Source organism: Pinus tabuliformis, chromosome 8, assembly GCF_031772625.1.
Source record: "Pinus tabuliformis cultivar Carrire ecotype Pingquan chromosome 8, CPIR1, whole genome shotgun sequence".
NCBI classification, from domain to species: domain Eukaryota; kingdom Viridiplantae; phylum Streptophyta; class Pinopsida; order Pinales; family Pinaceae; genus Pinus; species Pinus tabuliformis.
Window position 1 is genome coordinate 164058211 of NC_142294.1, and position 72089 is coordinate 164130299.

At 38.9% G+C, this 72089-nt stretch overlaps 1 protein-coding gene across 1 annotated transcript; it reads right to left on the reverse strand.

Annotated features, from left to right (window-relative positions):
• Nucleotides 1–26773: 26773 nt before the first annotated feature.
• LOC149234651 (uncharacterized) lies at nucleotides 26774–32250 on the reverse strand. The gene is made up of 2 exons (XM_089368331.1): nucleotides 31719–32250; nucleotides 26774–30849 (listed from the first exon to the last, which is right to left on the reverse strand). The coding sequence occupies exons 1-2, from the start codon at nucleotides 32248–32250 to the stop codon at nucleotides 26774–26776; spliced, it is 4608 nt and encodes a 1535-aa protein (XP_089224457.1).
• Between the last annotated feature and the right edge of the window lie 39839 nt (nucleotides 32251–72089).

Sequence of the window (72089 nt, forward strand, 5' to 3'; positions counted from 1 at the left end):
TAGTCATCGATTGAAAAATAGTCATTTATATAAAAAATTTAGTCATTGTTTTAGTAACTAATTAGCCATTTTGTACTAGTGTTATACAAGTCATCTGGCCACATAGTGGCCACTATCGCTCAACTGAAGAAAACTTGTTCGAGTTTCTTGCTCTTATAGGGAAGAATGACTTTAACATTGTTGATGTTGAGGTATATGTAATATAAATCCTTTATAGTCTACTTTCATTTATATTCTAGTGTTCATCGTCTTTCATGTCTTACACTCTGCATTCTAGGTTCTTTTGTTTTCAGAAAATGAACTCAATATTGATGGTAAGCAGCAGGATTTGAAAAAAGAGGAGAACACTAACACTCGAGCGACAAATGAAGAAAGAGAGAGAAGAGAACCGGTTTAGTGGTACCCCTAAAGCCAACATCCTGCATAAGACACACACATAGAGACTAATGTTCAAGTCTTCATAGTTGGTGGATTCACCTGCAATTACTGGACAACACAATGATTATGTTTTATAGTGATGAAAAAACATTTCATGTGTAAATTGTAGTCTAACCAATGTTAAGTTGGAAACTCATATTGTAATACTCTACATTTCATATAATATAATTTATGTGGTTGAAATTATTTATAGTTGCACTTGATATTGTTTAGTATTGTAACTAACATATGTAATTTTGAATTTTCATATTAGATGAACCAATTCACATTGTACGATGTTTTATTAATTCAATAGCAAAATCATACTAATTAATCTATGTTGATTAATAATGAACACATAAAATCAATCTCAAACTACTAAATTAGTAGTTTATATTGATTAATGATGAACACAAATAAAATGAATATACGACTAAATTAGTCGTCTATAATGATTATTAATGAAAATAAATGAAATGAATATAAACTACTAGATTAGTCATTTATATAATGAATATGAAACTACCAAAAAATATAAATGACCACTGCAAATGATTAATTTTTCATTACAAATGAAAACTAAATTTTGCATATATAGGACTATTAGTAGCTAATCACAATATCTTATAACACGCCAAAAATTTAGTCATATTTCTTTGGTCATTAATTGGTTTCAAACGACGACTAAAATTTGCATATATATGACTATTAGTAGCTAATTTATAGTATCCTATAACATGACCAACGTTTTGGTCATATTTCTTTAGTCATTAATTGGTTTTCTCAGATGATCATATAGTAATATATTTTGTTGTGTTTTTGGTCATTAATTGTAGCAATTAATGCCTAAATCAATAACTAAATTAATGACCAAATTTATGACTAAATATACTATTAGATGATAAAATTGAGACAATCAATTAATGACTAAGCTAAAAACAACTAAAAGTTTTTCACATTATAAGATACTGTAAATTAGCTACTACTGGTCACCGACTGAAAAATAGTCATTTATATGCAAATTTTAGTCATTGTTTTAGTAACTAATTAGCCATTTTGTACTAGTGAACACAAATGGATTTTAACAGCCATTGACTATTTCACCAAGTGGGTAGAGGCTATCCCAGCTAGGAATGTTACTGATTCAGTGGCGCTAAAATTCATGGAGGAGAACATACTGTCCCACTTTGGGTGTCCTTTTAAAATCATCATTGATAATGCACAGGTCTTCAAATCTACCATATTCATCAAACTTCTGCCACAAATTCAACATCATTGTTAGACACTCCACTACATACTACCATCAACGGAATGGCTTGGTTGAGTCTTCTAATAAAACTGCGGTGAGAGTTCTAAAGAAGACCATCACTGAAAATGAAAGGAACTAGGACTCTCAATTAAAGTTTTCTCTGTGGGTTAACAGTGTAACACCCAAAAGATCCACTGGGAAATCTCCTTTTGAGCTAGTATATGGAAAGGTTGTTGCCTTCCCTATTCAATTAGCAATGCCAGTAGCTAAGTTGCTACAAGAAGACGAGGAAGAGCCTAGCGCCTTGACTAGAAGAATAAATCAGCTGGTGGAGCTTCACGAGAACAGAGAACAGGTGGGGACCAAATTGTTAAACTACCAACAAAGGATGAAATCTTTGTTTGACAAGAAGGCTAAGGACAAACCTATTCAACAAGGAGATTTAGTTCTTATGTGGGATGTCAAACGAGAATACAAAGGCAAACATGGGAAGTTTGATCTGCTATGGTTCGACCCCTTCATCATTGTAGAAGAAAGGGGAAATAACACTTACATGCTCGAAAACTTGGATGGCGAACTGATGGAACTACCTGTAAATGATTAGTTCCTAAAATTTATTTTCAAAATTAGAGATATTTGTCTCTTTCTCATTGTAAATATCTGGTCTGTGTGTTAAAATTGTTATTTGAATTTTTCAATTTATTCTCAAAAAATTCCTTTTTCATAGAATTATATTTTGTTTAAGAATAACTCCATGCCCAATGGAAGGAAAGGCTACTGGACTACAGGTCCTCAGCGCCTTGCCAACAAGGCACTCTCCCCAGTTGGAGCCAATGTTGTCACTCACTCCATTGTGGGCTTCAATTGGTCAAGGTTGACCGAGAGCAGTGAAGTTAAAGCCATTTTAAGGTCACACAAGCCATCAGAGCTTAACCAGACCCTCCCCATTTCCAAGTACTTAGAAAAAGACTTCCAACGGTATCTGGAAGTCCAAAAATGGACTCCTGGAGCAGAATATAAATAATTTTGAAGATTACCTTCGAAAAGCCCAACTGATAGAGAAAAATGACTAAATGTAGAAGATAAATCACAATTGGAGCTCTGAGGTTGATCGCAATCGCAAATCGGGCTTGCTGACGGGTAAAGAGCACGGGCGGAAGTGGAAATAGCAATCCGCTAATCACCGATATCACATATCGGCAGTTAGCGGATCAAGGCTCAGTATTCATCGGTGGATCAACGGGGTTTCAACTTAAAAAGACCTGCAAACCGCCGATATTGTGATAAACTAGTGCATCATTGGGGAGCCAAGAAAACTGAATACAAAGAAAAGCATGAAAAAACATGGCTTGTCGGGCCTCTTTCTCTCTCCTCCAGGGGGCCACATGGCGGCCTATTATTAGTCAACCGAGATGACATGGCATATGACATGGAAAGTACAGATGATGATGTGGCAGTGGACACGTGTCACTTGTTTTTGGCATTTCTATGGGTCCAATTGGGCTGTTTCCAGGTGCCATGTGGCACCACTCACAGGGTGACAGGTGGTAGTGATGACGTCACCCATCGGAATCAGTGATCGGCGATCGCACAATGTAAATCTTTCCCTTTCGTTGAATCTTCTTCCCAGCTGCAATTGCGATAAGAAAAAGGCCCCCTCGGATGCGATGTTCCATAGGCTATATTCCATAAAGATATCGCATACGGACTGTCGGCCTACGCTAAGGAAAACGGTAAAGGGGTCTCCCTCTCCGTTGTTGTGATTGCGATAAAAAAGGAATAAGGCCCCTACGCAACTGTTGAGAGCCTTAGCATTCAGAGGACTAAGCCCTTGGTTCCAGCCCCCGGTCATATGCAAAAAGTTACAAAAGGGACTAAAAGCATAGGGGCTAAGGGGAAAATTAAAAGCACCCACCTGTTTCATCCGTTTTTAGTGTTTAAAGGCTCATGGCTGAGAGATTTGGCTGTCACACTTCAGCAAGGCACGGATAGTGCAGGACAAAGGGAAAAAGGGCGTGATGGGTTGGCAGTTAAGGCAGACAGTGACCAGGAACCGACCAAGAGAGGATTAACCATGACTTAGTAGGAACACACCAGGACCAAAGGCCAACAAAGAAGAGTGGCATGAAGATATTTCCAAAAACCATCATTTCAGTTTCGATGGATTAATTCCGTTTTGTTGTTTTGATCACTGTATTGTTATTCTGTTTTTCTTTCAAGAAAGGAATCTCCCTGTTGTAATAGTTAGAGGATTCACGCTGAGACACCCATCCATACAGACAACTGTAACTTCAACCTGAAAGATATTTTATGTAACTGATTTTCTTGCCCTCCCTCTCATTATAAAAGGGAGGAAGAAACATTGAAGAAAGGTTCTGAATTCTAGGAAAAAACTGTAGGTGCTTCTAAAGTTGTATGGATTCCAGATCTACATCTTTCTTAATATGAATGAAACAGTGGCGATTCCCATGTTTGAGTATTACAGTATGTTGTTTCTTTGTTAAAATTCCATTATGTTCGCACTTCCTCTCTGATTTCAAGCAATTGTAGCTGCCATAAATATCTCTTATATTCTTACAGATTCATTGGTGTTAACTAGTTAATACATATGCTTGTATGCAAGTCTGAGATTATATCTTTAAATGTACGCTTCTTGAAATCATAGTATTCACTCTTCTTACATCCACCTGTCTATCTTTAGCTCAGATAAGTATAGAACTCTTGATGTTTCAAGCTCTATGAGTTATTATTCTCTTTCTCTTCTTTCATTATTCTGCAAAATATAATTAAACTTTAAGTCCTTGATTACTTAGCTTCCACTTGTTTTTGCCTTATTCTTGTGAGTTGTATATGTGAAAGGATACCAGAAATACATGGCTTATATCCTTGGATGAAGGAACCAACCCATGTTGTTATGTGTATATTTGTATATTTGTAATTACTATGTGTAGAAGATGCATATGATACCTTCGGTTTCTTGAGGATCATATGAGATACATAGAATTTAGATGTGCCTAGGCACTGGTCTTGTAAGCAATTCAAGGCTGTCTCTGGGAGAGACAACACCTCCCTTCCACAATAATAAGTTTCATCCCATGGTTTTTCCACTTCAAGACAGGGATCAATCCTATAACCTCTATCAATCACTCTACCCAATTATACTCTCATCATGTCTCTCCATCCTGCTGTCGCATCAAATTACTTGGTCACTGCAGCAACATTAACTCAGAGAATTGGCATTTGAGTGTTTCCCATACTAAGAATTAATTCTTAGTCCACCTACATACTCAAGGAGTTCCTCCATTAATTTTTTTTCTTTTTTGTACACATAACATCATTCTCCAACCCTATTTTGTACGTCATGGTCCTTGCTTCCTTCTCGTTGCCTAATTTCTCAATTGTCCTCAGTGACCATTAGTGATCAGGGATGACACTCTTTAATGTAGGTAGTGTTCCACTATTTTTCTACGCAAATCACGGTCCTCTCAGTCTCAGTCTCCTGGCCTCGAAAACCACCATTGCTTCCATTAATGCTTTTGGTGCAATGTTAAATTTGGTGGGGTCATCAAATGTTGTCGACATGTTCAATGCATATTCTTCCAATAAGAGGTCGACTCCCAATTATGGCTTAAGTGCCAAGTATATAACATAATGTGAAGAGCTCCTGACCTGTTCATGTTTACAGGTGCTAAGCCCCTTTTGAACTCCCCACAACACTTTTTCATTATAGCAAGCCTGAAGGCGCTTTAAACATATGTCTACAACTCCCATTTAAAGTATTAGCTCGTTGATCCTTATAATAAGCCTAATGGCCCATTGGTCACATTAATATGTGAAACCATTGCAAGAATGAATTTTTGATGCCCCTTTGTGCTATAGCCCTGAGGGCTTAATCACCATGCATTATGGTTCCATGTTCATGGCACAAAATGTACAAAAAACCAAGTCCATGCATTTTACCTTAACCCCCAACCTTTCTTTCAGGATTACGTGTCCATTGGGGGTCCCTTTACCAATAATACACCAATCCAGAGCCTTTTGGGAATACGTGGCTCTGCCACATTGCATGACTGTGCCCTGTCTTGTTTGTGCTACAGTGTCCTGGTGTTCCATCAAACTAGGCTTTAACTTGTGCACCATAATGAAAACCTCTCGAGGAATGGCTTCCAGGATTGCATGTCATGTGGGACTATTGTTTTCATACATGGACCAATAAGGAAACTGATGTGATTACCTATCACTTCCACTGCGATGCCACCATGTCCCGACACCCAATTAGCTTGGAGCTACCTCTCATATGCCTTTTATTTTCTTCTAGGCGGCTTCTCTGGGATGATGTGTCCCGTGGGACTTGTGTCATGCACTTGGACCAGTCATTATCCATCATGGGTGAGTTTCTTGTAAGGTCCCATGCAATTCAATCTCCACCAATCAATGCTTGTTTGTTCCTCCTGCTATCTCCACCATGTCCTCTCGGCGATGCATCATCCCGAGACTCCTCTTTGCACCTCATTTTGGTTCTTTTAGGGAAGGTCTCCCAGGATGAGTTGTCCTGTGGGGACCTCTCACTTCCACTGTGCACCAATCACCTCTCTTCCACTTGTTGCGTCACCTGCTCCACGTCCTCCCAAAGCCTTGTCATCCCAGCTCTCACCTTTGCACGCAAATTTGGTTCTTCTGGGATTGGCCTACCGCGATGAGCTATCCGGTGGGATCCCCAACACAAAATTTCCTACAATTTCACTTGTTCCTTTTCCTAGCGTTCTTTGTCACATTCTCCCGGTGCCTAAGTCATCCTAGGTCTTCATCGTTTGTGCCTTTTTTCGTAACATCCGGAGAAGAACTCCTAGTATCATGTGTCCCAGGTGGGACCCACTTTTTACCTCTTGAGCTTAAATGCAAGAAATTCCACTCTGCCACATGTTTCTCTTACACCACATGTATGCTTACAATTCAGTGGGACCCATGGTCAGGTCACAAGTTTGAATTTTGACCTGCTAACTTTGACTAGCCATAACTTTTGATCCTGGAGATCTTCTTTGGACTTCAACATACCATTGAAAATCTCTTTCTAAGCACCATCCAACTATGTTATTTTGAGGATCATATGTCTTGACCTCCTAAGGTATAAATTCATTCAAATACTAGGACTCTCAACCACCATAGTTATAAGATTTTATAGTTTCTTTACTTATCATGTTACTATGATGGTTCTCTATCAAAGATTGTAGCAACCATAAGACTCCCCCTGAACTTGACAGACCATGCATCTGCCATCCTTTCCCATTTGACATCAATGCCAACATTATGCTCGACTGTTAGGAAACCAACTCACAAAAAGATAGAAAAGATAGATCAACGCCTTAGAAATAAGCCTCTTCGAGGGGGCAACCTCCTTTACATTACACAAATGAACAATTCTTAGATGATTCAAATGACAAAACCTCCTTTCTATATACAGGAGTCTAAGGGGTCACAATATAACCAAGTCGACCTAACAATAATAATATAAAGGCACATAAATAACAATAGAGGGATTCTATGGGGCACAATATTAACAATATGGGGACAATAAGGGCACAACGATATTAATAAGGGATACAACTACAATAGTGATGGGGGAATCACTAGTATTATAGGGACCTAACATGCCCCTCTCCTTCAAAAAAGTGTTGTCCTCAATGCTTGAGTAGTTCTGGATGCTTCTGTATAAAATTCTCATCCTCCCATGTGGAATCTTCAACAGATAAGTACTTCCACTTGATGAGATACTCTGAAATTGATCGATTTCATAGCTGTCGAGTTCTTGTTTTTGTGACTGTTTCCGGTTCCAATATAATTTTTCCTTCCTCGTCAAGTTTTGGAAATATTGTTTGAATTGGGAGCTTGTCGCCTATAACCTTCTTTAAACATGAAACATGGAAAACTGGGTGCACTCGAGAAGCTACAGGAAGCTCCAATTTGTATGCCATAGTACCAATCTTTTGCAACACCTTGTACGGACCATAATACTTTGGTGATAATTTATTATCCTTCTTAGCTTGCTTGAGGGACATTTTTTTATATGGTTGTAGCCATAGGAATACCTAGTCACCTACATCAAAACTTCTTTCGCTGCGATGTTGATATGCCTATTGTTTCATTCTATTCTGCGTCAACACGAGGTTATCCTTTAAGAGTTGGAGAACTTGTTGTTGATGCTCGATGTGATGTTCCACTGCTTGAACCTTAGAATTTTCTCTTAAATATGATGTGATGGATGATGGTTGATATCCATAAAGTGCCATAAATGGGGTCATTTTTGTTGCAATATGGAAGGAAGTGTTAACCGCCATTCAGCTAGAGGCAACCATTTGACCCATTGTGTCTATTTATCAGATACAAAGCAACAAAGATATCCTTCCAAACATTTGTTTACTATCTTAGTTTGCCCATCAGATTGAGGATGATAAGATGAGCTATGAGCTAACTGAGTACCAAGACAAGAAAATAATTTTGTCCAAAAAATTCCAGTGAAAATGGGATCTCTGTCACTTACAATAATCTTTGGGCTTCCATGTAGCTTTTGAATTGTTTCCATAAATGCAATAGAAACTGTACTGGCTTTAAATGGATGTGATAATGCACAAAAGTGTGCATACTTGCTAAGTCTGTCAACTACCACCATGATGACACTCTTTCCTTCAGACTTGGGTAAACCTGTGATAAAATCCATTGAAACCTCCTCCCAATGTTGGCTTGGAATGGATAAAGGTTGTAATAGGCCTGGGGCCTTAATTGCTTCAACTTTATTTTGTTGGCAAACCAAACATTCCACCACAAACTTTTGAATATCCGATTTAAGGCGATCCCAAAAAAATTCCTTCTTAGCCTTGTGGTAAGTTTTTAAAAATCCTGAGTGCCCTCCTAAGGGAGAAGTGTGCAATTCCATAAGAATCTTTTGTTTGAGTTGGGGAATTTTTACAGAGGTATAAGTGATCTTTGTACCATAAAGAATCATTTTTCCAAATAAATGTATCAGATGTACTGGAATCTTGTTGTAACTTTCGAATACGTGCCCACACTTCTTCGTCATTCTTTCATTCGTCCCTTGCTTCATTTATCCAATCTAGCTGGATAATAGAAATGGCACACAACAATGCTTCCACATCCTCATCCTTTCTTGAGAGTACATCTACCACAACAATTTGCTTCCCTTTTTTGTAGATGATTTCAAAGTCATAACCCAACATCTTTGTGACCCATTTTTGTTGCTCTTGAGAGGATAATATTTGTTCTAAAAAGTATTCAAGGCTATCATGATCCGTTTTTACCTTGAAGTGTCTTCTCATTAGGTAGGGTCGTCATTTCTTAAGTGCATGTAGTATTGCCAACATTTCCTTCTCATAAATAACTTTGTGTAAATACTTTCCCTTGATTGGATGACTTTCGAAAGTAATGGGTCTTTCATCTTGCATTAAAACAACACCAATTCCATTTCCCGAAGCATCACATTCCACAGTAAAGGTTTTTGTGAAGTCCGGTGTTGCTAAGACTGGTGCTTGGCACATTGCCTCTTTAAGATGTTCGAAGGCCTTTGTTGCTTCTGGAGTCCATGAAAATGCATCTTTCTTCAATAATGTTGTTAGAGGTGCTGCTATTCTCCCATAATTCTTAACAAACTTGCGATAATACCCTGTCAACCTGAGAAATCCTCGCAGATGCGTTATGGAAGTGGGGATTTTTCATTCCTTAATGGCTTTAATTTTGCTAGGGTCTACCTTAAAACCTTCATGAGATACAATATGACCCAGATATTCCACCTCTTGTACTCCAAAGAAACATTTGGAGCTTTTTGCATATAATTGTTTCTCATCCAATAGTTGTAACACCCTGTCAACATGTTCAACATGATCCTTCCAAGACTTGCTATAGATTAGTATATCATCAAAAAATACTAACACAAATTTTCTAAGAAAGGGTTTGAAAATGGAATTCATCAAACCTTGAAATGTAGAAGGTGCATTGGTAAGGCCAAAAGGCATGACCAAAAATCATAATGACCCTCATGAGTTCTAAATGCCGTTTTCGGAATGTCTTCAGTCTTCATTCTGATTTGATGATATCCTGAACGAAGATCCAACTTGGTGAAGTAAATTGATTCATGTAATTCATCAATGTCAGGAATGGGAAATTTATCTTTAATAGTGAGCTTGTTGATCTCCCTATAATCTGGACACATACACCATGATCCATCCTTCTTGTGCACCAATACTACTGGAGCAGAGAAAGAACTTTGACTAGGTTGAATTATACTAGCCTCTAGCATTTCTGCAACCATACGTTCAATTTCACCCTTTTGGGCATAGGGATATCTGTACGGCCTGATGTTTGGAAGAACACTTCCTGGAATCAAATGAATAGCATGATCCTGATCATGAATAGGTGGGAGACCTTTGGGAGTCTCAAATACCTTGGAATGATTGTCTAAGAATTTTTGGAGATCTTGAGAAATAGATGATTTTGATGTGGAAATATCTAGCGAACATAATTGTGCAATTACACCTCGTTGTTCCTTTTTTAGAAGCTTTGTCATACTATTAGAGCTGATTATCTTTCCCAGTTTCCCTGTAATACCCCTTAATTCAACTTCCTTTCGTTCCACAAAAAATTTCATGAAAAGTTCTTGAAAATTAAAAGCTATTGTACCCAAGGATTGTAGCCATTGGACTCCTAGTACAACATCAACACCACCCATTGGAATGGAAAGCATTGGGCTATTCAATACATATTCTCCCATGGATAGCTTGATATTATGGCACTTTCTAGAGAAATTTATGGTTCCTCCACTTGCAACCATCACTTGACACTCTGGTGCTGGATATAGGAAGCAATTCAATTCTTTTGCTATCTTACAATGAATAAAATTGTGGGTACTTCCTGAATCAATCAACACTATTACCTTTTTCTTCTTGATATGTCCTTCTATCTTGATAGTTTGAGGAGTGGTAATTCCAGTTAATGCATTACAAGATATGGTTGGATTCATTTCTTCTTTATCTAGGGTTTGTTCCTGGAGTATATCCTCTTCTTTTGAAATTTCTTGTTCCTTTTCTTCCTCCTCTTCACAATCTATGTAGAATAATTTCTTCTCAGCACACTTATGACCTTTAGTGTATTTGCTATCACAACTGTAATAAAACCCTTTTGCTCTTTTTTCTTTCAATCGTTGTGGTGTCAACCTTATAGGTTGTGGAAGGCTAGGGGCAGCAACACTTCCATCTTTATAGTTGTGATTGGTAGGCTTCCTGGTTTCCATAATTTTGCTTTCTATTTTTCTTGCTAACCTCAATGCCTTCTCCAATGAATTAGGTTCCCAAAGGCGAACCTCATGTTGGATATTATCTTTTAAAGTCCCTATGAACACATGAATCCTATGCTCCTCTAGAATATCTTTTACACTTATGTTCAATTTTTAGAAGTCCTCAATGTGATCCATCATTGAACCCTTTTGTTTGAGACTTATCAATTGGCTAAAAAAGGTGTTGCTTTTTGTATCCTCATAATGTGCTGTCATTTCTTCCATAAAAATTGCCCAAGTGACAATTTGTTTACGAGAGCAAAGCCATCGATACCATACAAACTGATTTGGTTCCAAATATAAAGTTGCAATACGTACCTTTTGTGTGTTTTGCACATTATGGAGATCGAAAAATTGCTCCATCTGTAGTATCCATGTTGCGGGATCCTTGCCATCAAACTTCCTCATATCGATTTTTGGAATATGGTGGGTCTTCAATCCAACATTAGAGTCTATGAAATCATGATTAACATTTCTTTTGTTCTCATCATGAGTTTCCTTTACTACCCTTTCACCATTAGTGACCATTTCTTGTAGCAACTTATTCAAATTTATCTTCAATTCTTCCATATTATTGTCCATGCCATTCATCTTAGCTTCCATCTTAGCGTCCATGCCATTCATCTTAACTTCCATGCCATTCATCTTAGCTTCCATCTTAGCGTCCATGCCATTCATCTTAACTTGCATGCCATTCATATTAGCTTCCATGCCATTCATCTTGGCTTCATTTACCTTTAGTGAGAGTGAAATTTGTTGTACTTGGTCTTGTAATTTTGATATATCATGTTGCATTTCTTCCTCTTCTTCATGAGTCATGCTAGAGATTTCAGGTTGCTTACTAGGTGTTTCCATTTTCTTTCTTTGAGGCATTAATTAATTCTAATAATTCTTCACTATTCCCTTTGAATTCCTTCAAACTAATTTTTCCAACCAATCTTATGCAAAATAAAAAAAATTACACACCTTTTTTTTCACTTTGTAAGAGCTCGATATTGAATCTATTGTATCTCTGTAGCCGCAGATCTCGAATATCTGAAATCTCGTCCTCCGGTATCCCTTTGAGTCCTCTTTCTAACCCCGCAAGTCTGATCAAGATTGGATTCTCCAAGGAAGAGTTATGCCAAATCTCCCACGGTGACCTGATTATAGACTAGTTCAGTAGAGAGAACTTGTATGACGTGCCGCATCTCACTGTTTCAACCTTAGGTTCTGAAAATGATACTCATAAAAACTACAGTCCGTCCTCTTTCTGTAACTTCTTACAAAAATTCAATCTGATATTCAAAGCGAAAGTTATGACGATTTTCCCAAGGTGACCTGTTTGAAATGTAATTCGGGGGTCTGCAAAAACCCTAACTTCCTCAGATCATATCTCCGAGAATATAGCGAGACAAGCTCTGAAATTCGGACCCGAGGTTTAGCGCAATTTTGTCTCAAATGGGGTTTTTTTTTTCACTTTTGAAACGTCGCAAAAAAAAAGTTATAGTGAAAATGCCACGATGTCCTGTTTGGAGCAGCGAAACCCTAGAATCCAAAGCTCTGATACCAAATGTTAGGAAACCAGCTCACAAAAAGATAGAAAAGATAGATCAACACCTTAGAAATAAGGGCAAACTCCTTTACATTACACAAGTGAACAATTCTTAGATGATTCAAATGACAAAACCTCATTTCTATATATAGGAGTCTATGGGGTCACAATATAACCAATCCGACCTAACGATAATAATATAAAGACACAAAAATAACAATAGAGGGATTCTATGGGGCACAATAATAACAATATGGGGACAATAGGGGCACAACAATATTAATAAGGGATACAACTACAATAGTAATGGGGGAATCACTAGTATTATAGGGACCTAACATCGATAATGAGTCCTAGGCAGCACTTATAATATGCTTAAATTTTAGCCAATACAAAATAGAGCTTGTATAAATGTTCAACAAATTGTAAAATATGCTCAAATGAAACATAAGATATAGTCAAAATCCTTGCATATTCACATTAAACGTGGAGTTTAATATCTTAGGTTGAAGTTGCATAAAAAAATTCAAAGGTGTAGGTAAATATTCCTTGCTTTGTGTCATGTTTTTAGAAATGACTTGCAAATTTTCTGCCAGATGTTCGAATCAGGTTGGTTGTTTTGTAAAAAAAGCTTGGCCTCATCACTCATCTTCTTAAAAAAAATGAGAAAACTTGTGTATTGGTCATTTCTATCCATCTAAATCCAGTGACAAGATGAAAAAAAACAATTTTTTTGCAAGTTTATATCCATCTTATAATTTTCTTTCTCCAAAAAGGAAATCTGAAAGAACATGAGTAATAAGAGGTAACACCATGCATCAACTATGGGTCAGATTAATATTAATGACTGGATAAAAGTCATATCCAAGATGCTAAACAAAATGTCAATGCTATATACTTTGGATGGCCTTGGATGCTAAGTATATTATCACCTAGAGTACACATCTCAATTTATGTTTTAAGTGAAGAAGCCAATATCTCTGACTTAGTGGAACTGCATACACTGGTTCAAACAGTTTTATTGAGCGAGAATGAAAAAGTGGATTAAACAAACTCTTATAATTGTTATTCTCTGAATATATATATATATATATATATATATATATATATATATATATATATATAATTATAATTGCTAAGATGTCATTTTGTACTTGGAGAGACAATAAATATTTACTCATACATATTGCAAATGCAAAGAAAATTTTGTAAAACAAATAATACGTTGTCTTCATTGTCTCGATGGAATTCAATGATACTGTTCATAAAAGGGAGGTTCAAACCAAATTATTCAGCCCACAAGTTATCAAAAATTGTAATTTTCTTCAAGCAAATGTCCCATCTATTGAAAACATCTCTGATGTTCCTCACAACACTCAACATATCACCCACATGGCAGAGATCAAGAAACTAATGGGTAATCAAGTATGGAGTTGAAGACACTATAAATAAATATGACATTGTTGAATAGAGAAAGAGAAGGGAAAAATGGATTAAATTGATTTGAGTACTTGGTGACCAAATTAAATACCAAAGATTTTAATTCCTATTGTATTTAGCATCTGCAAGATGGCAGAGCTTTAATTTTCTTTTCCACATTTCATTTTCACTTGCAACATTAAGCACAGATGACAAGGAAAGAACAAAGCAGGAATGAAATGTCCATAAGTGGAGCATCCAATGGGTTCAAATTACACAATACCTACAATTGTAGTTGATCAACAAGAGAAGGAGACGTGTCGCCTCAACCCTTCATATGAGCTTTTTGATATTACACGATTCACATGCACAAATAATAATTAGCTTGATTGTTATGGGAGATGATATGCAAGCTTGAGGCTCATAATTGATTAGTTAGAAGTATTTACTTGACCCATTTCAAAGAAAAAATCTCATGTCACTCACTCAGGGGTTACTTAACAAAGCACTCATAGGTCTTAAAAGTTAAGAAATTGGAATTAAATGGGGGGTGGTGACATAACCAATGTTAGTAAGTGTTAACATATTTTTAAAATCATGGTAAAAATAGATTTTTAAGTTTGAATTTCGAAAGAATTAGTTAATGGTACATATTAGTTGTAACGGTTTCCAAAAATCTTTGTAAAACATTAGTGAGATATGTATTAGTTGTAACTATTTTAAAAAATCATTGCAAAAAATAGCGAAACATGTATTAATTGTAACTATTTTTAGAAATTATTGCAAAAAATTAGTGAGATAGTTATCCACATGGCGACTTCTCAGAGTTAGCAGAGTTTATCGATGAGATTAGGATAGATGGGTCGAAAGGTTGAAATAAGACATCGAATTTTTTGTCCAATAAAGAGTTTCTAGTTTTTTTTTTTTTTTTTTTTAAATAAAAATGTGTTATTTATTTCTAAATTTTAATATTTGGTGTTGCATAAGTTAAAGGTAAATTAATAGTAGTCAAACAACAAATTGATTGCTAGATTCCTGCCTAGGCAAGAGTACTAATAAAAATGTCAGGAATTCAATTTTCATTATTTTAAGATTTAAATTTTGACCTCCAATATTAAATTAAATTATTAAAATAGGCCTAAACTTATACATAAACCCCACATTATAGATAAATATCCATATCCATGTACATGGAATCTGCTGTAACTAAAATTGTAGGGCAAAATTTTGGTCCACGGAATTTGCTATTGATTGGTTGCACATTAAGGATTACGACAAGAATAATGCATGTTTAATGAGGTACTTGGTGACATTCAAGAATATATGCTTAATGGGGTATGAGGTAATTGCTTTGCTTTTGCAAAGATTCTATATTTTTCCTATAAAATTTGTAGAATTATTATGATTTTACATTTATGTTAAAGCAATGAAGGAATACCAGCAGTGAAATGTGGGCGAAGGAATGCAGAATCTCTCACTATAAATCTGCATGTTATATATTGTTACAAGCATATCCAAAGATTATTCACCGTGACCTGAAGGCTGCCAATATTTTGTTAGATGCAATAGAACTTATATTTATTATTTCCCAATTTCAGGGCAGTAGTGTTGAACATCATATTCATGGTGAGTCCTTAGCGTAAACATCCAAATTCCCAACGAAGTCATTCCGAAACGGTAGTGCCCAGATTTCAGGGTGTTAAAATGGCGTTGTGTTGAACATCATATTCATGGTATTGGTGTAAACATCCAAAATTCCCAATGAAGTCAGTCCAAAAAGGTAACTTGTCACTGTCACGTCACACTCAAAATTTAATGAATGTCAAAATATTGTCACTGTCGAAATTTAATGTATGTCAAAATATCGCCAACAACATATGGCCACACAAACGATGTATGATTTGTCCAACAATATATGGCCACCACAAACGATGTATGATTTGTCCAACAACATATGGCCAGCGTAACCTTACAAGCAAGGTAGGCATGTGCCACAGGTTCTAATGCCCTTGCCTACCAAATGTCCCAACCCATTGATTTACAATGCCAATAAACACAATTTATGTATAACATATTATATTCTCACACTATGTATATGGGACCTATCATTTTAGATAAAATATATAAATGAAATGTAAAACCCCACTGTGCTCAAAAGTATCGCCGTAGTTTAATTAGCCGGAGGAATTGTTTAAAAATTTATGGAAATTTTGATCATATGTGGAGAAAATTTGGCAAGGATTTTTGTAAATCCAAGATATAGTTGTTAAATTTCAAAATTTTAGGTGTCCTAGATGTTTTTGATAGCGGCGAATCTATTTCCACCATCAAAACACCATTCAAACATTGTGTCTAGAAGATTTTTTGAATTTTTTTTGCTCGGATTCTGACCACTTTTAGTCGCCCGGACAATTCCTCCACCTTGATAGACGACTCAAAAAGTATCACCTCTAGCGTTCCGGTTGGTGTACACAAAGCGAGGAAGAACATAAGATTAAGATACTATTGTAAAATAGTAGCGCATAAGGAGCACATAAGGAGTCCCTCACTATTTGAGGTGGACCGCATGATGTGTTGGTAACTTGGTAGTCTTTTCTTGGACACAACAACTAAGGTGCACTCAATAGTTAGTGAATATAGATATTGTTGGAACGATCTTATATTAATTTTTTTTACAGGATGTAGCGAGCCAAATTTTGCATTGGTTGCACAAAGAGGTAACAATGTATAAAGAAAGGTATTTTCCCAAAGCATGTGACAACAAAATTTTAAAATATCAACAATGTGCTAGCCTAGCTAGGTTTTGTTGTGCAACATGCCATTTTTTAAGTAGTTTCACATCTATAGAATTATAAGCATGGTTGTATTTATCAAGAGCTATCAAGGAACGAGATAATCATTGAAATGAAGTTAAGATTTTTTTCCAACATACATAAGGGATGTGTTTGAAAATGTTATAGAAGTTAAATTGGGTTTTAATGTTTTAATGAATTATTTTTTTAACGAATAGATTGAACCATAAAACTTATGAAGACCAAATCTGTATAATTATTAGACCATATCCATGAGACTATAAACCTTGACAACTTTTGCCACTGAATTTCAAATCAGCCAGAAAAGTGAAGTTAATTATTACTTCATGAGATATAATAAGAAGAATGAATTTTAGTCATGACATATAATAACAACATTCAACAATGAAGTTGAAACGTCGGTGAGAATAGAGCATTCAAACGTTGGTGAGAATAGAGCAGTCGGGCCCACCTGATTCATTATTATTTTTATATCTTTATGGTAGGCTTAAAAGCCCGAAATCTAATTTGATGGCATATATTGTATAAAGCGGTGAGATCCATTTTTAATGGGTTTATTAAAAGTTTAAAACATGAGTTATTTTTTATTTGCATTTCCTTTTTTTTAAATGATAAGAGAAAAACAATTTTGTAACCTAAAGGGTGTCAGTTTTATAACTGATTTGACAATTAATTTGGAGAAAGGCATAAAAGATGAAAAAAGACATTCAACAGTCAGAGTCTACAATTTGTAATGGAAAAGTTTCTCAATAATTAATCAAGCAAATTAGATTTAATGGAAAAATATTTCAGTGATTAATTAAGAAAATTAGATTTGATTCTAAATTCCTTAGAATTTGGAGTCTTTTCTTATGTGCTTATAAATTCATGTTATGTTTTTTTAGTTGAAATGTGTAGAAGCAACAGGGTCTCTTAAATCTGGTCATGGATTTACCTATTTGAATGGTATATACAGCTAATTTAATAACTTATATGGGTGCTTCACCTATTTCAAGCACTTATTGACCTTCTTTTTGACTATTTATTCCATTATTCTTCCCGCATAGTTCAAAACCTAGATTCTTGACTGCCTATGTCACGCCCCTACACTTGCGGTAGTCTTCCAACCGCTTGTAGCAAGGTGCGGCACCACCGAACGCGTTCTTTTCACCAATACTAACATTCGTGGACTACGCCTACTTCCACATTAACATACTTAGCTTGTGTTTCGCAACTAAGTAAAAGCAATTATCCTTTATACTTAATGAAGCCCATACTCATTCATTATCATCATGCAATTAACCAAGAACAACAACAATTGCAAACAAGTATAAAGGGAGGGGCAACTCCCGAACAGTTTGCCCAACAATATATTATATCAGTCTTTTCAATAATACATCATCAAGTATACTTGGCAAAACTCCAAGTCTATACTTAGAATATTTTACAACCAAGGCATAGAACAACCTTTTACAATCATGTGCACCCTTGCACAAAGAGAAGTGCTCACCCGAGCCACTTATCCTCTCTACCAAGTCCTGCACATACAACCCGAACCTCGGCACGCTTGCCTACACTTCAACAGGCATATCTACTCCAAAATCTACACTTGGATAATCCACGCATGAGATATGCGCAGTCCTTTACCCCTTGCGCAGGTTTTATCTCTCTTCTATGTGCGTAGAAGTGATGATTCGTTGGTGAACAAATGAGCTCAAAGCTCTTTACATTTATACCATTCCATGCGTATGTTTCAAGGGGTGTGCAGCCCCATGGCCGACCCCACAAATTGGCACACATGCCCACACGCTCACGTTTTGTAAGTCGGCTGCACATTCTTTTAACATCGCATATAAACCTCGCCCAACACTTAGTCGATTTAAGCGTTTTCACCTATCATCGCATTTTACGTCGCATTATGTCCGTAGATCGTCGCACAAACGTCGCAGTCCCGTCGTACTTCCGTCGTTCAGCGCGCCCGCGCCCATGTGCACGACCTCGCTCGGCGCCCGTCGCACCGCGGCTCGAAGGCCTTACATCCTCCTCCACCTGAAATCGTTGTCGTCCTCGACAACACATCATCCTGGTAGCCATCCACCAAGATCATCACTCAACTGTGATGTGAACTCCTCTTCGCAAGGCAAACATCCTTGCAACATATGTAGAGACTCTTCTCCACTATGTTCTGGCTTAATGACCAACTGCCACCAAGCTCACCATACCAAGGCATGCACCTCCATGGTATGCTCTCCATAAGATGTCATCTCGATCCATATGTCACCATGTGAACCTCTGTCATGATACTCCAGCATAATGCCAACACATCTTTGTACACTACGCGTCCCCATGTCTAAACTAGTTGGGTAGCTAATCCAACCATCACGCTCAATCCATGAGAGTGAACATCCTCATGCCATCATCAGCTGTTCCTCAAACATCTGCCACATCCTTGACTCATCAAGAATCTATCTCCGCAATCCATGCTCAGGTCCATGGAACTCCATCCATCTCATCTGCAACATGGCATGATGCTTGATGCCAAGCCATCCCTGCACCATCAATCATACCTGCTCAAACATGTTTAAGGACTCACTGCCATGAGCAGCTAACAATGAGCCCCATCTTCTTTATCCATCTAAGAAGATGTAGAGGGAGTAGAGCCTGAAGGCTCTCCCTTACTAATCAACTCGATCCACCTATCAGGATCCTCAATCTCCATCCTTTGTAGATAAGCAACCCGGTCTTCCTTCTGGACATCCGGCCTCACATATACCTCCTCATCATCATCATCATCCTCCACCAGCTCTAGCCTTCTTGTCAAATCCAAGATGCTATCTGAAAGTGTCTTGATGACCAATGACTGCTCCACAAGCTTTGCCTCAACACTAGACAACCGCTTGTTCATCTTCTCCTTATCCTCCATTTGCATCACTCCCAATTTACAATCAGGCCTTGTCACACCAATGGTTGGAACACCAATGGGTACATCTTCCCTTCCATCATAAATGTAGAGCTTCCTCAAATGTGGTACAACCATAGCCTCAAATTGTTTCATGAATTCCATCCCCAATACAGCTTCATAGTCATCAATCCGCACTATAGTGAAGTCCACCTTCCCAGTCCATTCACCAAGTGTAGTGTCCACCCTTTCAACTATACCAAGAATCTCAATAGGAGAAGAATTCACTGTCTTCATTTGTGCCTTTGCCGGTACAAACTTCAACCCAATTCTTCTCGCAGTATCTTCGCCCATGAAGTTGTGAGAAGCCCCACTATCCACCATAGTGAGCACATCAGTACCTCCAACCTTCATTCGAACATACTCCAACTTGTTCCTTTCAGGATCCCTTCTAGAGGCCACTTCCGTAGTAGCAGAAGCACCAAGTATCTGCATCATCCCCACAGAAGCATCTTCATTCTTTCCATCAGACTGTGCAATAGCGGCCACCTTCGGTTTAGAGGGACAATTCTTCACCATGTGTGGTCCTGCACATATCCAACACTTCAAAGGTTTCTTCGTCTTCGAACCATCATCCGATTTCGAAGCATCATCCTTCTTCTTTTCTTTCGGCTTGTCGGACTTCTTTTTCTCATCAGAAGTCTCATCATAATGATCCACCAACCTATCAACTGCAGCAAAAGCCTCCTCAAGTGTCCTAATCTTCTGCCTCTTCACCTCATTGCATGCCCAAGGCTTCAACCCAATAATGAAGTTGAACACCTTGTCCCTTTCCGCCATGTCAGGAAGTTCCAGAGCTGCACTTGCAAACTCTCGCTGGTATGCTTGTAGGCTTTCGGTTTGCTTGATGTACTTAATCTTCGTCCTTGCTTCCCATGTTTCATCCTGAGGACTGAAATGGGTCTGCAAAGCCTTCTTCATGTCATCCCACGAAGTGATGTCATCAGCACTGCCATTGACAATCTGATCCACCCTCCTTCGCCACCACATCTTAGCATCCTTTGTTAAGAACTGAGAAACCACCTTGACTTGTGTCTCACCATCAGGTAGACTCAACCGTTCCAAGTACTGCTCTATGTCCCATAGAAAGTTACCAAGAGTCTTTGCATTCCTTGTGCCATCATAATATTCCAGTTCCTTGACCTTCACATGAGGCACTCCTCCACCTGAGTTATGCCTCACGACCTTCTTCAACACCGGGATCTCATCCTTGGCTTCATCAAGAGATTTGTTTACCTTGTCAAGAGATTCCTTTAAGTTCACGATCTCTGCAAGACCCTGATCCCTTGCTTCTTCAACCTCCTTGACCCTTATCTCGAGTTGTGTACACATAAGATCAGTGTACTCATGTTGCGTTTGGAGCTCATCAAGTTCTTCCCTTAGCTTCGAGCTGGCCTCTTGCTCCTTAGTGAGCAAGTCTTCCCTTGTTTCCCAAGAAGACTCCATGGCTTCCATCCTCTGCAGTATTCTTTCCATAAGTGATAAAGTCCCGGCTTCATGGCTAGACCCAACTTGAGACCCGGTTGCCATCTCTAATAGCTTCTTCTTCCTTTGCGATCTAGTCTCCACCATCCAACAGCTTCACCGAACCAAAGCTCTGATAAGCTCTTCACCGAGCTCTGATACCAACTGTCACGCCCCTACACCTGCGGTAGTCTTCCAACCGCTTGTAGCAAGGTGCGGCACCACCGAACGCGTTCTTTTCACCAATACTAACATTTGTGGACTATGCCTACTTCCACATTAACATACTTAGCTTGTGTTTCGCAACTAAGTAAAAGCAATTATCCTTTATACTTAATGAAGCCCATACTCATTCATTATCATCATGCAATTAACCAAGAACAACAACAATTGCAAACAAGTATAAAGGGGAGGGGCAACTCCCGAACAGTCTGCCCAACAATATATTATATCAGTCTTTTCAATAATACATCATCAAGTATACTTGGCAAAACTCCAAGTCTATACTTAGAATATTTTACAACCAAGGCATAGAACAACCTTTTACAATCATGTGCACCCTTGCACAAAGAGAAGTGCTCACCCGAGCCACTTATCCTCTCTACCAAGTCCTGCACATACAACCCGAACCTCGGCACGCTTGCCTACACTTCAACCGGCATAAGAAACTCCAAAATCTGCACTTGGATAATCTACGCATGAGATATGCGTAGTCCTTTACCCCTTGCGCAGGTTTTACCTCTCTTCTATGTGCATAGAAGTGATGATTCGTTGGTGAACAAATGAGCTCAAGCTCTTTACATTTATACCATTCCATGCGTATGTTTCAAGGGGTGTGCAGCCCCATGGCCGACCCCACAAGTTGGCACACATGCCCACACGCTCACGTTTTATAAGTCGGCTGCACATTCTTTTAACATCGCATATAAACCTCGCCCAACACTTAGTCGATTTAAGTGTTTGCACCTATCGTCGCATTTTACGTCGCATTATGTCCATAGATTGTCGCACAAACGTCGCAGTCCCGTCGTTCAGCGCACCCGCGTGCACGACCTCTCCCGGCGCCCGTCGCACCGCGGCTCGGCCTTACAGCCTAGGTCTTAAACCATGTTTCCTTTTATTTACATCCTCATTACTTTAAATTGGTAGGTAGGTCTGCAATCCTCAAAACATCGGCCATTGTGGTGGAAATAAAAAAGTTGTTGATTTGGAAGGATACATTGCATCTCTCATGCTCCTACTCTGATATTTTATTTTAAAAGTTTTCATCAATTTGTGAATGTCTTGGGCACTGACATCCTTCAACCAGAAGTTGTCTCCAATGTACAATCGTTTATCAAATTTGTATTAAAGATGTTTTGAATATGAAAAAATATGAAAATTGTAGATATAAAGTATAAATTAAATTTACAAATTTAATTTCTTTTATCGAATTTATATTAAAGATGCTTTGAAATATTAGAAAATATGAAAATTGTAGATATAAAATATAAAATAAATTTACAAACTTAATTTTTTGTAATTTTTTTGAGAGATAAATCTTACATATTCACATATTAAAATATAAAACAAAAAATATTCTCCTCTAAATAAATGATAAACAAAAAATATTTTAATATATTATAAATAAATGTCATTAAAAGCATATACATCTATGAAAAATCTAACATTTGACATGAGCACTCTTTACAAAAAGATCATAAAAATCTATGAAAAATCTAACATTTGACATGAGCACTCTTTACAAAAAGATCATAAAAATCATTGTAATGAATAAATTGCCACCAACTAAGAAACCATTAAATAAGGCTTGCAATATAAAATTTTAATATTAGTAATGATAAATAACAATAATAATTTAATAATATATAAAATAATAATAATAAATATTTTAATTTATTTAAATAATTTAAAATTATTATTGAAATTACAAAATTGATATATATAATTGTCTTAATAATAAAATAATTTTTTATTTTTTTTTCATATAAACAATTTAAACGATAAATTTTAACCAACGTGCTCACGTTCTACATGGGAAATCAACTACCTAGAACATAGGGTATTTAGGTATATAGCTCATAGAAAATTTGAATCTGAAATACACTACCATCTACTTTTTCTACTCAGTTCTAACACAGTGATGTTCGCAAAGAATATTAAATTGGACGAATCAATAAAAAGGCAATTCTTTTCATCTCACAAATTCCCCACTATGAAGTGTATTTGCATATATTCTTAATGCAATTATCATGACAAATACTACTACCAAAAAATAAATTGAATATTTGATGGATCCATTAATTGAAATTCCCTAACCACCATGGCCAACCAATTATATTACAATAAATTTATACATACCAAATATGATCAAATAGGGGTAATTATAGTCATGGGAGAATTCAGTATTGAACAACTTTATACAGGCCTTTTAATGCTTTGGAGATAAAATATAATTTCAGTACTTTATAAATGCCTAAATTATGATAATTTTTTTTAATAGATATTGTATCGTTTTATTGCAACACGTTATGTTGACATTTTAAATATATAAAGAAAACTTATCATAATGAAGTTTTCAAATTAAAAGTGAGGACAACCATCACTAGTTTCTATAACTAAGTTTTCAAACCAAAAGTGAGGACAACCATCACTAGTTGCTATTCGCAAACACAGGTTGAATAAATCAAACTATTATAATTTCTATTCTCTATTTAAAAAAACTATTATAGTTGCTAAGATGACATTTTTGTATTTGAGAATTATCTAGATTGGATCTCTATATTGTTTGTTATCCATCTTGATGCTTTCAAAGTGGAAAAAGTGGAGGAATCAACTAACATGACCTCTTTTATTGGTACGAAACTTGGTCTAAAACCTTACAAGAGAGTTTTGAGGCATTAAATGACATTTTTTGGGGTTTTTTTTTGCATGAGGTTGCAGCCTTTTCATTCAATTTCACACACAGAGGCCTTTCCAACGGTGCAAGAATCATGCCAATCAGACTCTGTATGTGAAAGTTATGCCACTCAAATATTGACATTCCTGTTTTCACCACCATAATTTGACACGATGTCACGTCAGTCCCCATTATCCATGGAAAAACGGGTTAGCCACGTGATTATGATGTAGAGGAATCTAAAAGAGTCTATATTGTCACTCTGGATAAGAGTTGAGGCAGTCAAACCTAACCACTAGTGGACTATTGGGTTGTGCTATAACCAGACAAATAGGAGGAAAATAGATTCCATTCTTTTGAGTGCATTTGTTCTATAGTTGAGCAAAAATAGCTAAGAGGGATAGGAGATAGTGCACACAAAGATGCTTTGTGCATTGTAGCAACTCACGGACCACAAATAATAATTTTTGGTATTGGTAGCCATATTTCCATACAAAGAAAGACAACATAGTGACCTCACCCTTTAGCTGGGCGTTTCTCCCAATAGGGTTTCCCAGAGCATATCTTGTGTCAAATGTATATGTGAGATTTTATTTTTTCCATTCTCTATCTTCTGCATATTTTTCATTCGCATGCATGCACTATTAATAGTATACCTATAGATGCAAAAATCTAATACAACTATAATAGTGTAGAATTTCAAATTTCAAATATAATTTATGAATTCAAGGTTATGTGGTTCATAATTTCTCAAGAAATATTTTCAACAATACCACATTTAAAAAAATCGTGATGTGTTTTAAATCCTCAATTGTGGTTCATAATCAGGAGTAAGATGAAGATTTTATTCAAGGCATGCAAATAAATATTGTGAGAGGAAAGAAAAATTCAAATAGTTAAACCCCATCAATATTTTAATAATCAAATAACAATATTTTATTAAAATTCTATAACGTCTAAAAACTTATTAAATATTAAATATATATATATATATATATATATATATATGAAACAATTTTATAAAGGAAAAAAATTATTGCAAGAAAAACAGAAAAGACAAAAAATTAAAAATTAGGAATCAAGAAAAGTCAAACAAAAAATATCATCATAAATGTGTAAAAAATAAAAAATAATAAAAAATAAGATCAAAATTTAAAAATACATTAAAAGAAATGAAAAAATTATAATAAGGGAAATTTAATCATAAAATCTATTTAAGGAAATAAGTTATATATATGAAAAATAAAATAACAATAATGATAAAAAATATAAAAACATAAATAAACAAATAAATAAAACTCTGTGAATGTCCCGAAAAACACTCACCTCCTTCAACCATAAGTTGTGGCCAAGGTACAACATAGTTGTTTATCCAACTTGTATTGAAAATGTTTTGAAATATATTTTTTTTTTTTTTGACAAAATCGGATACTGGTATATTATAAAAACTTCAAAGGACTGAGTCCTATTACATCGGGATGACAAACTAATGTAATGAGGATCCAAAACGGGTTCGCAGACCCTTGATCCTTGTTGCTACAGAAACGGTAACTGAAATAAAAGAGGTAACGGCTATATTGCCGGATAAAGGAGCCTGCAAGCCAACAAAATTTGCAATTCATGAGTCTTAGGTGTTCTTCTGGTTAACAGAGTCATCCGGTAGGGATTCCTTCCTTGCACTAGCTCTGGTTGAGGCTTCCGCATGCATACTTTGGGTGAGATTCCTGATATGGGCAATGGCTTCCTCTAGATGGGTGCATCTGTCCTTCAGGGCCTCGATCTCGGCTTTATATTTCTCCAGCTTCTTCCTTTTGGCTCTGCTATCCGCCTGATAGTCATCTTTGAGATCATTGAAGCGCTTAATGAATCTACCTATCATAAAGGTGTGCGCTTTGCAAAGTGTGCATTCACTGTTTGTAATGACATTTTCGAGGGGATTTGGAGCAGGCTCCTGAGCTCCCTGCTGGTGCTGCTGGTCCTCCATTTCTTCAATCTTGGGGAGGGAACGAACGGGCTGGTGGTGCAGGGAGGGACGATTTCTGGGGGAGGAGGCGATGAAGGGAAGAGACAGGGAGGAGGAGAGCAGGACTGGGGCCAGATGAGAGGAGCAGGGAGACGAGGGAGCGTATGAGGGGAGGGGAAAGTGCTGACACAACCAAACAACCAGATTGTTAGTATAAAACGAAACACTGAGATTAAAAATGCGTGAGTATACCGCTGATGGAGGACGAGATCCGATCTCCAGGTGGTTGCGCCCGTCTTCAAGATAATGACTGTGCAGGGAGAAGGCACCAGCAATGCCCAACGAGACAGAGAAAGATGGAATTGCAGGGGGGGGGTATTCTGCTATAAATAGAGGGAGAGAGGCAGCTTGAGCGGGAGGTCCAGTGATGATCAAATCGGATCCTGAAGTGACTATGAGGCCAGATGGAGATTTTACTGCACGCGATGAAGATATTGGAATGATTGCCGTCTGAGCAGAGCCTGAGGTTGGCGGCGGGGTGCGGATATGACACTAAGTCGAGGCTGAGAGAGGTGACCTGAACGTTCACAGGGGGGCGGTTCTGAAAGAGGAGGGACGGAATGGTGCAGTCGAGGAGATTTGATAGAAGGTGAAGCGATTTGGGGATTGGCGTAGTTCGAGAGAGATGGAGTCTGAGGTGGCTCAGAGTCTGAGGATTGGGAGGTGCACAAATTTTTTTAAGGAATGGCTTTGTCATAGTGCTGATCATTTTCTCTGACTTGGCCGACCTGTCTAGTGGTTGCCTTGTTGGCCTGTTCGTCAGCCTCTCTGTTGCTGCTCCTTAGCACATGTTTAAAAGTGGCTCCATTTAGATCTCTTATGTTGTCGTTGATCCTGGCTTTGATGTTGTTCAGTGCAGCTTGCTTGAAATCCTTCCCCGAAACCATGGCAGCTATAATAATGGCTGAGTCTCCTATTATGAGCGGATTTTGTAGCCCAAGGTTCTTCAGAATGGAGGTTCCCAGGAGAAGACTATAGGCCTCGGCCCTGTTGTTGGACATCATGCCCAATCCCCACTCATAAGTTACTATATTCTTGCCTTGGTGATCTTTGATGACTCCTCCTGCGCCTGCCTGACCCGGATTATTTTTTGAGGCCCCATCGAACTGGAGAGAGGGCCTCTTTTGGTTTTGGATCCATTCTCTGATTTCCTCATTAGAGCCTCTTAGCTTCCAATCAATCTTTTTCTGACCTGTGTTAGCTGCTTTGAAGTTCCTTGTTTCGTAATTGAATTTTCCCATCCATTCTGTTTCCACTGGGTTTCCGGATTCTTGATCTGAATGAGCTATTCCATTAGCGCTGATGGTCTCCGAGATGAGAGCAATTGTTTTTGCAAGAGTGCTTGAGATGCTGGCCTTTTCATTGTTAAAGATGCTTTTGTTTCGGGCATTCCAGATTTGCCAACAGAGGGTAGGAGGGATACTATTCCACAGTCTTTTGGCAAGGGTTTTGTTTTTCTTGGGGTAAGGATAGCTGTTCCCCCAATTTTTTTGGAGGAGGTTGATTTGAGTGGGCAATTCACCTGTTCTTAACGGGCTAATAATGAGCTTCCAGCAGTTTCGGGCGAAGGAGCATTCTAGGAAAAGATGATTGATGCTTTCTTCAGCAGCTCTACACAGGCAGCATATTGAAGGACCGAGGATGCCTTTCTTCCTTAGGTTTTCTGCTGTGAGGATTTTGCTTTTGAGGAGCGTCCAATTGAAAAATTTGATCTTTGGGATACATTCCGGATTCCAAGCCACTTTGTGGAGAGGCCAATTATTGATTGCTGTGGCATTTTGAAGGATTTTGTATCCTTCTTTGACTGTGTAGATTCCTCCATTGGGGTCCCAGACATACTTGTCCTCGGATGTACTGTTGAGAGGAGCTGCCCCTGAGAGAGATAGCTTGAGGTCGACCCACGGGTCCCTTAGGTTGTTTGGGAGGGGGAGATACTTCCAGCCCAGCCACCTGTTTTGCTCCCAAGAGGAGATGTCAAATAGAGTCTTAAGATTTTTACCTTCCATCCACAATTGCAGCGGTCTGAGATTTGGGGAAGTTTCCCTTGCTTCAGTGCCCATTATGCGGTCAGTCCAAATGTTGATGTCTTTTCCACTGCCCGGAGCTCTTGAGATGTAATCTTTGAAGTGGGGGAGAGTTTTTTTTATGAGTTTCCAGACTGGGGTACACTGTCTATCAACAATAGATTCTGAAAGGATATTGGAGTTGGGGCCGTTCAGGTATTTTCTTTTGATTGCTTCAGTCCACCAGGCACCTTTTTCGTTGAGGATTCTCCAGATCAGCTTGAAGCCCATGGCCATGTTGGCTAGCCTTGGGATTCTTATTCCTAGCCCTCCTTTTTCGAAAGGTAAAATAACCTGGTCCCATTTTACAAGGCTGAATTTTTTGGAGTCCTGCCTTCCTCCCTGCCACAAGAAGCTCCTGATGATTAATTCCATGTGTTTGTGAATACTAGCCGGGGCGAGAGTGGTTGCAAACTGATATATGGGGAGGGCTGAGAGGATAGCTTTTATGAGAATTGTTCTTCCGGCCAGGTTGAGCCAGGACACACCCCAACTCTGAAGTTTCCCTCTCAGCTTCTCTATTAGGTTCGCCCAGATTTCAGTTTTGACCGATTCCTTTGCAAGAGGCAATCCCAGATACATGAAATGACTCCAGTTCATTTGGGCAGGGATGTCCAAGATTGAGGAGATTCTCTGAATAATCTGCCTGGGAACGTTCCAGGTGTACATCTTGCACTTATTGTTATTTAGCTTTCCTCCAGACACTAGAAGAAAGAGATCTAACGTTTGCTTGAACCTTCTTGCCATGAGACTGGAAGCTCCTCCAATTAGGAGGGTGTCATCGGCGAAGAGGGAATGGTTTATCCCCTTGATTCCACGCACTATGCTGATACCTGTGATTTCTTTTTGCCTGCGTAGATTTTCCAGGTGTATACTTAACGTTTCGGCCATAATAATGTAGAGGAATGGGGAGAGCGGGCAGCCTTGTCTCAGACCCCTTGAGCTTCTGAAGTAGTTGCTTGGCCTGCCATTAATCAGAGGGGCTGTCCAGGGGAGTGAGATACATTCCATAATCCTGCTGATGAAGGTGCTGGAAATCCCAAATTTCTCAAGGGTTGCCTTGAGGAATTGATGACTTACTCTATCAAATGCATTAGCCATGTCTAGCTTAATAATCATACCCTTTTCCTTTCTGTTTATACTGCTGTGGATTGCCTCCTGAATAAGGATGACGTTGTCTGAGATTTGTCTTCTGGGGACGAAGCCTCCTTGGTTCTCAGAGATGAGGGAGGGGAGGAGCTTTTTTAGCCTATTGGCTAGGATTTTGGTGATAATTTTATAGGAGACATTACACAGAGAGATTGGGCGGAATCTATCAAAGGATTGAGGGTTGGGATCCTTGGGGATAAGGGCTAGGTGAGAAGATTTGATGTTGTTCCCCATTTTGCATTTTGAGAAGAAGTTCTTTACCATTCTAATGAAGTCTTTCTTGATAATATCCCAATGGTTCCTGTAGAATGCCACTGTGAACCCGTCCGGGCCCGGTGCCTTGTCCTGTGCCATGCTGAAAACCGACCCCTCAATTTCCTCTGTCGTGACCTCTTGATCCAGCTCGTTGTTTTGGTCCGCTGAGATTTTGTTTTCGATTAGGCTGAGGAATTCCGCATTATCGATGGGCTGATTGTCTGCGGTTAGGAGGGCGCAGAAGTGTCTAGAGGCAGCTTCTTTTATTTCCTCTTGATCCCTGAGCTCTCTTCCATCCATCAAGATTTTCTCAATATGATTCCCTGCCCTCCTGAGTTTTAGGCTGTTATGGAAGAAGGAAGTATTTTTGTCGCCTGCTTTGAGCCAGAGGCAGCGAGACTTTTGTCTCTGTTCTTCTTCTTCCATCCTATTCTGTTTATACAGTTCTTTATATATTTCATTCTCTTTGGCCTGATCTTCCTCAGTGTATTGAATTCGCTCCTTTTCCTGGCTCCATTGTTCCAGCTGTGCTTGGAGGTCCGTTCTTTTTTTATTTTCCTCTGCGGCATGGTTTTTTGCCCAGCATTTAATAACAGTCCTGAGTGATTTAATCTTAGCCTCCCAGATATAATGGGGCGATCCTATTACTTCTTTTGCCCACTGCTCCTTAATCAGATTTCGAAATTCTTCTTTGCTGTCCCATGCCTTGTTGTATTTGAAGGGGAGAGGCCCCAGGTTCTTCCCTTTATCTAAAATCAAGGCCACAGGTTTATGATCTGAAATGAAACCATGGATGATTTTGCTTTGGATATTTGAAAATCTTGCCACTGTTCTGTCCTGAACGAGAATTCGGTCTAGTCGCTCCTTTATGTTGTTATTGCCAGTCCTCTTATTGCTCCAGGTGAATCTCCCGTTGTGCGGAGGGATATCCACTAGGTTATGGGTTTGGATTATTGCTTCTAGAGAGTCTCTTGAAGGGTCAGCATAGTAGTTTCCTCCCAATTTCTCATCTGCATTCCTTATAAGGTTTAGGTCACCTCCAAGGAAAATGTTCCTTCCTTGAACTGTCATGAGGTCTGAAGTTATTGAATCCCAGCATGCAGCTTTGTCCCTATAATGGTTAGGGGCGTATATGTTGTATATTGAGTATTCCTCTTTTGAGGCTTTATTTTGTATGTCTGTTCTGGCCCACCAGCTATAAGACTTTTGCTCTTTGAGATCCCATTTGCTTTTATCCCATAGTGTTCCTATGCCTCCTGAGGCTCCAGCTGCACTTATTGCTATACCTGCGTATCTTTTGCTTTTTTTTATATGACATTGAAATTCTTGTTCCGTGATTTTGGTCTCCTGTAGTAGGAGAAGGTCTGGAAGTTCAGATTTGAGTAGGTCCCGGACTGCATTTGTTTTTAGGGAGGAGCCCATCCCCCTACAATTCCAGGAGACCAAAATCATCATTTACCATGCTTGGTGTTTGCCCCGCTTTTCTCTTTCATTTTTTCTCCGCTTCCTTTTGTTTTGTCTAGGAATGTATCCATTGGTTGCTGCATTCCGGTGGCCATTTCTTTTGCAGCGTTTTCATCTCTAATCTCTTTGTTAGACTTCCTTCCAACTTTTCTGGGGGGATCTGTGGAGGGGTTGTTTTCCTTTGATTTGTTTCTGGTTAAGATTCTTTCCACTGTTGGGGGAGGAGAGGTCTGGGGGAGGGTTTCAGGGGCAGAGATAACGATCCCTCGGGGGGAAGGGGGGTCTTCCGTGGACAGGGTTTCAAAGGGGTTGGAGGAGGAGGGAAAAGAAGGGCCGGAGCCGGAGGGATGGGAAGGATGGGAGGAGTTTTCAGGGGGATCCTTTGAGCTTGGGCCTGAAGGAGGGTTTGATTTTTTCTTTTTGACGTGCTCCCAGACTCCCTCAGGGGTTTCTACATTGCCTTCAGGAACATTTGTTTTAGATTTGCTACATCTATTAGCGAAGTGCCCATATTCATGACATACCTTGCACTTGAAGGGTAGTTGCTCGTAGTCCACTTGCTGAATGTGCGTCCATTGATCAACTTTAAGTTTGATTGCTTCCGGCAGGCCTTTCCCCAGATCTACTTCGACACATATCCTCGCGCATGCATGCATGTTTTCTTTCGGTTCTGATCTGTCAATATATTTGCCAACTGCGTTCCCTATGGCTTTGACGGACTCATCCCCCCAGCAGTGAAGCGGCAAGTGGGGCAGTCGAACCCAGACGGGAACAACATTGGGGACATCCATTTCTGGATCAAAGTCTGGCGTCCATCTGTTTAAATAGAGACCCCGGGAGTCCATGAAATAGGGGCCGTTCCTGAAGATGAGATTCCTGTCTTCCGTTGATTCGAAAAGAAAGGTGTAAAATCCTCTGCCACAAAACCTGATTGCTATTTTCCCTTGCACCATCGAGTTCCAGTTTCTCTCGACCCATCTCTGGACTGATCTTGGGGAGGGCCACAGTCCCGTGAACTGGCCGACCAGGCCTCTTTCTGCTAAGGAAATTGCTGCTCTCCTTGGAAGGGAGGGAGGTAGAGCTACTTCTGGTATTTCGTCTAGCTTCTTGATGAACTTGGAGGCTGTTGGACGGATTTTCCCGGCTGCGCTCTCAGGAATAAGGGAGGCAAACAGCTTCTCGAAGTCTTCTGGATCCTGAGGCGGGGGATCCATTTCTGCCATGTGAGCATGCGATGGGGAAGGGCAGAAGGCCCAGGATCGGAGATGGGGAGGCCAGCAGGGGATGGAAGCGGGCCTAGCAGCCGCGCTGCCAGGCGCAGGGGCGCGGGAGCGAAGTCGGAGGGTCTAGGTCACGCGCTGCAGCGATCGCCAGAGCTCATTTTTTCTAGATCGCGTTTTGAAATATTAAAAAATATAAAGATTATACATAAAATATATAATAAATTTTCACTTCACAATTTATATTTTTTTTTGAAATAAATCTTATATATTTACATATTAAAAATGTAAAAGCAAAAATAAATGGTAAACAAAAATTATTTTAATATATTATAAATAAATGTTATTAAAAACATACGCATCTATGCAAATATAGCATTTTCCATGCATGAGTACTCTTTGCAAAAAAATTCATAAAAGTCATTGTAGTGAATAAATTGCCATCCACTAAGCAATCATTTGGTAAGTTCCACAATATAAAATTTTCTTTTGTTTTTCCACCTACAAAATAATGTTAGTAATGATAAATACTAATAATTATTTAACAATGATAAATTATAACCTAGTAAATTTCATATAAAATAATAATTTAAAATTATTATTGAAATTATAAAATTTATATATAATTTTTTTTTTCTCAGTAAAGACTAAATTTATTAAGTAAACGTATGGTACAAAAAGAGCTTACAATCAAGAGAGACAAGAACGTAGGCAGCGGGAAAGGATAGGCTATCCACCTCGGCTCCTAAGAGAAGAAGAGAAGAGAGCAGAACTGAGCATGAAGAAGCAAGAGGAACAGAGGAGCAGGAACAGAACATAAGATTCTACCCAACATGTGTAGAATCGACTATTCGACATTTTTTCCCTTTATTTTTACCAACTTTGACCCAATCAAGAGAAATTTGCTGGGATGGCATGATTTGCAAACTGAGATGTGCTGGTGGAGAGGCCTCCTTGTCTGAATCCGAGGTGGAGGATTCATGATTCCTTTACTGTGAGACTGGGAGAACAGGCGGATCCACAGGACCAATCGTTGGCGGATCCTGTGCTGGCTCTGCTGCTAGTCCTTCCATATTCTCTTCTTCTTCATCCGAGCTGGAGTCAAAATCGTCCATGGGGGTAGGATCATGTGGCTTCCAGCTTTTGGATTTTTGTTTATGAATGGATTTCTTCCTTTGGGCCGGTATTGTGGGACAAGAGCTTTGGAGGTGTCCTGTATGATGGCAATTTCGGCAGCGAAAAGCTGTGTTCTCGTAATCCAAGGTTTGAGTCCAATGGAAGTCTCCAATTTTGAGATTAATCTGGTCCGGGAGACCTTTACTCATATCTATTTCTGCACAAATTATGGCAAAGGTGTATAAACCTTTTTCCCCTCTAGTGATGTCTGTGTCTAGGAAGCGGCCTAGAGAATCGCCAATCCCTTGGAATACAGCAAAGTGCCATAGATGCGCCGGGAGATTTGGAAGTCTGACCCAGATGGGAAGTTTAGTGATGACTGTTGTAGAAGGATCAAAATCTGGGAACCAAGGGGTGAGGAATAGGCCAGCTGCACCCCAAAACCATGGGCCATCAGTTAAGGCTTTTTGATAGTCCTCACCGAAAGCAAACACTACGATGAAGAAGCCCTTTGAGCATAACAGAACCTTGCAGTTGTTGGTCCAGTTAGAGTGAAGCCATTGGTAGAGGTCTGTTGTGCGTGGCCATAACCCATTGAACCTGCAGATAATGGCATGTTCAACAAAATTTTGAGTTTTCTCATCCAACGATGGATGCTTTATGTCAATGGAGGGGGTTTCTTCCAGTTTGTCCACCAGGAAGGGCTTGGGAGCCTGAGCTGGTGGAGCTGTTCTCTTAGGCAGCTGAGCATGGACAACGTCCTTGTATGAAAATGCCCCAACTGAGGAGGACTGTTCCCCAACTCCCCCTTTCAAACGAAAGGTAAAAACAATAGAAGCATTTCTCTTAATGTTGTAAAAATACAGGGTTTAAGATCCTCAAGCTGTTTACCTTCATAGATAAGTCGATGAGCTGCAGATGGAATCCCCAACTTGAGTTCTAGAGCCAGCTTGAGGTCTTGCACTTGATCCGACGCTCTCACCCATTGTAGCAGCATTTTGCCTGAGTTTAGCGTGATCCGTATCTGGAACGAGGCAGAGGGATCAGAGGGCTGCTTGCTTCTGCAGATCTGAGACGTGATAAGGTTGGAACTTTGAAGGAATTTCTTTTCCTAAACTTGCCGCGGGGGTTTGTGAGGAGATGAGGAGAAAATCCTAAGGTCGTTGGTTCTGTCATTGCGATCCGCCCCAAAGAGTTTCCAGATGCTCCATCCGTGCCAATTCAGGAATCTTGAAGAGTTCTGAGGGTCAGAAATAGAGAAATGGCGAATTTGGGGGGATAGAGAAGGTATAAATATGATTGAGCAGCGTTTGACGGCAAAGAATTTCTTCCCACGAGCCGCCGCTTGGAAAAAATGGGAGCATATTCTGCAGGTTCGTTCTTAGCCCATGCATCTGCAATCTGATGGGGGCTGCTGTATCTAGTTGCAGCAGAAGAGTACCAAGAACGGGCTGCCCCAACGACCAGATCAGAGTAGAATATATGGGGGGGAACTTTCAGGAGATATTTGAAATCATGCAAACCAGAAATGAGAGCGTATACCTGCGTTCCTTGAGTTGAACGCGCGTCTCCATCTGCGGCAGGGCTGAGCAGGGGCCAGACAGCGGCCGAAAGAGGGGAGGCGGCAGAAACTCGGCTAGGGTTCATCTTCGGCTCCGTCAAAAGTGCACAGGTTGTGATTTTTTTTTATAACATAGATTATTTGATATATAATTTAATTAATAATAAATAATTAATTATATTTATATTTATGTGTATATAAACAATTTAAATTACAATCTTAACCAACATGCTCTATATGGGAAATCACATACTTAGAACTTAAGATATTTAAGTGTGTATTTCATAAAAAAAATATGAATCTAAAAAGCATATTATTTGGCTTTATCTATTCTTTGACCCAAAATATCTTCCATTACAACTTGCCATATCCTTACTTGCCTCCATGAAAACAAGCCAGTTGTTCACTCCTGATCATATCCTCATTGTAAATGGGAAGATGGCAGGCTTCCATCTAAACAAACTGCAATAAACTTATTAGTTCTTTTGCATAAATCAATTTATAATTGAGACACATAAATACACTTAATTGCCTAATTTATAATTTATAATTGAGAGACCTTGTTGCTTTAGTGTGGAACCTTTTCATTCAATTATAAACACAAAGACCTTTCCAAGAGTGCAAGAATCACTCTAATCAGAGTCTGTAAGCGAAATTTATGCCACTCAAATGTTGACCTTCCTGTTTTCTCTATCATAATTAGAGAGAATTTCATCTCCACCCCCATTATCCATGGAAAAGGGTCTAGCCACATTATTATGATGTAGAGGACTCTAGAAATCTATATTGTAACTCTGGTTAAGAGTTGAGGTAGTCAAACTGTTGGCTTGAGGGGGCCTGACCCAGGTTCAACGTTAATTAGCCAAACAAATCCCTACACTACTGACCCTTTTGGCATCAGTCCGCGGAGCGCAGATCGAAGTCTCACTTGAAGCAGTATGGGGGGATGTTGGAACCAATTTTCTGCACCCTGAGATGGTTGTGATGTCGTTTTGTTCCTTCTATTCCTGCCTTCTTTGCATCTTCTACCATCTACTTGGTCACTGCTCTTGCGCTGTTGTCTTAAAGCTTTTGCTGTGTCGCTTGCAGAGTCACAAGCTTGCCTTCAATAGATCCTGTCATTGTGTAAGCCTCATCCAGTCAGGGCTTCAGTCTTGCCTTCAAGACTGCTTCCTTGTGCAATGTTGCATCCACTTGTTCCTTCAGGTGCTTGGCCTCCTGCAACTTGGCTAGTCTTTGTGTCAGTGTGACGGTTGGCGCTGTGCCCTTGACCTCATCAAAGCACTGTTGTAGCTTGCACACTTCCGTCTCTAGCCACTGTACATTGGGGTCCTCCAGCAAGCTGGTCAAGACCTAAAATGACTGCTCAAACAATTTCATGTAGTTTGCTACTACACTATCCATCGCTGCTACTACTTCTGTGGTAGCAGTCACCCGCTGCTCCTTCACTTCTGGCGGAGTTGAAGGTTGGGCCTTCAACTGTAACTCTGTAATTTGCAGGTTCAACTCCAACTGAACCCATGCCATCTCAGTACAAGTGTCGCGCACCCCTGTGGCTAGCTTACGGATGCGCACCTCAACTGGCTCCTCCTCTGGAATGGCCAACTCTGGGACCATTTGGCATGCTTCCTCAACGACCTGCATAATGCGCTTGCTCTGATTGGTTGCCTCGGTCTTAGTAGCAATGGAAAAATTTCTCTGTAGTGCCATCTGCTTGTTTTTGATCCGATGTTCACTGATCACCTGGAGGGCGTGGTGCTCACGGGCCCTCAGTTATGCAATTACTCCATCCTGCAAGAGGTGGAGTGCTTCACGCGGGAGCACTGCCAGGTTCAACCCTACTCCTTTTAGGGCACTGACAGTGGGCTTGTCAGCCTCATTCTCTGTGGTCAGTGCTCCATCAGGCAACACTATTGCATTAGAGACCTTCATGCGCAACATATCGGCAGCCTCTGAAGTGCCGATAGCCAGGTTGGTAGACACCGTGCCAGCCTGCGACGCGTGGGTCTGCAGCTCCTACAACCTTGTCTGAATAGCCCCCAAGATGATCTGTTGTTGCTGCTCAAATTGTTGCAGGGCCTCCGCGGTGACATCCCTCACTGTGTCACCGATATCATGCAAGTCACCCTCTGTTAGTGTGATAGGGTCTAGTGATGTCTTGGTCGCCTTTGATTTCTTCCTGGACCCTCCTTTCTCTAGCTCCCTTGGGCGCTTGATGCAGGCGGACGTCTCTTGAGGGTCCGTGCCGTGCTATTCTGTCTCCTCCTTTGTCACAGGTGAAGGCGACCTTGCGCCTTTGTCAAAGCCCCGCTCTGTTCCACATGTTTGATTCCATATCTCCTGCACGGCATTACGCTTTGCCTCAACCTTGTCAGCAGCCCCTTTTTTCGTCTTTTCAGACAGCTTTGCCATCTTAAGCTTAGCCTCCTCCTCCTCCTTCTTCTGCGCGACGGACTTGCTCCCACCCACCACCAAGTCTATGGTAGTGCGCCACTCTACCAGCCATTGATCAAGCACCACATCAATGGCGTCACCCGTTTCCAGATAAGGCAAGTCATACCATTTCTGCGCAGGGTCCTTCTGCACCCTGATGGATACTCGATGGAAGTGTGCTTTAAATTCGGTGTAGCCCTATAGGTTGGCATACACCGTATGCGACAATCGCGGTTTGCGGTTGATGGCCATCCGGATGTTCATCTCCATCAAGATCCAAAAGATCTTGCTGTCCCTGACTCGTTGTGCCTCGTTGGTCACCCACAGTGAAGCATACTTCGCTGCTTCGGGGAGGTCTGGCATGACCGAAGGGAACTGGATGTCCTCTGGTAGCTCCCATGCTACCGACACAATTGACAACAAGAGCCATGCGTAGTGGAATGTCTTGCTAAGCTCATGTGCTTCGCGGAAGTTCACCAGGAACTCTCCACGAGGTTAGTTCGACCATTTGAACTGGACTCCTTCAGTGCACTGTGCTGCGAGCGTGACGAGAGGCACCGGTACCTCATCGCCGTGACACTTCCTCATCACTTTCCCTGCAAGGATCTGCATGGCTACCTTCACAACAGGGTCACAGATGCTGGATATAGCGTATCCATGCGGCTTCTTCACCAGTTTAAATTTTTCCTTCATAGACTCTGTGAGAGCCTGTTCACCACCTTTTCCGCCAAATATCATGGCCGGATTCTCTCTTGTATATGGAAATCGCGTTATCCAGTGAATCAACCTATCCATGATGGGTATCGGCTCCTCTAGCCATAGACACCCATCATGCACCAAGCACAGTAGCTGCTTGATGACCAAAACTGTCACCGAGGTGCGGTTGTAGTGCGACACCTAGAGCAGGTTGAGAAAACCTGCCTTTTCTACTCCCTTGAGCCACCTTCGCGGCTCCAATGCGGTCATTCCCGTGTATCAATGATGCAGTGCATTAGCTGCTCGGTTGCTAGGTGTGGGAACTTCTCGTGGTCAGCCAAGTCCCAGTCTTCAAGTTTTTAGCAGCGACACTCATGCCAAGTGCGGTTTGTCGAAAAAAAATTCGTCCGACAGTAGAGGGGTTTGCAGGGGAGTCTTACTCTCATCAATGTCCTTTGGCACCTTGGTCTTGGGCTTGCGCAGAGGGACGTACTCCGGAAACCGAGTAATAGGGTCCGCACCCTGGGTTTCAACCTCCTCTACTTCAACTCCCACATCCTCATCGTCCATCGGGATGTCTTCATTGTCTTCCTCCTCTGGTTCCAAATTTATGGCCTTGCATTTCTCCTGTGTGGTGGGTTTTGGTGGGTTTCTCCTTGGCGATGTACGCACCGGTATGGCAGGCTGCTTTCCCTTTTTATCTTTCATGGTTTCTTTGGTTGGGGTCGGATTCGGTCTCAACATTCTAGGTGATTTAGGGACTTCAACGAGCACCTCGGAGACCTCTAGAGCAACTACTTCTGTCTCTATCTCAACTTTTGGCACTAATTCTTCTACTTCGGTATCTCTAACTTCTGTGGGTGCAGATATTATTTTATGCAAGAACTCTTGTGTTTCCTTCAGCAAGGTCTCAAATACTTTACTAACTATTAGAAGCTCGTAGTTCTCACGATTCATGTGCGTCTGAGAGCTCAACAACTCAATTCTCAAAATGCTAAGTGTTTTTCATTGGACAACCACTTGTAATTTATAGGGCATTTTGAATTCAAATCCGACCATTCCCCCCAAATTCGATTCATTAATGCCGAATTGGCGGCATATTTTCAAGGATTTGAGCCATAAATTTCATCTTAAATGTCGGCTGCCCACTCCATTTGGCCACATTTCTACCATCAAATCATGAACAGTGACTTTAACGATCACTTTCCAGCTGACCTGCGCAATTTCTCCCTGGGTAGCGCAACCCCCTTCGTGCTGTCACGAACCATGTAACACTTCATTGCTTCGTACAATCCTCCAATCATGTAGCTCCCCCATCCGGGCAGTGTAGTTTATAGTCCCGCACCTCCTTTCAGCTGCCTGGAGTGCTAAGACTGTGCTACCTTCATCTAGTCACATGGTTGGACCACCAGTGTATGGCTTCAAGCGACTGCAATTGATTTGAGTACTTGGTGACCAAAGTAAATACCAAAGATTTTAATTCCTATTGTATTTAGCATTTGCAAGATGGCAGAGCTTTAATTTTCTTTTCCACATTTCATTTCCACTTGCAACATTAAGCACAGATGACAAGGAAAGAACAAAGCATGAATGAAATGTCCATAAGTGGAGCATCCAATAAGTTCAAATTACACAATACCTACAATTGTAGTTGATCAACAAGAGAAGGAGACGTGTCGCCTCAACCCTTCATATGAGCTTTTTGATATTACACGATTCACATGCACAAATAATAATTAGCTTGATTGTTATGGGAGATGATATGCAAGCTTGAGGCTCATAACTGATTAGTTAGAAGTATTTACTTGACCCATTTCAAAGAAAAAATCTCATGTCACTCACTCCGGGGTTACTTAACAAAGTACTCATAGGTCTTAAAAGTTAAGAAATTGGAATTAAATTGGGGGTGGTGACATAACGAACGTTAGTAAGTGTTAACATATTTTGAAAAATCATGTCAAAAATATATTTTTAAGTTTGAATTTTGAAAGAATTAGTTTATGGTACATATTAGTTGTAATGGTTTCCAAAATTATTTGTAAAACTTTAGTGAGATATGTATTAGTTGTAACAATTTAAAAAAATCATTGCAAAAAAATAGTGAAACATGTATTAATTGTAACTATTTTTAGAAATTATTGCAAAAAATTAGTGAGATAGTTATCCACATGGCAACTTCTCAAAGTTAGCAGAGTTTATCGATGAGATTAAGATAGATGGGTCGAAAGGTTGAAATAAGACATCGAATTTTTTGTTTTTCCAGTTTTTTTTTTTTTTTTTTTAATAAAAATGTGTTATTTATTTCCAAAATTTAACATTTGGTTTTGCATAAGTTAAAGGTAAATTAACAGTAGTCAAACTACAAATTGATTGCTAGATTCCTACCTAGGCAAGAGTACTAATAAAAATGCCAGAAATTCAATCTTCATTATTGTAAGATTTAAATTTTGACCTACAATGTCATACAATGTCATCAAATATACATAATTAATTAAACTATTAAAATATGCATAAACTCATACATAAACCCCACACTATAGATAAATATCCAGATCCATGTACATAGAGTCTGCTGTAACTAAAATTTGTAGGGCAAAATTTTGGTCCACGGAATTTGCTATTGATTGGTTGCACATAAAGGATTACGACAAGAATAATGCAGGTTTAATGAGGTACTTGGTGAGATTCAAGAATATATTATGGTTCTATAATTGCTTTGCTTTTGCAAAGATTCTATATTTTTCCTATAAAATTTGTAGAATTATTATGATTCTACATTTATGTTAAAGCAATGAAGGAATATCAGCAGTGAAATGTGGGCGAAGGAATGCAGAATCTCTCACTATAAATCTGCATGTTATATATTGTTACAAGCATATCCAAAGATATTCACCGTGACCTGAAGGCTGCCAATATTTTGTTAGATGAAGATTTGAAGCAATTGTCGGTGATTTTGGATTAACAAAGTTGGTTGAGGCAATAGAACTTATATTTATTATTTCCCGATTTCAGGGCAGTAGTGTTGAACATCATATTCATGGTGAGTCCTTAGCGTAAACATCCAAATTCCCAACGAAGTCATTGCCAGATTTCATGGTGTTAAAATGGCGTTGTGTTTAACATCCAAAATTCCCAATGAAGTCATTCCAAAAGGTAACTTGTCACTGTCACGTCACAGTCAAAATTTAATGAATGCCAAAGTATTGTCACTGTCGAAATTTAATGTATGTCAAAATATCGCCAACAACATATGGCCAGCACAAATGATGTATGATTTGTCCAACAACATATGGCCAGCGTAACCTTACAAGCAAGGCAGGTATGTGCCAGAGGTTCTAATGCCCTTGCCTACCAAATGTCCCAACTCATTGAATTATAACGTCAATAAACACAATTTATGTATAGCATATTATATTCTCACGCTATGTATATGGGAACTATCATTTTAGATAAAATATATAAATGAAATGTAAATCCCAACTGTGCTCAAAAGTATCCCCGTAGTTTAAGTAGTTGGAGGAATTGCCCAAAAAGTTATAGAAATTCTGGTCATATTTAGAGAAAATTTGGCAAAGATTTTTGTAAATCCAAATGATAGTTGTTAAATTTTAAAATTTTAGGTGTGCTAAACGTTTTCTATGGTGCTAAATCTGTTAGAGTCGGTCTGGTCATCCCTCCGTCAGAGATCAAACCTCTTTTTTGCATTTCATGTTTAGGTGTCCCATCATTTTCGATGAGTTGCATTTCGTTAGGAGTGTGCCATAAATCTGACGGAAGGGCTTGTGTCACTCATTCCCCTCATGCTTGGCACTGCTGGCTCAGGTCTGTTCATAAAAATCAAGTCTTGCAAAGTCATTTGCAGTCTTGTTTCAATTTCTAGGTCATAACAATTATTTTAGTCATTAGGTCTAGGGTTAGTCAATTTGGTCTTTGACAAAGTCTAATAAAGCCAGCAGGCCCGAGGGAGGTCCTTGATAAGTTGTTATTTCAAAGATTTTTATCGTCATATAGATGGATTCTGACTTCTCTTCAAAACTCTGTTTTGAAGATAAGTCGACATTTCGTTTTTGTAATAATTTTTCAAAAATTTCAGTTCTTGAATTGTCCAGGCGCAACCCTAGTCTCCTTTGCCAGACCATATGTCAGCTATCCCTGCAAAAAATTGTCAAAGAAATTCATTATTTCAATCGAAATTAAGGAGGAAACTGTTGGGTCCCTATAATACTAGTGATTACCCCATTACTATTGTAGTTATACCCCTTATTTATATTGTTGTGCCCCTATTACCCCCATATTGTTATTTCTGTGCCCCATAGAATCCCTCTATTGTTATTTTTGTGGCTTTATATTATTATTGTTAGGTCGGCTGGATTATATTGTGACTCCTTAGACTCCTATATATAGAAAGGAGGTTTTGTCATTTGTATCATCCAAGAATTGTTCATTTATGTAATGTAAAGGAGGTTTCCCCCTCGAAGAGGCTGAATTCTAAGGCGTGGATCTCTCTTTTCTATCTTTTTGTGAGCTGGTTTCATAACATTTGGTATCAGAGCTTTGGATTCTAGGGTTTCGCTGCTCCAAACAGGTCATCGTGGCATTTTCGCTATAACTTTTTTCTGTGACGTTTCAGAAGTCGCAAAAAAAAACCCATTTGAGAAGAATTGGCGCTGAACCTTGGGTCCGAATTTCAGAGCTTTTAGCGCGATATTTTCGGAGATATGATCTGAGGAAGTTGGCCTTTTTGCAGACTCCTGAATTACATTCAAAACAGGTGACCTGGGGAAAATCGTCATAACTTTCTCTCTGAGGATCGGATTGAAATTTCGTAAAAAGGTACAGAAAGAGGACGGACTGTAGTTTCTTGTGGATGTGTTTCAGATTCAAAGGTTGAAACAGTGACTCGTGGCACGTCGTACAAGTTCGCTCTACTGAATCAGTCTAAAAGCAAGTCACTGTGGGAGATTTCACATAACTCTTCCTTGGAGAATCCAATTTGGCTCAGACTTGTGGCATTGGAAAGAGGACGCAGAAGGCTACTACAGGTAGCAATTTCAGAACTGGATGATCCGAAATTACAGAGATACATCAGATTCAATATCAGGCTTCTATAAAGTGAAAAAAATGTGTGTAGTTTTTTTTTTAAAATTTTTGTGTAAGCTTGGTTTAACAAAGCATTATTATCGGTAACTGATGCCCCGAGGAAAGAAAATGCAAACACCTAGTAAGGAACCTGAAAGCTCTAGCATGACTCATGAAGAAGAGGAAGAAATGCTACATGATATATCAAAATTACAAGAACAAGTGCAACAAATGTCACGCTCACAAAAGCTAACAGAAGCTAAGATAAGTGGCGTGGAATCTAAGATAAATGGCGTGGAATCTAAGGTAAATGGCGTGGAATCTAAGATAAAGGGCATGGAAGCTAAGATGGATGGCATGGAAGCTAAGATGGATGGCATGGACGCTAAAATTGATGGCATGGATGATAAGATGGATGAATTGAAGAAGTTGCTACAAGAAAGGGTCACTAATGGTGAAAAGGTAGTAAAGGAAACTCATGATGAGAACAAAAGAAATGTTAATCATGATTCCATAGACTCTAATGTTGGATCGAAGACTCACCATGTTCCAAAAATCGATATGAGGAAGTTTGATGGCAAGGATCCCGCCACATGGATATTACAGATGGAGCAATTCTTCGATCTCAATAATGTGCAAAACACACAAAAGGTACGTATGGCAACTTTATATTTGGAACCAAATCAGTTTGTATGGTATCAATGGCTTTGTTCTCGTAAACAATTTATCACTTGGGCAATTTTTACGGAAGAATTGATAGCACATTATGAGGATACAAAAAGCAACACTTTTTTTAGCCAATTGATAAGTCTCAAACAAAAGGGTTCAATAATGGAGCACATTGAGGAGTTCCAAAAATTGAACATAAGGGTAAAAGATATTCCAGAGGAGCATAGGATTGATGTGTTCATAGGGTCTTTAAAGGATAATATCCAACATGATGTGCGCCTTTGGGAACCTGATTCATTAGAGAAGGCATTCAGGTTAGCAAGAAAAATGGAAAGCAAAATTATGGCAACTAGGAAGCATACCACTCACAACTATAAAGACGGAAGTGTTGTTGCCCATAGTCTTCCACAACCTACAAGGTTGACACCACAACAATTGGAAGAAAAAAGAGCAAAAGGGCTTTGTTACAATTGTGATAGCAAATACACAAAAGGTCATAAGTGTGCTGAGAAGAAATTATTCTACATAGATTGTGAAGAGGAAGAAGAAAAGGAGCAAGAAAGGTCAAAAGAAGAGGATATATTCCAGGAACAAAGCCTAGATGAAGAACAAATAAATCCGACCATATCTTGTAATGCATTGGCGGGAATTACCACTCCTCAAACCATCAAGATAGAAGGACAAATCAAGAAGAAAAAGGTAATAGTGTTGATTGATTCAGGAAGCACCCACAATTTTATTCATTGTAGGGTAGCAAAAGAATTGAATTGCTTCCTATATCCAGCACCAGAGTGTCAAGTGATGATTGCAAATGGAGGAACAATAAATTGCTCTGGAAAGTGCCATAATATCAAGCTATCCATGGGAGAATATGTATTGACTAGCCCAATGCTTTCCATTCCAATGGGAGGTGCTGATGTTGTACTAGGAGTCCAATGGCTACAATCCTTGGGTACAATAGCTTTTAATTTTCAAGAACTTTTCATCAAATTTTCTTGGAAGGAAAGGAAGTTGAATTAAGGGGTATTGCAGGGAAACCAGGAAAGATAATCAGCTCTAATGGTATGACAAAGCTTCTAAAAAAGGAGCAAAGAGGTGTAATTGCACAATTATGTTCGCTAGATGTTTCCACATTGGAATCATCTATTTCTCCAGATCTCCAAAAAGTCTTGGACAATCATTCCAAGGTATTTGAGACTCCCAAAGGTCTCCCACCTATGCGTGATCATGATCATGCTATTCATCTGATTCCAGGAAGTGTTCCTCCAAACATCAGGCCGTACAGATATCCCTATGTCCAAAAAAGTGAAATTGAACGTATGGTTGCAGAAATGCTAGAGGCTGGTATAATTCAACCGAGTCAAAGTTCTTTCTCAGCTCCAGTAGTATTGGTGCACAAGAAGGATGGATCATGGCGCATGTGTCCAGATTATAGGGAGCTCAACAAGCTCACTATTAAAGATAAGTTCCCCATTCCTGTTATTGATGAATTACTGGATGAATTGCATGGATCAATTTACTTCACCAAGTTGGATCTTCGTTCGGGATATCATCAAATCAGAATGAAGATTGAAGACATTCCAAAAACGGCATTTAGAACTCATGAGGGTCATTATGAATTTTTGGTCATGCCTTTTGGCCTTACCAATGCACCTTCAACATTTCAAGGTTTGATGAATTCAATTTTCAAACCATTCCTTAGAAAATTTGTGTTAGTATTTTTTGATGATATACTAATCTACAGCAAGTCTTGGAAGGATCATGTTGAACATGTTGACAGGGTGCTACAACTATTGGAGGAGAAACAATTATATGCAAAAAGATCCAAATGTTTCTTTGGAGTCCAGGAGGTGGAATATTTGGGTCATATTGTATCTCATGAAGGAGTTAAGGTAGACCCTAGCAAAATTAAAGCCATTAAGGAATGGAAAATCCCCACATCCATAAAGCATCTGCGAGGATTTCTTGGGTTGACAGGGTATTATCGCAAGTTTGTTAAGAATTATGGGAGAATAGCAGCACCTCTAACAACATTATTGAAGAAAGATTCATTTTCATGGACTCCGGAAGCAACAAAGGCCTTTGAACATCTTAAAGAGGCAATGTGCCAAGCACCGGTCTTAGCTACACCGGACTTCACAAAAACCTTTATTGTGGAATGTGATGCTTCAGGAAATGGAATTGGTGCTGTTCTAATGCAAGATGAAAGACCCATTGCTTTTGAAAGTCGTCCAATCAAGGGAAAGTTTTTAAGCAAAGCTATTTATGAGAAGGAAATGTTGGCAATACTCCATGCACTTAAGAAATGGCGACCCTACCTAATGGGAAGACACTTCAAGGTAAAAACGGATCATGATAGCCTTAAATACTTTTTAGAACAAAGATTATCCTCTGAAGAGCAACAAAAGTGGGTCACAAAGATGTTGGGTTATGACTTTGAAATCATCTACAAAAAAGGGAAGCAAAATGTGGTGGCAGATGCACTCTCAAGAAAGGATGAGGATGTGGAAGCATTGTTGTGTGCCATTTCTATTATCCAACCAGATTGGATAAACGAAGCAAGGGAGGAATGGAAGAATGACGAAGAAGTGTGGGCACTTATTCGAAAGCTACAACAAGATTCCAGTACTTCTGATACATTTAGCTGGAAAAATGATTCGTTATGGTACAAAGATCGCTTATACCTCTGTAAGAATTCCCAGCTAAAACAAAAGATTCTTATGGAATTGCACACTTCTCCCTTAGGAGGGCACTCAGGATTTTTAAAAACTTACCACAGGGTTAAGAAGGAATTTTTTTGGGATGGCCTTAAATCAGATATTCAAAAGTTTGTGGCGGAATGTTTGGTTTGCCAACAAAATAAAGTTGAAACAATTAAGACACCGGGTCTATTACAACCTTTATCCATTCCAAGCCAACGTTGGGAGGAGGTTTCAATGGATTTTATCACAGGTTTACCCAAGTCTGAGGGAAAGAGTGTCATCATGGTGGTAGTTGACAGACTTACCAAGTATGCACACTTTTGTGCATTATCACATCCATTTAAAGCCAGTACAGTTTCTACTGCATTTATGGAAACAGTTCAAAAGCTACATGGAAACCCAAAGATTATTGTAAGTGACAGAGATCCCATTTTCACTGGAAATTTTTGGACAGAATTATTTTCTTGTCTTGGTACTCAGTTAGCTCATAGCTCATCTTATCATCCTCAATCTGATGGGCAAACTGAGATAGTAAACAAATGTTTGGAAGGATATCTTCGTTGCTTTGTATCTGATAAACAGACACAATGGGTCAAATGGTTGCCTCTGGCTGAATGGTGGTATAACACTTCCTTCCATACAGCAACAAAAATGACCCCATTTATGGCACTTTATGGGTATCAACCACCATCCATCACATCATATTTAAGAGAAAATTCTAAGGTTCAGGCAGTGGAACATCACATCGAACATCAACAACAAGTCCTCCAACTCTTAAAGGATAACCTCGTGTTGGCACAAAATAGAATGAAACAACAGGCAGATCAACATCGCAGTGAAAGAAGTTTTGATGTAGGTGATTGGGTATTCCTACGGCTACAACCATATAAGCAAATGTCCCTAAAGCAAGCTAAGAAGGATAATAAATTATCACCAAAGTATTATGGTCCGTACAAGGTGTTGCAAAAGATTGGTACTATGGCATACAAATTGGAGCTTCCTGCAGCTTCTCGATTGCACCCAGTTTTCCATGTTTCATGTTTAAAGAAGGTTATAGGTGACAAGCTCCCAATTCAAACAATATTGCCAGAACTTGACGAGGAAGGAAAAATTATATTGGAACCGGAAGCAGTCACAGAAACAAGAACTCGACAGCTACGAAATCGATCAATTTCAGAGTATCTTATCAAGTGGAAGAACTTATCCGCTGAAGATTCCACATGGGAGGATGAGAATTTTATGCAGAAGTATCCAGAACTACTCAAGCGTTGAGGACAACACTTTTTTGAAGGAGAGGGGCATGTTGGGTCCCTATAATACTAGTGATTACCCCATTACTATTGTAGTTATACCCCTTATTTATATTGTTGTGCCCCTATTACCCCCATATTGTTATTTCTGTGCCCCATAGAATCCCTCTATTGTTATTTTTGTGGCTTTATATTATTATTGTTAGGTCGGCTGATTATATTGTGACTCCTTAGACTCCTATATATAGAAAGGAGGTTTTGTCATTTGTATCATCCAAGAATTGTTCATTTATGTAATGTAAAGGAGGTTGCCCCCTCGAAGAGGCTGAATTCTAAGGCGTGGATCTCTCTTTTCTATCTTTTTGTGAGCTGGTTTCATAACAGAAACAAAAAGGTCAGATTTCTATTAATTTTGAAAAAGTGTCAATTGAAAAACATTACAAATTGGGTTATTGAAAAGGCACAAATCAAACTGGTGTCTATATAAAGATTTTTCAATGAAGATTCAAACCATTGTACATGCCAAGGGTGGAGAAAATCGTGTCAAGTCGAGTTTGCGTGTTTTGGAGAAGATTGGCTCACAGTTCACCTGCACGGCGCATATAACAGGCAGCGTGGCGCATATAGTGTGTGCGGCGCACACAAGAGTTCTGCCCAGTATTAAATTGAACCAGCGCGACTCACTGGATAATGAGCGCAACGCTTATAGATTTGAGCCCGAAACTTGCTTGGAAACTCATCAAATCGCCCAAACTTTGCATCAATTTTCCAGGTAGGCTCTCATCCAATGCTGTGGCTTTGTATTTAATGATGAATGTGATTGGTTTATGGATGATGGCCGTTGAAACAAGAATTTGAACCCTCCCTTTGAAAGTAAGGAAATTTGTTGTAGGTTTTGAAACACTGTTTTGTCACCAAGGATTTTTCCCTTTCCCCATTTCCCTTTGTTTCCTCATTTCCAAAAATCCCCTCATCAATCCTACACTACAATCCCTAAACTCTTAATCCCTTACCCTTATAAAAACTCCTTAACCCTATTCAATATCCCAGACCCTAAAACCCTATTCTCATATATTTGTTTTCCCCTTGGTTACAGCATTGTTTATATCAAAAAGAGCAGTCCACATTCAGTTGTATACAACAGTTTCATACATCAGCATTCTGATCCGGATTTAAACAGGAACACAACAAATTACAGAGATAACCATATACACAAAGATGCAGCGGAAATAATACTTCATTTCATTAATGGAAAATACTGAAATATGCTTACAACCAGAAATGGAAATAAACCAGCTAGGGCGATGGTAGCTTATCTCTGAGAAGAGATGTGGCGGTTACATGCCTCTGAACTGTGTTACAATGAGGCTCGAAGGCCTATTTATTGTTGAGAAACAATGGAAAACCCTTAACATTCCAAAACCTAACCTTAGGAGATGAAACGCCAAACTATGGGCCCCGTTTGGGTAAATTGGTACATCAACTTCCCGGGGTCGTAACTTTGGAATACGATCTCCGTTTGACGCATACAATAGCTCGTTAGAAAGATCTATCCAAGCACTACCACTTTGGGAAGGGACACATTAGTCCATGGACCCATGTTGCCCCCAAATTTCCCAAAAAACGTCGTTTAGGGCCTCAAAACGGCTCCAGAAGTTCAGGACCCGAAAAATTGCTAAAAATAGTAAGTTGTGCTACAATTAAGGAAACTGAAAATGCTGAGAGAAACAATGGTGGGGGTCCAGGTGGACTTGGCAGGTGGACACCAATATCCACCTGGATCATTCCTCCCCCCTTAGGAAGCAATGGTCCCCATTGCGTTGAGTTCCTCCATGAGATGAGGAAACTTTTGCTGAACTTGTTCCCTGGTGAGCCACTTGCCCTGCTGAAGGAGTTGGCCTGCTTTGACAACTCGATACAATTGGATATTCTGTTGGCGAGTGTTCTTGATCTGTGTGTCCATGATCCAATCAGTTGCAGCTTGTTCCATGCAATCTGGATTTAATTCTGTGGGTTTGAGTTGTTCTGCAATGTCGGATGTGTCTAGCAATGGTGGAAAGTATGGCTGAAGGCGGTCCACATTGAACACTGGGTGCAGGCCAAGGAATGGGGGAATGCTGAGCTCAAATGCATTGTCTCCCATAGCCTTAGTAATGGTGTAAGGACCATATCGGAGTGGTCTCAATTTCTGATAGGCTCCAGTAAGGCGTTCCTTTTGCAAATGCAACCAGACTTTGTCGCCCACCTGAAACTTGTGTGGCACCCTATGTTGATCATGTCGCTGCTTGTACTTGGCATTTGATTTCTCAAGAATGTCATGGACCTGTTGGCAAATATGTTGGATGCGCTCAATGAAGCTGGTGCCCTTATCTGTTTCGGAGTGGACATGAGCTGAATTTATGTGAGTAGCTGCAAGTGGCATGGCCACATCAATGGGGCATAGTGGCTGGAATCCCAAACCCACCTAAAAAGGGCTATGGCCAGTGGAGTTGTGAAGAGCTCGGTTGTAGCTGTGCTGAACATAGGGAAGGCTCTCGTTCCATGTGCGTGGATGCTTTGAGTTATACATGCGCAGAATGTGCACAATCATCCTATTGACAACCTCTGTCTAGCCATCAGTTTGAGGATGGAAGGCTGTGGACTTCGTGAGTTTGGTGTCCAGCATTGACCAGAGACTGGACCAAAATGTGCTGAGAAACCGACTGTCCCGATCTGAGATGATAGACTGTGGGATCCCAAAGTGCACCCACACTCGTTCAAAGAAGAGTTTAGCAGTGACTTCTGCTGTGATATTCTTCTTGCAGGTTGCATAATGGCCATCTTCGAGAACCTGTCGACGACCACAAAAACACATTCCCATGCTTAGTGGAAGGAAGGGCTGACATGTAATCCATGGAGATGGATTCCCAAGGTCGACTAGGGGTAGGCAACGGGGTATATAGGTCGTGCTTCTTAATGGTCGGTTTGGCAATGGCACAGGCAGTACATGAACGAATGTACTTCCCAACATCCTGTCGAAGATTCGGCCAATAGAAATAATTTTGCAGTACTGCCACTGTTTTCTCGACCCCGAAATTCCCAGCAGCCCGACTGTAGTGTGCTTCCCAAATCATCTTGGCACGCTCGCTTGAAGGAACACAAAGGTGACCCAGGTGGCATAACAGGGCATCCTAGAGGTGAAAATCTGGAACATGCCGACCCTCCAAGAGTGTCTGGTATGTGTGGCCAAATTCTGGGTGGGTTTTGTAGAGAAGTGGCCAATCAGAAGTCTCGTGCCCACAAGAGTTGAGCACGGTGGTTAACGCCATGATCGGTGGTCGACTGAGGCAATCTGCAACATTATTGGTGCTGCCCTTCTTATACTTGATATTCAAGTGGAACTGTTGCAGGTATGTAGACCACTTCTGATGGCGATCATTCTGCAATTTCCCTTGGGTTTGTATGAATTGCAGGGGTCGGTGGTCTGTGTAGATGACCGTTTCCTTCCCCAAAATGTAATGCTTCCATTGTCGGCAGGCTTGTACAATGGAATACATCTCTTTATCATAAGTGGGGTACTTCCAGACTGTGTCTGAAAGTGTTTCACTGTGATATGCCACTGGATGTTCATGTTGAGTAAGGACTGCCCCAATAGCATAGTCAGAGGCATCTGTCTCGACCTCAAATGGTTGTTGTAAATCTGGTAATGCGAGCACTGGTGCCGTGCAGAGGCGATCCTTCAACTCCATGAATGCCTTCTGTTGAGATTCAGACCAAAAGAATTTTTCTTTCGCCCCTCCCTTGGTGACTTAACTCAAGGGCCAAGTAATATGAGAAAACCCCAACACGAACCTGCGGTAGAAGTTGGCAAGACCTAGAAAGTTGCGGAGCTCTGTTAGAGTGGTTGGAGATGGCCAATCCCGAATGACTTGGATCTTGGGTGGATCGACATGCACCCCCTGTTCATCAATGATGTATCCCAGATACTGAACCTGGGTCATGCCAAAAGTGCATTTCTCCAAATTGGCACACAGCTTGTGTTGCCGCAATGTTTGGAGAACCTGTCGAATGTAGTGGAGGTACTCTTCCCAACTCTGGCTGAAGATCAGAATGTCATCCAAGTATACTACTACAAAGGAGTTGGTGAATGGCTGCAAGATGTCATCCATTAGCCTCATGAAGGTTGCAGGAGCATTCGTCAATCCGAAAGGCATAACCAACCATTCGAAAAGGCCCTCCTTGGATTTGAAGGTAGTCTTCCACACATCAGAGGGTTCGATTGGTACCTGGTGATATCCTGACTTCAGATCGATCTTGCTGAAATATTTCACCCCCTTTAGCTGGTCCAGGAGGTCATCAATCCGCGGGATCGGGTACCTATTACGGACAATGATCTTGTTCAGCGCCCGATAGTCAATACAGAGTCTCCACGTCCCATCCTTCTTCTGTACCAACACGATGGGGCTCCCACAAGGTGATGAACTCGGACGGATGTGACCTTTCTACAGGAGTTCTTGAATCTGCCTCTTGATTTCATTGTTCTCTAGAACGGAGCACCGATAAATTGGTCCATTGGGTAGTGGCGCACCTGGGGTCAGATTGACGGAGTGCTTGACTTGACAGTGCAGAGGAACCCCTGCAGGGGAGGTGAAGATGTCCTAGTACTCCTCCACAACCTTGTCCATCTGTAGTTGTCGTGCAGAGGGACCCCGTCTGGAGGCCGCGACCACCGTCTTCTTCTTTCCTTGAGGGCGTATCATCAGGAAAACAAATTTCCTAGTTTTGGAAATGATCTTACTGCATTGTTTTGCAGTAATCAAAGAGATGGCGGTAGGTGGTGCTACCTATGGTATCCTGTACAACTTATTTCCCAATGTAATAATAATAGCACAGGGCCTTGATTCATACACAGCATGTCGCTTCCACAGGTATGGTTGTCCTAATAATACATCACAAACTTCAAGGGGAGAAATGTCACACAATACCTCATCCGTGAAGGGCTTGATGTTGTATGGAAGGCGACACTGCTGGCTCACGTGAAGATCTCGTCCTTGGTGAAGCCACCCAATGGTGTATGGTTGTGGATGTGCTGTGGTCGGTAAGCCCAACTGCTTCACGACCTCTCCCAAAATGAGGTTCTTTTGACTCCCGCTATCAACAATGAACTGTATCGGGGAGCCCTTTACCCACATCTGGGAGTGGAAGAGACGCTCCTCCTCCTCTGGATCTTCGGGTTCATTTTTCTGGACCTTGGCAGTAGCAACAGTGGCGTTGGGATCCGCATCAATGATCTGCTTCCCTTTTTCATTCCCCTTATCGGGTTCTGACTCAAAGTCGGAACATGCATCTAATTCTGAAACCTTTAGCTCAGCCACCAGTGACTGCTTGGCCCGACACTCACTTGTGTTGTGAGTGGAGCTCTTATGGAACTCACACCATTTTCCAGTGTCCTTTTTCGGCTTCGCGGCGCTATTCTTTGCTTGCAGCTTCGGCGGGTTGTCTTGGGTTGTCTCACCTTGGCTTTGTCCTTTGTTCTGTGGTTTAGGGGCACCTTTCCCCTGCTTTGGATTCGCAGATCCAAAGTCTCGCTTCTTTTGTTTAAACTTCTGCTCGACCTTGACGACATATTGGTATGCTGCGCCGAGCGAGGAGATGTTCAGGAATTGTATTTCTTCCTGGATGTACTTGTGCAGGCAACCACGGTATTTGAGTATCAAATGTTGCTCCAAATCCTTGATACCCAACTTTGTGCGAAGGGTATGGAAAAGATTGGTGAACTCCGGCACGTCTTGGTCCCTTCCCTGCCGCAGCGTGGTCCACTTTATGTATTCATCCTCATAGCTTCCGACAGGGTAGTACTGCTCCTTGATGGCATCCCGGAATGAATTCCAGGTGGGTGCGGCTGAAAATAGTGAGCCAGTACTTTCATCCTTCTGCTCGCAGTAGGTTTCCCACCAGTCCTTGACGTGGGGGGCTGCTTTGAGAAGAGCGAAAACAATCTTTTCCCGACTTGAAAATTCATGAACAGAAAAATAACCCTCTAGCAGATTTAACCATTTATCTACGGCATCTGCGTCTATCTCACCCTCGAATATGGGGATTTAAAATTAACGTGTACCTTAAAGGGCGTGGCATTTCCAGAGTAGCTATTGGAAGCCGATGCGTCGCTTCTGGGTAGCCGCTGAAGGATCTGGGCAAAGCTGTCCATCATCGCGTTCCGTTGTCGCTCGAGGGCTTCTTCGAGTAAGATTTTGATGGGATCTCCTGCCCCCTCGTCTTTCTTCTCATCCGCCATGGGAGGCCGTTGGGATTTGCGAGGCTGGTCTTGCAAAGGTTCAACCAATTCAAGCCCTAACTCACTATATCCCGACCTTGTTGGGGACATGCAAAGAAAAACAGAGATAAAGCAGACTGCTCTGATACCACTGATCCGAATTTAAACAGGAATGCAACAAATTACAGAGATAACCATATACACAAAGATGCAGCGGAAATAATACTTCATTCCATTAATGGAAAACACTGAAATATGCTTACAACTAGAAATGGAAATAAACCAGCTAGGGCGATGGTAGCTTATCTCTAAGAAGAGATGTGGTGGCTACATGCCTCTGAACTGTGTTACAATGAGGCTCGAAGGCCTATTTATTGTTGAGAAACAATGGAAAATCCTTAACATTCCAAAACCTAACCCTAGGAGATGAAACGCCAAACTGTGGGCCCCGTTTGGGTAAATTGGTACATCAACTTCCCGGGGTCGTAACTTTGGCATACGATCTCCGTTTGACGCGTACAATAGCTCGTTAGAAAGATCTATCCGAGCACTACCACTTTGGGAAGGGAAACATCGGTCCATGAACCCATGTTTCCCCCAAATTTCCCAAAAAACGTCGTTTAGGGCCTCAAAACGGCTCCAGAAGTTTAGGACCCGAAAAACTGCTAAAAATAGTAAGTTGTGCTACAATTAAGGAAACTGAAAATGCTGAGAGAAACAATGGTGGGGGTCCAGGTGGACTTGGCAGGTGGCCACCAATATCCACCTGGATCACATTCATTCAAGGCAGTTTGTATATCAGCAGTGATGTCGTCTGGTCATTCATCTGAATATGAGGCAGAAACCCAAAGTGATTCTCCCTTTAGAGAACAGGAAGCCCGAAGGCTTCGTAAAAGTGGCAAACATGTAAGGGAAGAACCAATCACCCTTATAGAATTGCATGCCTGTCCTCTTGCTATGCAGTGTTTTGAGCATCAGTCATGCTATGAGTTTTGTCAAAAGGTGGCTGAGGTCCAATTTCATCATGAGTTGGCTCGTCTTTTTGTCTTGCACTTGCACGGAGATCAAGCTATCTTGGCTGGTGTCACCTTCACACTTACACCAGAATCTGTCTCATTAGCAATAGGTATAGCGAATATTGGTGAACTATGGCACAAGAAACAACAGATTGACCGGCAGCATTATGAGCCATACATCAAAACCAATTTCTTGAGGCAGTTCAAGAGAGTGTTCCTGTTCCGATACCTGAAATATGAATATGCTCCACTCATGAGATTGATTATGAAATATTTCAGTTGTGAGGGACGGTTCTCTCGTCTTTATGCTTATCACATCAGGTTGCTCATGCATTTCACTAGGGTACGGATGATGAAAATTTCGTATTTTATCTACCGGAACATAGAGAGGATGACCACCTTTATACAACATAGAACCCCTCAGCAGCAACTTAACAATGTCTATCATTTTGCTCTTATAAAGATTTTGGTGGTTCATCAGCTTGGATTGTAGGGTATCACTTGGGATGATTTCATCTCTTGTGATTTCTTCAGAGCTTCACGAAGAGTATCAGAGGTGAAACACGAAGGTGAACCTTCTCAGCAGTATGAGCATCATGAGACCATGCCAATATTCATTACATATCAGAAAGGCTATCCGAAAGGCACCAGACCTTTATTTGTAGCAGCAAAGCGAGTGTTATCTTCACCTGGCGTGGAAGGGACCTCGCTTCCGACATCAACACCACAGGTATAGGACAAGGGCAAGAAGCCCAAGCATAAGGAGGGGCCTTCAGGTGAGCCATCAGGTTTCATTCTCGTTCATGAGACAGGTACTGATTCAGAGAATGCCAAATAAAGAAGGATCATCGAGGAGCAAGAAACAGACATTCAAGCCTCGGAAATCCAGTTGGAGATGGCCAAATGGAACATCAGGTATCTGGAGCAGAGAAATAAGCAACTTGAATACCAGCATGGGATCATGGAGCTGCAGAACATCCGTGAGAATCGCCAAGCTGCCCGACATAGGAGGATTGAGTTCACTTCTCTAGAGTGATAGATCAATGAGGATTGAGAGTCTAATCTCGAGAGAGTCAACATTCACTTGGAGAAGCGGCTGAACAAGGCCAATAGAGATAATGCATTGCTGAGACACATGGCTATCTACTACAGGGCACAGAACAAAGTTTGCAAGGCTCGGATAAGGAATCTAAAGGCGAATTTGAAGAAGGCAATCAAGAAGCAAAAGAAGCAAAGGGAGCTCGATCGTCTTCAGATTTTGGCCGACGCCTCTTTGGCCCAACATCACACTTGATAAGGAAGCTCCAGCCCAAATTTCAAGAAATTTGGGGCATTTTTGGTGATTTTGGAAATTTTTGTGTTAAAAAACAGGCTTTTTCCCTATATGCGCCGCGCACCTTGCGCGATGCTTAGGATTGGGAGCTCCAAATCAAAAATGGCTTGCAGTTTTGGATTTGTCATGAAAAATCATGAATTTTGGTACTTGGACAAGAAATTTGGGCAAGTTTTGGGTCCCCAAAAGGTAAAAAAACATGCAAAAAATGACCTCATTGCCCCTATTTTGACACACAGGAAGCAGTCTTGGGAGAATGCACTTTTGGAGGGGCAAATGGACACCAAATTGGAAAATTCCACTTGGGTTGGAAAGTAGACAGGCAGGGCTTTCCAACAAGCCAACCTAAGCTCAATTTGGACTTCAGAAAGTGCCTCAAAATCAGCAGCAAAGTAGCGCGGCGCATATAGATGTTTTGCCCAATTTTTCATCTTTCAGCTCAGAAATTCGGCCAGTTTGACTAGTTTTGATTTGTGATGTAATTTTTGACTTCTCTTGATGTAATTGATTGAACATGATGTAATTTTGACACTTAGTTACTTTTTCTAGAAGATTCATTCACCAAAGAGTAAAAATTTAATGAATGAATCAGTTTCCTACCTTATAGAGGCAAGTTGTTTTGACTCCCTAGATTGTAGTGATTTGTTTAGAATTGGTTGAAACAGTTCCTAGAATGATGAGCTCGACCCCTAGAGGCAAGGGAATAGGTTGGCTTGCCTATATTATGTAATTTCTAAGTCATTTTCAGGGTTGGACTCTTGGGAAAAGCTTGACACTCTATTTTACATTCACTTCTGCATTTTTGGCAAAGGAAAGACCAGGGTTTTGCAGCACTGTTTGGGATCCATGTGGCTTTAGGTATTGATGGTGTGTTTCTTTCAGTATTTGTAAGTTTTATGTGTATCATCTTCCTTCTCTCATCTTCTGCAATTGAACAAATAAAGTGTTAAGGTAGAATCCATAGATTGTTATGCTCTGCCTTTGAATTTGTTTGATTTTTCATGCTTTCATCTGTTTAAGGAGAATCCTTGAAAGTTTCTTGCTCTCCTTAGCTTCTCACCAGTCAGATCTAGCCATTCATTTTCTTTAAAAGCATCAAGGCAATCGCCTACCTTGCCCAAGTAGACCTCTGCAAAAACTGTGTCTCATCCCCGCACCCAAAATTTCCTTTCCCTTTGATTCAACAAAAACCTCAAAAATCAACCTCAAACTCATTGTACTTCATACTTAGCCTAAGATCAATTTCCAATTTAGTCATCTCGAGCCTCATTGATCACCTTTTGCCGAGATTGACCCGGAGAGAGCCCTCTCCTGTCCTCGTAGGGCTAGCTATGAGGCCGAGCGTGGTTTGATGTGGACCTAGAACCTTGTCTTTTTAGCCTGAGACAAATCTAGGCTCTAACAGAATCCATTTCCACCATCAAAAACACCACTCAAACACTGCCTCTATAAGATTTTTTGAAAAAAAAATTCTCGGATTCTGGCCACTTTTGACTGTCCAGACTGTTAAGCTCCCGCTCCCATAATGGCCGCCGAATATTTGGAATCTGTCTACCGCCGAATTGGCTCACTTTACCGTCGATTTATTATGGAAACCGTCTGCCAATCGATTCCATTAATTCAGGAAACTATGTGCAGTTAAATTAATTTCTGGTTGGGAGCCCCTGGAGTGGTCCATTACTCCCTCTGTAGTTCTCTACCATGATCTGTGGAACACTTGAAAGCTTGGCTATAAATTCTTCTGTTTGGTCCCCAAGCTCACTAACTCAATCCCCTTCAGTTTTACACTATCAAGTTGAGAGAGCAGAGTTTAGAAGTGCCTTCAGACTTTTAGAATTTTGTTCTCTTCTGTTCTCTCGTTTTCATGCTGCCATGAGCCTATAAATTACAAGTTAATTTCAAGGATCCTGTTGGTGCTTGTATGTTTACGGAGACGGATTATGTGCTTATAATGCTCACGACACCATCGTTCCAATAAGCTGTTGTTTGTTGCGTTGAGGAGTGTGCCTACTCCTGAAAGCGTGGAGGATTACTTCCGCATGGTGGAAATTGCCCTCGATTTGCAATTCGATGTGCTAGTGGCCAATAGACCAGACTGGCGATTGTGAAAGAGGTCGAACTGCGCAGGTTTTGGTTCCCTGTAAGAACATATGAAGGTTGACGTTTGTGGAGAAAGCAGCAAGCAAACACAAGAGCTGGACTGAATTGCAGCTCGTGGGCTTTGTGGAAAATAAAAGAAGGGACTGCCTCAAGCTTAGCAGAAAGTTTGTTTTGAAGTGTGTTTAGCATCAATGGCTGGAGGTATTTTTCTTGGGCATAAAAGTTTATTCCGCATTAAAGTTTAGATTTAACATTGTTAAAGTTTTCGATTGTCATTAAAGAATCGATATTATGCTTTCATTTGGTATCAGAGCTATTTTTATCTCTGCCTTGATGTTTATAGACATGTTCTGTTTGTCTAAATGTCATATTTTTAGAATTTTCTAAATTAAGGCATTTATTTGGAAATATGTCTAAATTTTGTTCAATTTTTATGCTTATAATATTTATTTTAATTATATGTAATTTGGATAATTGTTGTGCAAAATTTATTAACTATGCTTATATTTGATTTGCATGAATTGATTATTTCCGCTTTAATTAAAACATGCTATTTTGGATGAGTATGCGAGACCTATCGTTAAATGTTATGCATGAATACTATAGTTTTATTTATGCAAATTATCATTAAATAATGTCTAGTGATCCATATAATTTTAATTGATTAGAGAATAGCCACAACATCTCTAATTAAATAATATTATATATTATGATAGACTAGGATCACATAAAGATTATTTAGACATTAATGGTAATTAATTATACTATATATAATAAATTTTATCCCACATGAATTTGTATTATATTTATATAATTAATTAGGATAAAATATTCATAACTAACCCACATGAATTATGAATTAATAATTTTATCATAAAGTTCAAATCTAAGATAGAATTTATATCAAATTGTAATCATAATATACCCTTTAGAATTATGAATTAAGTGAATAATTTGATAAATTCTATCATAAAGAATAATTGAATCTGCTTGAATTGAAAATTTAGCCCACAAGCAATTTTTATGTCAATAGATTCAATTTTAAGCATGATTTACATTGGTAAAGCATGAAATTTTAGTTAGGCTCAATTTTAACATAAGCATATAATATTTAATTTTATGCAGTTGTACAACCTGCAAATTTCTCTGAAATTCATTGTGATACCTCTGAACTTAAGGGAGATAACTATAAGGTCTGGAAGGAGAGGGTTCTCCTTCATTTGGGGTGGATGGACATAGACTATGCTATTAGGAAAGATGAACCACCGGCACTCACTAATACCAGCACTGCAGTGGACATCACGCTTTATGAACGATGGGAGAGATCTAATCGCTTAAGCATGATGTTCATTAAGACTAAAATTTCATCTGGCATTTGTGGTTCCGTTGATTAGCATGAAAAGGTTTGAGACTTGCTGCAAAACATTGATGATCAATTCGTCACTTCAGACAAGGCACTAGCAAGCACCCTAATCATGAAGTTCTCATCCCTAAGGCTCACCAGTGTGAAAGGTGTGCGCGAGCACATCATCCAAAAGAGGGACACTGTGGGTCAATTGAAGAAACCCGAGGTTGAAATATCAGAGTCTTTCCTGGTACACTACATTCTGAACACCCTTCCACAAAAATACAGACCCTTCAAAATCTCATACAACACATAAGGATAAATGGTCAATTAATGAACTCATGACCATGCGTGTTCAAGAGGAAGAGAGACTGGTGATGGAACTGGGAGAGAGTGCAATGCTGGCAACGCATGGAAAGGGAAAATCTCAAGCCAATCAGAAAGGGAAAGGTAAAGTACCTCCCCAAGCCGATATCAAGAAGGATTCCAAGTGTTTCTTCTATAAAAAGAAGGGACACATGAAGAATGAATGCACCAAATTTCAGAAATGGCTTGTGGACAAAGGTAATTTAATCTCGTTTGCTTGTTATGAATCTACTATGGTTAATGTCAATATTAACACATGGTGGATTGATTCTGGATCAACGATTCACATTTCGAATTCCTTGCAGGGTTTGCAAAACCTAAGGAAGCCAGTGGGAAGTGAGCAAAGCATCTTATCAGGAAACAATATGGGCTCGCATGTGGAACCTATAGGAACACACTATTTAACTTTAAGTAGCGACTTTGTTTTAGAATTAGAAAAGACCTTTTATGTTCCAAGTTTTTCTAGAAACTTGATTTCAGTTTCAAGGCTTGTACCTTTTGGATATTCCTTTAACCTTTTAGAAACATCCTTCAGTTTATTTTATAAATATGACTGTGATGGGAATGGTATTTTGTCTAATGGTCTTTACTGTATTAATTTACAAAACAATGTCACTTATGATTCAATGCATGTTCACACTGGCACTAAAAGATGTGTTATTAATGAAGATTCCTCTAAATTATGGCACCGGAGACTAGGTCATATCTCCATAGAAAGAATTAAAAGATTGGTAAATGAAGGGGTACTTAATACTCTATATTTTATTGATTTTGAGACTTGTGTGGATTGCATAAAGGGAAAGCAGACCAACAAGTCAAAAAAATGTGCTAATAGGAGTTCAGACATATTAGAGATCATACATATTGATATATGTAGTCCAGGCATGGACTCACATGGTCAGAGATACTTCATCTCCTTTATAGATGATTACTCACGATATATATATCTCTACATGCTTCATAAAAAGAGTGAAGCAATAGTCGCCTTTAAGATCTTTAAGGTTGAAGTAGAGAAACAATGCAGCGAGCAAATTAAGATTGTGAGATCAGATAAAGGTGGAGAATATTATGGTAGATACACAGAAGATGGATAAACACCTGGGCCATTCACTAAATTTCTTCAAGAGCATGGGATTATTGCCCAATACACCATGCCTAGTTCACCCGACCAGAATGGTGTAGCAGAAAGAAGAAACCGAACATTATTGGACATGGTGTAGAGTATGCTTAGCAGCTCCAATCTTCCTAAATCCTTGTGGACTGAAGCACTTAAGACGACAATGTATATATTAAACTGAGTTCCAACCAAGGCTATTCCTAAAACACCATTTGAATTATGGAAAGGTTGGAAACCAAGTTTGCGACATATGCGCGTTTGGGGAGCCCATATGAAGTGAGAATATATAATCCACAAGAGAAGAAGCTGGACCCAAGGACCATTAGTGGGTATTTCATTGGATATGTTGAAAGGTCTAAAGGTTACAGATTTTATTGTCCATCTCACAGCACTAGGATTGTGGAATCAAGAAATGCAAAGTTTCTTGAAAATGACTTGATCAGTGGGAGCGATCAAACCAGGAACATAGTTTCTGAGAAGGATCATTCAGAATCTCAACCTTCCACCTCAAGTGATAGATTGGTTATTGTTCATAGCACCCCTCAAGTACAAACTGGTGTTGAACAACCAATTGTTGAAGTTCCACAAGCTGCTGACGACATTCCAGTAGATCAGGTAGTTCAAGAGTTGCCAAGAACTTTTGAACAATGAGTTGAACCACATACTTCTCAGGAAGATGATGGTACAACATTAAGAAGATCTACTAGACCAAAGAGATCAGCAATTCCTGATGATTATGTTGTGTATTTGCAAGAATCTGACTACAACATTGAAGCCAAAAATGATCCCAAGTCTTTTTCACAAGCCATGAGTTGCAAAGAATCAGAATTATGGTATGATGCAATGAAGGAAGAGATGAATTCTATAAAGAGTAACAAAGTCTAGGAACTTGTTGAGTTGCCTAATGGTGCAAAAGCCATTGGATGTAAACGGGTCTTTAAGACAAAGAAAGACTCATTGGGTAACATTGAGAGATACAAGGCAAGACATGCTGCTAAGGGATTCACTCAGAAAGAAGGAATCGACTACATGGAGACTTTCTCTCCTGTATCTAAGAAAGATTCCTTGCACGTTATTATGGCATTAGTAGCCCATTTTTGCTTGGAGTTGCAACAAATGGATGTGAAAACGGCATTTCTCAATGGAGATCTAGAGGAGGAGGTTTACATGAAACAACCTGAAGGATTCCCCTCTAGTGATGGTGAGCAATTGGTTTGCAAGCTCAAGAAATCCTTATACGGATTAAAAAAAGCATCCCGCCAATGGTATTTGAAATTCCATAATGTAATTTCTTCTTTCGGTTTTGTAGAAAAAATTATGGATCAATGTGTATACCTGAAAGTCAGTGGGAGTAAAATCTATTTTCTTGTTTTATATGTGGATGACATTTTGCTAGCAACCAATAATAAGGGTTTGCTGCATGAGGTGAAACAATTCCTCTCTAAAAATTTTGATATGAAGGATATGGGTGAGGCATCTTATGTCATTGGTATTAAGATCCATAGAGACAGATTTCGAGGCATCTTGGGTCTGTCTTAGGAAACCTATATTAATAAATTTTAGAGAGATTTCAGATGAAGGATTGTTCACCAAGTGTATATCCCATTGTGAAGGGTGATAGGTTCAATTTGAACCAATGCCCAAGAACGACTTTGAAAGGGAACAAATGAAGAACATTCGATATGCTTCTGCTGTCGGAAGCCTAATGTATGCTCAGGTTTGCACAAGACCTGACATTGCATTTTTTGTGGGAATATTGGGATGATATCATAGTGATCCAGGTTTAGACCACTGGAGAGCTGCAAAGAAAGTAATGAGGTACCTTCAAGGAACCAAAAACTACATGCTTATGTATAGAGGAACGGGAAATTTGGAAGTAATTGGCTACTCAGATTTAGACTTTGCTCGATGTGTTGATTCACGCAAATCAACATCAGGATACATTTTTATGATGGCTGGTGGAGCTGTATCATGGAGGAGTGCCAAGCAGACCTTGATTTCCACTTCCACTATGGAAGCCGAGTTCGTCTCCTGTTTTGAGGCTACTTTACATGGCGTATGGCTTAAGAGTTTCATTTCTGGGCTTAGAATTATGGATTCTATCTCTAAGCCATTGAGAATATATTGCGACAATTCAACCACTATTTTTATGGCTAAAAACAACAAAAGTGGGAGTCGAAATAAACACATCGACATTAAGTATTTAGCTATAAGGGAACGTGTTAAAGAAAAGAAAGTGGTCATTGAGCACGATAGCACTGAGTTGATGATCGCCGATCCTTTGACTTAGGGCATGCCACTGTTCAAATTCAAGGATCATGTAATGAATATGGGACTTGGTTCTATTATGTAGTTTCTCATTGTATGGACAATGCTATTTTAATGAAATTCTTAATTATTGTGATGTTTTCCTCATATTTATGTGCACCTTAATTTGATTTGAAAGAATTCATCTGTGTAGGACCAAGAATAAACATAAGGTTTATTCATTAAGAAATTGTTGCCACATAATTATAATAAGAATAAATACATAGTAATACATGGAAGATAATACTCGTCATTAGAGGACTTATCGCCATGATTCATGTATCTATTACTTAACACAGATTATCAATCGGTTTTAAGATGAGACATTAAGATTGGAAGTATGGACCAAGTGGGAGAATGTTAAACTCCCTCTCCCATAATGGCCACTGACTATTTGGAATTTGTCTACTGCCGAATTAGCTCCCTTTACCGCCGATTTATTATGGAAACCGTCTGCCAACCGATTCCATTAATTCAGGAAACTATGTGCAGTTAAATTAATTTCTGGTTGGGAGCTCCTGGAGTGGTCCATTACTCCCTCTGCAGTTCTCTACCATGATCTGTGGAACACTTGACACATAGCCATCAGAAGCTTGATGGAAGCTTGGCTATAAATTCTTTTGTTTGGTCCCCAAGCTCACTAACTCAATCCCCTTCAGTTTTACACCATCAAGTTGAGAGAGCAGAGCTTGGAAGTGCCTTCAGATTTTTAGAATTTCGTTCTCTTCCGTTCTCTCGTTTTCATGCTGCCATGAGCCTATAAATTACAAGTTATTTTCAAGGATCCCGCTGGTGCTTGTACATTTACGAAGATGGATTATGTGCTTATAATGCTCATGGCACCATCGTTCCAATAAGCTATTGTTTGTTGCATTGAGGAGTGTGCCTACTCCTGAAAGCGTGGGGGATTACTTCCGCATGGTGGAAATTGCCCTCGATTTGCAATTCGATGTGCTAGTGGCTAATATGCCAGACTAGCGATTGTGAAAGAGGTTGAACTGCACAGGTTTTGGTTCCCTGTAAGAACTAAAGGTTGACGTTTGTGGAGAAAGCAACAAGCAAACATAAGAGCTGGACTGAATTGTACCTTGTGGGCTTTGTGGAAAATAAAAGAAGGGACTGCCTCAAGCTTAGCAGAAAGTTTGTTTTGAAATGTGTTTAGCATCAATGGCTAGAGGTATTTTTCTTGGGCATAAAAGTTTATTCCACATTAAATTTCAGATTTAACATTGTTAAAGTTTTCGATTGTCATTAAAGAATCGATATTATGCTTTTAGTCTAGACATCCTCGGTAGACAACTCCAAAAGTATCACCTCTAGTGTTGTGCTTGGTGTACACGAAGCGAGGAAGAACATAATATTAAGATACTATTGTAAAATAGTAGCGCATAAGGAGCACATAAGGAGTCCCTCACTATTGAAGGTGGACCAACACCATGTGTTGGTAGTCTTTTCTTGGACACAACAACTAAGGTGCACTCAATAGTTAGTGAATATAGATATCGTTGGGACGATATTATATTATTATTTTTTTACAGGAGGTAGCGAGCCAAATTTTGCATTGGTTACACGAAGAGGTAACACTGTATAAAGAAAGGTATTTTCCCAAATCATGTAACAACAAATTTTTAAAATATCAACAATGTGATAGTCGGGCTAGGTTTTGTGGTGCAACATGCCAATTTTTACGCAGTTTCACATCATAGTTTCATATTAGTTACACATGGTTGTATTTATCAAGAGCTATCAAGGAACGAGATCACCATTGAAATGAAGGCATGAATTTCCGTAGTCCAACATAGATACTGGCAGTGTTTGAAAATGTTGTAAAAGCTAAGTAATGTTGTAAAATCTAAGTTGGTTTCTGGTGTTTCAATTAATTAAGTCTTTAATGAATAACATATTTATATCATCTTATAGAAAGTTTATATGTTTAATTTTTTATTTTTATTTTTTTAGAGCACTTCTAAACATATATAGTCTTGTTTAAGATTGGACCACAATACTTTGTTTAAAATTGGACCACAATACTTATGGAACCAAATCTCCCACCTAATCGACCATATCCATAAAACTGTGATATTTATTTATATTGAAAATGTTCGGGACAGGATAACACTGGACACCTTTTGCCACTGAATTTTGAATAAGCAAGAAAAGTGGAGTTACTTATTACTTCATTTGATAAAATGTGCGTAATGCATGGTCATTGCTATAAAAAAAAATGAGGATGCACTGAATTTCGAATAAGCAAGAAAAGTGGAGTTACTTATTACTTCATGAGATAAAATGTGCGTAATGCATGGTCATTGCTATAAAAAAAATTAAGGGGGATACATTTGAGTCATGTATAACAAGAACATTCAGCAATGAAGTTGAAATGTTGGTTAGAATAGAGCATTCGAACCTTGTGAAACTGATAGGAGTTTATGAGCAGGACGGGACAAATGACTCGTATTGAGATGATCTAAAGTATTTATATGGGGAAACTGAGGACTTTGAGGGTTGCACCATATCTGAAGTTGAAGGAGGATGCATCTCTCATGCTCCTACTCTGATATTTTATTTTAAAAGTTTTCATCAATTTGTGAATGTCATCAGAGGTTGTCTCCAATGTACAATCGTTTATCCAATTTGTATTAAAGATGTTTTGAATATTAAAAAATATGAAAATTGTAGGTATAAAATAAATTTATAAATTTAATTTTTTATAGAATTTGTATTAAAGATGTTTTTAAATATTAAAAAATATGAAAATTGTAGATATAAAGTATAAAATAAATTTGCAAATTTAATTTTTGTAAATTTTTTGAGAGATAAATCTTACATATTCACATATTAAAATGTAAAACAAAAAATATTCTCCTCTAAATAAATGATAAACAAAAAATATTTTAATATATTATAAATAAATGTCATTAAAAACATATACATCTATGAAAAATCTAGCCTTTGACATGAGCACTCTTTGCAAAATGATCCTAAAAACTATTGTAATAAATAAATTGCCACCCACTAAACAACCACTAAATAAGGCTTGCCATATAAAATTTTAATATTAGTATAATAAATAAAATTAAATTATAAAATAATAATAATAATAAATATTTTAATTAATTTAAATAATTTAAAATTATTATTGAAATTACAAAATTGATATATATAATTTGCTTAATAATAAAATACTTAATTGTTTTTTATATAAACCATTTAAACTATAAATTTTAACCAACATGGGAAATCAACAACTAGAACGTAGGGTATTTAGGTATATAGCTAATCTGAAATACACTACCATCTCCTTTTCTACTCAGTTCTAACACAATGATGTTTGCAAAGACCATCTCCTTTTCTACTCAGTTCTAACACAGTGATGTTTGCAAAGAATATTAAATTGGACGAATCAATAAAAGACAATTCTTTTCTTATCACAAATTCCTCACTATGAAGTGTATTGGCATATATTCTTAATGCAATTATCATGACAAATGCTAATACCAAAAAATAAATGGAATATTTGATGGATCCATTAATTGAGATTCCCCTGCTCACCACCATGGACAACCAATTATATTACAATAAGTTTATACATACCAAATATGATTAAATAGTGGTAATTATAGTCATAGGAGAATTCAGTATTGAACAGCTTTTTAATGCGTTGTACATAAAATATAATTTCAGTGTTTCATAAATGCTTAAACTATGATAATTTTTTTTAATAGTTATTGTATCATTTCATTGCAACACATTAGGCTGAAATTTTAAATACATAAACAATAGAGAATTAATAATATAAAATAAGGCATTATATAAATAATAGAAAATTTATCATAATGAAGTTTTCAAATAAATAGTGAGAACAATCATCACTAGTTGTTATAACTAAATTTTCAAACCAAAAGTGAGGACAACTATCACTAGTTTCTATTCGCAAATGCAGGTTGAATCAATCAAATTATTATAATTTCTATTCTCTATTTAAAATAACTATTATAGTTGCTAAGATGACATTTTTGTATTTGAGAATTATCTAGATTGGATCTTTATATTGTTTGTCATCCATCTTGATGCTTTCAAAGTGGAAAAAGTGGAGGAATCAACTAAGAGGACCTCTTTTACTGATAGGAGGGAAACTGGGTCTGAAACCTTACAAGAGAACTTTGAGGCATTAAATGACATTTTTTGGGGGATTTTTTTTTGCATGAAGTTGGAGCCTTTTCATTCAATTTCACACACAGAGGCCTTTCCAACGGTGCAAGAATCATGCCAATTAGACTCTGATGTGAAAGTTATGCCACTCAAATGTTGACCTTCCTGTTTTCACCACCATAATTTGAGAGGATGTCATGTCAACCCCCATTATCCATGGAAAAAGGGGTTAGCCACGTGATTATGATTTGAGGCAGTCAAACCTGACCACTAGTAGGCTATCCGGTTGTGTTATAACCAGACAAATAGGAGGAAAATAGATTCCATTCTTTTGAGTGCATTTGTTCCATAGTTGAGAAAAAATAGCCAAGAGGGATAGGAGATAGTGCACACGAAGATGCTTTGTGCATTGTAGCAACTTACGGACCACAAATAATACTTTTTTGTACTGGCAGCCATATTTCCATACAGAGAAAGACATCAGAGTGACCTCACCCTCTAGCTGGGCATTTCTCTCAATAGGGTTTCCCAAAGCATATATTGTGTCAAATGTATGTGTGAGATTTTATTTTTTCCATTCTCTATTTTCTGCATATTTTTCATTCGCATGCATGCATTATTAATAGTAAATCTATAGATGCGAAAATCTAATACAAGTGTAATAGTGTAGAATTTCAAATTTCAAATATAATTTATGAATTCAGACTTATGTGGTTCATAATTTCTCAAGAAAGGTTTTCAACAATACCACATTTAAAAAAAATCGTTATGCGTTTCAAACCCTCAATTGTGGTTCATAATCAGGAGTAAGATGGAGATTTTATTCAAGGCATGCAAATAAATATTGTGAGAGGAAAGAAAAATTCAAATAGTTAAACCCCAACAGTAATTTAATATTCAAATAACAATATTTTATTAAAATTCTATAACGTTTAAAAACTTATTAAATATTAAATAAAATGTTTTTAATTAAGAAACTTATTAAAGAAAAAATAATGTAAAAAAAACGGAAAAGACCAAAAATTAAAAATTAGGAACCAAGAAATATCATCATAAATGTGTAAAAAATAATTAATATACAAATTAATAAAAAAATAAGGTCAAAATTTGAAAATACATTGAAAGAAATGAAAAAATTATAATAAGGACAATTTAATCATAAAATCTGTTTGAGGAAATAAGTTATATATATATGAAAAATAAAATAATAATAATGATAAAAACATAAATAAATAAAACTTTGTGAATGTTCGGGCAACACTGGTTGTGGCCAAGGTACAACATAGTTGTTTATCCAATTTGTATTGAAGATGTTTTGAAATATTAAAAAATTTAAAGATTATAACAATTTTTATTTTTTTGAAATAAATCTTATATATTTACATATTAAAAATGTAAAAGCAAAAAATATTATTTTTTAAATAAATGATAAACAAAAATTATTGTAATATATTGTAAATAAATGTCATTGAATAAAAAACAAATATTATTTTAATATATTATAAATAAATGTCATTAAAAACATACGCATCTATGAAAATCTAGCATTTTCCATGCATGAGTACTCTTTTCAAAAAAATTCATAAAAGTCATTGTAGTGAATAAATTGCCACCCACTAAGCAACCATTGGGTAAGTTCTGCAATATAAAATTTTCTTTTCTTTTTCCACCTACAAAATAATGTTAGTAATGATAAATACTAATAATAATTTAACAATGATAAATTATAACCTAGTAAATTTCATATAAAATAATAATTTAATTTATTTAAATAATTTAAAATTATTATTAAAATTATATATATATATATATATATATATATATATATATATATATATATATCTATATAATTTAATTAAATTAGGAATAAAATAATTAATTATATTTATTTGTATATAAACAATTTAAATGACAAATCTTAACTAACATGTTCTATATGGGAAATCACATACCTAGAATTTAAGGTATTTAAGTGTGTATCTCATAAAAAAATTTGAATCTAAAAAGCATACTATTTGGCTTTATCCATTCCCTAACCCAAAATATCTTCCATTACAACTTGCCATATTCTTACTTGCCTCCATGAAAACAAGTCAGTTGTTCACTCCTGATCCATATCCTCGGTGTAAATGGGAAGATGGCGGGCTTCCATCTAAACAAACTGCAATAAACTTATTAGTTCTTTTGCATAAATCAATTTATAATTGAGACACATAAATACACTTACCAACTCCTTATGCTACTAAGTTATGATACAATGATGTTTGCAAAGAATAAATTAGACGAATCAATAAGAGACAACTCTTTTCTTATCACAAATTTCCCACTATGAAGTATATCTGCATCTATTCTTAGTGCCATTATCATGACAAATATTACTACTAAAAATGAAATTGAATATTTGATGAATCCATTAATTGCAATTCCCCTACTCACCATCGTGGACAACCAATTATATTACAATAAGTTTATACATACCAAATATGATCAAATAATGGTAATTATAGTCATGGGAGAATTTAGTATAGAACAACTTTATACAAAAAGTTTAAATGCTTTGGCGATAAAATATAACTTCAGTGCTTCATAAATGCTTAAACATGATGGATTTATTTTTTAAATATTTACTGTATCATTTCATTGCAACAAATTGTGCTCACATTTTAAATACATAAATGATAGAGAAATAATAATATAAAATAATACATTTCGCAAATGTAAGTTGACTTAATCAAAATATTATAATTGTTATTTTCTAATTAAAAAAATATTATAATTACTAAGATGGCATTTTTGTATTTGAGAATGATCTGGATTGGATCGTTATATTGTTTGTCATCCATATCAATGCTTTCAGAGTGGAAAAAGTGGAGGAATCATCTCACAAGACACTTTTACTGGTGGGACCTAGTCTGGCGAAACAAGGTCTGAAACCTTCCAAGAGTGTTTTGAGGCATCAAATGATTTTTTTTGTGGGAAAAGTTTTGTTTCTTTAGTGTGGAACCTTTTCATTCAATTCTACAAGCAAAGACCTTTCCAACAGTGCAAGAATCACTCCAATCGGAGTTTGTAAGCGAAAGTTATGCCACTCAAATGTTGACCTTCCTGTTTTCTCTATCATAATTTGAGAGAATTTCATCTCCACCCCGATTATTCATGGAAAAGGGTCTAGCCACATTATTATGATGTAGAGGACTCTAGAAATCTATATTGTAACTCTGGTTAAGAGTTGGGGTAGTCAAACTGTTGGCTTGAGGGGGCCTGACCCAAGTTCAATGTTAATTAGCCAAACGAATCCCTACACTACTGGCCCTGTCGGCATCAGTCCGCAGAGCGCGGACCGAAGTCTCACTCGAAGCAGTATGGGGGGATGTTGGAACCAAGTTTCCGCACCCTGAGATGGTTTTGATGTCGTTTTATTCCTTCTATTCCTGCCTTCGCGCAAGTCACTTAGTTCTAGGGCTCTGTCTTTCTAACCCCTTATTCCTCCCTTCGATACCTCCGCGAAAGGGTACAACTTGCCTTTGCGTAACTCTATCCTTCGATTCAGATACTTTTGCGTTGCTAAGGCAACGTATTGCACATATTGTCAAGTTATCTTAAGAATCCTACTTATCTTATCAGGTAAACACAGTTAGCACCACGTAAATAGACATTCTTATTTGCATTCAGTTATCCAACATAATTATACACATTCACGCATCCCATAAGCATTATAAAGGAAATTCATACATAATATGACAAGATGCATTAATCGGAACAAAGACACAGAAATTGTAGAATACTTCTCTTTATTGATATCTTCAAGTGATTACAGACTATATCTACCCTGCGCACACCACTGCAGGGGTCCGTGCATTTAGTTGCGGACTTCCATCCTAGGCCTTTGCACACTCAGCTGCAGAGCCTCTACCTACAGTACGACCCGGAATTTAGACTTATTACTTCAGAGCTATGACTCTCTTAGACTTCTTCATCCTCGATTGACTCATAAACTACTTAGAGATTAGCTCTTTTTATACAATCCCATGGTCCGCGGACCATGGGTAGATCTTTTACAACCGATTTTACTTCACAAAACTAAGGGAAGACAACCCTTTATGAATTATGACACCTTTGTGCTTCGCGACCACAAAATGCGGAGTCTTTACAAGTTTATTACAAAATTTGACCAAAACATGGGCTTTTAGCCCCAAAACTGTCCTTGGGGGATCCCGTTCCCAACAAGCCCCCAACACAAAAGTTGTTACTCGCCCTCGAGTCACTCAGCAGGCGCAGAGATCTTTGCGCGAAGCCCTTCCAGCTCGATCCGTATGACCGCAACCTCGGGCGTGCACCGAGCTTCCG

Bases quoted from the DNA above. Each gene is read 5' to 3' on its own strand.
- LOC149234651 (XM_089368331.1), bottom strand. From the start codon at position 32,250: ATGGCAGAAATGGATCCCCCGCCTCAGGATCCAGAAGACTTCGAGAAG. The intron at 30,850-31,718 runs GCAAATATATTG...AAAGATACGCAG, and splicing joins AGCCATAGGGAACGCAGTTG to GTATAGCAATAAGTGCAGCT.